The sequence below is a fragment of the Hyla sarda genome, chromosome 2, assembly GCF_029499605.1.
Source record: "Hyla sarda isolate aHylSar1 chromosome 2, aHylSar1.hap1, whole genome shotgun sequence".
In the NCBI taxonomy this organism is placed as follows: domain Eukaryota; kingdom Metazoa; phylum Chordata; class Amphibia; order Anura; family Hylidae; genus Hyla; species Hyla sarda.
The window spans coordinates 239797874-239869962 of record NC_079190.1 but is presented as its reverse complement, the minus strand read 5'-3'; positions in this window follow the sequence as shown (position 1 = coordinate 239869962).

Genomic DNA, 72089 nt, shown 5'->3' with positions numbered 1-72089 from the left:
AAGAGTGCCCTTCCAGATGTTGCAAAACTACAACTACCAGCATGCTGAGACTGTCCAGGCATGCTGGGAGTTGTAGTTCTGCAACATCTGAAGGGCCTGATGTTACAGAACTACAACTTCCAGCATGCCCGGACAGTCAGTGGCTGTCCGGAAATGCTGGGAGTTGTTGTTTTGCAACAGTTGGAGGCTCCTTTTTGGAAACACTGCCGTATGATACGTTTTTCATTTTTATTGGGGGGAGGGGCAATGTAAGGGGGTGTGTATGTAGTGTTTTACCCTTTATTATGTGTTAGTGTAGTGTTTTTAGTGTACATTCACACGGGCCGGGGTTTACAGTAAGTTTCCCGCTAGCAGTTTGTGCTGCGGCGGAAAATCTGCCGCAGCTCAAACTTGAAGCAGGAAACTCACTGTAAACCTGCCTGTGTGAATGTACCCTGTACATTCACATGGGGGGGGGCAAACCTCCAGCTGTTGCAAAACTACAGCTCCCAGCATGTACTGACAGACCGTACATGCTGGGAGTTGTACTTTTGCAACAGCTGGAGGCACACTGGTTGGAAAACCTTCAGTTAGGTTGTGCTACCAAATTCAGTATTTTCCAACCAGTGTGCCTCCAGCTGTTGCAAAACTACAATTCCCAGCATGTACTGATCGCCGAAGGGCATGCTGGGATATGTAGTTTTGCAATAGCTGGAGGTACGCAACTACACCTCCCAGCATGCCGAGACAGCTGTTTGCTTTTTGGGCATGCTGGGAGTTGTAGTTTTGCAAGATCTGAAGGGCCACAGTTTAGAGATCACTGCACAGTGATCTCCAAACTGTAGCCCTCCTGCTGTTGCAAAACTACAAATCCCCGCATGCCCAGACAGCAAACTGCTGTTTGGGCATGCTGGGAGTTGTAGTTTTGCAAGATCTAGTGTTCCACAGTTTAGAGATCACTGCACAGTGATCTCCAAACTGTAGCCCCCCAGCTTTTGCAAAACTACAAATCCCAGCATGCCCAAACAGCTGTCTTGGACACCCCTGATCCCCGTTATTTTCCTGGTCACCGGAGATCCGTATGATCTGGAATCGTCCCAAATCGCTGGTGTGAATTCATGGTCTCAGGGCCCCCCTGGGCATTGGCACGGGATGCCTGCTCATAGATATCAGCAGTCATCCTGGTCCGCTCCCTGCCCAGCGCGTGGCGGGGACCAAAATTCCCACAAGCATACAGGTATGCCCTTGGTCCTTAAGTACCAGGGCGCAAGGGCGTACCTATACGCCCGTGGTCCCCAACAGGTTAAAGGAGCATCACATGCTTGAAACAATCTTATTTTTCCATAATTTTGAAAGGGTGCCAATAATTTTGTCCAGCCCATTTTTGGAGTTTGGTGTGACATTAGGTCCAATTTGATATTTTTCCTCCCTTTTTTGGTTTAGTTCCAATACAAAACGTGTGTTACTGCAATCCTTTTCTGTGAGAAATACTTAATTTTCTTGAAAAATTTCAGGGGAGCCAACATTTACGGCCATGACTGTACTTACCTAGCTTTGGTCTCCCACATCTCCTGTACGGCTGTGTCTCGTGCCCTGGTCTTCTTTCTGCTTTTGAGATGAGTGCTTGGTGCAGGACCTGTAGGCTGAGCCAATCACTGGCAGCAGCAGTGTCTCATCTTGGCCAGTGATTCACTGAGTATACAGGTCCTGTAACAAGAGCATGTCTTGGAAGCAGAAAAAAGAGTGAAGATAGGAGATGTGGGGGAAAGAGGCTAGGTAAGTATACATTTTTTCTGTTTAAACCCAGTCCTACCAACAGGATTTTTTAAAAATATGCTTGAATACCCCTTTAATTCTGTCTTTTAAACAGCTGCATTAGTGTTATATGAATTTTAATCCAAAGAAAGCGGAGCTGAGAGCACCAGGTAATCCAAGTGCCAGCTTTTTAAAGGAGCAAGAAAACTTCAGCAACCACAGTGGCTGATGCTACTTATATAATCATAACAGTTGGAGTGCTCAGCTCAACATATAGCAGTATAAACATATGGACTTGTAGAAGAGAAATGAGCTTGAACTCACTGTTATGGTGAGTGCAAGCTCATTTCTCTTCTACAAGTCTATATGTCTAATGCATTCTTTCTAAATACAGTTAAGTTAAAACTGCTAATTTCAGATAATAAGTACAATTTATGTCTTCAATATTTTATAACCTTTATTATATTCAATATTTTTTCACTAGCTTATCCAGACATTTCACAAAAGTGGACGCTCAGCCCAATAAAGTGATTAGAACCACTGAGTTATATGACAAAAACACTACAATGTTTTCATCACACACAAAAAACATACAGCCTTAAATGGGCACTGTCAGATACAAAAACTTTTGATATGTTGTAAAGCATGTATAACCAATAGGTTTTGCATTTGCTTTCATTAGTAAATTTTCTGTATTTCATACTGAAAAAGCCAGTGAAACAACTGCCCCCCTGCCTGCTTTGACACATACTAGTCCTGCTATGTCCATGCGTCATCACCTATGTCATGGACACACTTCCTTGATTGACAGCTGTGAGTGCAGGGCTCATAGCTGGAGGAAAAATCCCACTGTCATCTTGTGTCCCGCTACTGTCAGTGAGGACAAGCTGGGAGTTGTAGTTTTGCTAATGCTAGGGGAGATGTGAGCAGACAGCATACAGAGAGAGGGGGCGGAGACCTGCACAGTGAGGCCACACCCCTCCTTTTGAGAGGAATTCAGACTAGTGAGCTAAATTAAAAGTGTAATAAAAATAAATAAAGGTGCTAGACACATAACAATTAGATGCACATGGTCAGGATTAGGTGCTGAGTGATATATTAAAAACATTTTTTTGGATGATCTGATAGGTACGCTTTTAGTTCTACCCCTTAGAATAATGTTGTTTAAACCAGCATGACCAGCAAACAATCTATTGTGAACATTGGCCTCCTGAGTGGTTTATTCCCCTTTACACCTCTTAGGATACATGCAACAGTTCTCTCCAGTGTATGGGCAGCTTTATTTCAATAAAATGTGTGTGCAAGCCTCTGTTCTACACAAAAAATCTGACTTTTTTTTTTACTCATACCTTGCGTGCCAAGTAGGCAGAGGCCTGTAACATTGGATTTATCACAATTTATGCTACAGAGGTAGTGTAGGAGGCATAACACACTGCGCGCTTCACTGCCTGATTTATTAAGAAATGTGCACCTTAGTACAGTAATCATGTTTTTCTCTAAATGGGCTTGATGACTATAATAAAATACCAGAACATCTACAAAGTATTAGGATTCCGACAGTGACATATTGGACTCCTCTAGAGCGTCTCTTGACTTTATATCTTAATATACAGTAACTATCTCTATATTTCCGTCTTTCCTTTCCAGGTTCCCATGACCCTATTAACCTCACTTTCCTTGCGTATATCATTAGTTGAATCCATTATAAAATTGTATTACCTTCCATTAACACACAGGATAATAGTTTATGGAAATGTTGCTTTAAAAGTAGCCAAAGTAAATATTACATGGATAGCAAGAAACATGACGTCACAGAGGAATAAGTGAAGAGACAGATTTCTGAAGAATGCGATAGGCAGTCAGAAAATTGCACGTCTGCTCTCAGAATATATCCTATTTCCTTTTGGCAATGAAGAGATTACTGGCCAGAGTTAAACAAGATTTCAGGAAAGGTTTTCTTATTTTTTCCCACTACTACCCACGTCTAATTTTTCCTTTAAAGGACTTAGCTGAGATTTTTATAATTTTGAACCAAGGTCATTATTATTACAATGACATTACATTCATTGCACAGGCTAACTAGATCAGTTTTTAAACACGATTAAAAAAATGGGGGTCATGCATATAAAAGTCGAGATGCCATTCTAAAAAATCTGTACTTTCCCACATTATTAACACGATGTATGGAATATAGTGGATTTATATGACCAGAATGTGTTAATGTCTTTTATGAACCAAGCTATAATTTTAATGGTAACTTTTTAAAAAGGGAGAGACAGAATAACGGCTAAAATAAAATCCCAAACATGCATTTCAAACAAGATATGAATTGATTTGCATTTTACTCAGTGAAATAAGTATTTGATCCCCTATCAATCAGAATTTCTGGCTCCCAGGTGTTTTTTATACAAATAGCAAGCTGAGATTAGGAGCACTGTCTTAACCTGTCCAGGACCAAGGGCATACAGGTACGCCCTAAGGTCCTGGTACTTAAGGACCAAGGGCGTACCTGTAAACTCTGGTCCTGTTTACAGGGTTTAAACCATTCTCACAAGCAGAGAATGGGTTAAACCCGGTTGATCCCGGTTGCTACGGGCAGCCAGGACCCCAAGCTAATGCTGGGCAAAGCTGATCAGGCCGAGGCCCGGCATTAACCCTTTAGATGCCACGATCAACTTTGAACTGATCGGGACATCCGCGTTGAAATCAAGGGGCCCCGATCAGCTGACTGGACAACGAGAGGGTCCTCACCTAGCTCTTTGTCATCTGTTCAGCGATCTGCTGCTCCAAGCCTGCTCAGCAGGCTAGAGCAGCAGAGTGCCAAGAATACTGATCAATGCTATGCTATGGCATAGTATTGATCAGTGTAAGCAATCTAAAGAGTGCATGTTGTAGCCCCCTGTGGGGGCTAAAAAAATGTAAAAAAAAGTTAATAAAAGTGAATTAATCCCTTCCCTAATTAAAGGTTTGAATCATCCCCCTTTTCCCATTTTTTTAATAAAATAATGTAATAAAAAATAAAAATAATCATATGTGGTACCGCTGCTTGCGTAAATGTCCGAACTATTAAAATATAAGGGTTAGCTACACCGCACAGTCGATGGCGTACACATCAAAAAATACCAAAGTCCAAAATTGTGCATTTTTGGTCACTTCATATACCATAAAAAACAAATAAAATGTGATCAAAAAGTCCCATCAAAACAAAAATGGTACCGATAAAAACTACAGATCACGGCACAAAGAAAATGAGCCTCCATATAGCCCCGTATGCGGAAAAATAAAAAAGTTATAGGGGTCAATAAAGTAGTAATATAAAACAAAACCTACATAAATTGGGTATTCTTGTGACCGTATGGACCTACAGAATATGGTGTCATTTCTAGCGAAAATGTCACCGTGTAGAAATGGAAGCCCCCAAAAGTTACAAAATGGTGTGTGTTAGGATTCGGCAGGCTGGAGGTGAATCCTCTGTGTCAGAGAGGGATTGGCGTGGACCGTACCGGTGGACCGATTCTAAGTTGCTACTGGTATTCACCAGAGCCCGCCACAAAGCGGGATGGTCTTGCTGCGGCGGTAGCAACCAGGTCATATCCACTGGTAACGGCTCAACCTCTCTGACTGCTGAGACTGGCGTGGTACAGAAGGACAAGGCAAGAGCAAGGTCGGACGTAGCAGAAGGTCAGGGCAGGCAGCAAGGGTCGTAGTCAGGGGCAACAGCAGAAGGTCTGGAACACAGGCTTGGTACATACACAAAACGCTTTCACTGGCACAAGGCAACAACAACCGGCAATGCAGGGAAGGGGAAGTGAGGTAATATAGGCCTGGAGCAGGTGAGCTAATTACACTGATTGGGCCAGGCACCAATTAGCGGTGCACTGGCCCTTTAAATCTTAGAGAGCTGGCGCACACGCACCCTAGAGAGTGGAGCCGCGCGCGCCAGGACGTGACAGCCGGGGACCGGGACAGGTAAGGAGATTGGGATGCGAACCGTGAGCGGGCGCATCCCGCTATGCGGATCGCATCCCCGCCGGCAGTGTCAGTGCAGCGCTCCCGGTCAGCGGGTCTGACCGGGGCGCTGCAGAGAGGAGAACGCCGCGAGCGCTCCGGGGAAGAGCAGAGACCCGGAGCTCTCGGCGTAACAGTGTTTTATTTTTTATTTCACCGCACAAATATATATTTTTTGGTTTTGAGGTAAATTTTGTTATTAAATGCTTGATGTCATTACAAAGTATAATTGATGGCGCAAAAAACAAGCCCTTATATGGGTCTGTATCTGCAAAATTGAAAGCGTTACGATTTTTAGAAGGGGAAGAGGAAAAAATTTAAATTGGCCTGGTCCTTAAGGGGTTAAAGTAAGTGCTCCTAATGTAAACTTGTAACCTGTATAAAATTGTTGGTAAAATTATATTTTGATATCTCTGTTCTCTGTATTCATATATATATATATATATATATATATATATATATATATATATATATATATATTGTCTAACTTTAGATGGTGTTGGCTGGTTTTATCTAGTTTCTATTAACCATTGTCTTAGTTCTAGCCAGCGCCCAGTGATGCTCAAAAACTATCCAAATGACCTTGGTAAATAATGAGGCTTTTGTTGGATAACAAGCTTTTTCTAAAAGAAACCCTGTGATTGGTACATCCACCTGTATACATGTGCATTAAATCTATCTGCTAATCAACACGGCTGAAGTTGACTGATCACAGGGAGAAACAGATCCTAACAAATGGTCCTTCAATTGCCGGAAACAAAGAGTCTTTGGGTCAAACGGTGCCGACCAATAGTGAGTATTGAGTCTTAAGTTGCTGAGGACAAAAAACCCCCAGCTCAACGTTAGCTGTGAAACAGGGGCTGGCTGGTATCGGGACCCAGGCCCACCTTCTGGTTCCGAACCTGATTGATCCAGTCCTCCAAGTCGTCTGAGAGGTAAGACAAACAATTTTTCTTTCTCTCTTTCTTCTGCAACCCGGGACTATTGTTGATCGTTTAACAACTGTGTGACATAGTGGCCAAAGACAGGCACTGTGTTGATACCAGATAGAGAGACTTGGATAACTCAGGGGCCGACGAGGCTATCTTGGGGTGTAGCCTAACATAAATAGACATTACCTGCTGTACGGGACAGATAACAAAAAGATTGGTACCAGATAGAGATATTGAGTTATTGATTCTGAACAGAAGTAGCTACAAGTAATCTAAAAAGATGACAGAAAAGTTACTGTCACTTTCTGCTGTGCAACTTGCAATTTCACAGAGGAAGTGAATGTATTCTACTAGTCTACCAGTTTCCTCTCCTTTTGTTTCTCCAGCTGTTGAAAACCCTGGGGTTAATTTGTCTTTCCTTGCTCCTGTTATTTTTGGAACACTTTTGTTATTATTCTTTGTGTACTTGTTTATTTACTACTTTGTTATAGAAGTTCTAGAGGGGTTATTCCTGTTTTCTACTTCGATCTTTGGACTCCTAGAATAGATCATGATGGGGAATAAGTTGTGTAAGGAACCTGATTGCACGTGTTTGTGTTGCTGCCACATTCTAGCTGCTCCTTTAGAGGGAAATAAGAAATCTACGCATAGCAAAGATCCAAATAATGTCAAATACTGTCACAAATGGAAAAGAGATTGTGGGTTAATGGAAAATTTACTGTTAAGGGGTGCCAAGATCTTGTAGATAAAATTTAATCCTTTGGTTACAAAGACCAAAGAAGATATGGTCTGTCGGTGGCTGAAGAATGTCTGCAGCAGCCACAGAATAGGGTAGAAAACCAGAACAAAAAGAAGGGTAGTTTATGTAAGCCCCAAAATCAATTGCCCTTGGTAGATGAAGAGGACGACACCGTGTGCAATGCACGATGGCCACTGCCCTACAATGCCCCACCCATAGCACAATCTGAAATTCCTCTCGTACCATTATTCGATCCTGCCCTGCCCCCAGCACAGACTACTCTTCCTATACAAACATCTCCTCCTGGTCCAGCCCAGCTCCTCTCTGCCCTGCCTCCTCCAACCCAGCTCCTCCCTGTCCCACCTCCTCCAGCCCAGGTCTTCTCTGTGAAAGTGAAAGTTTTCTTACAAGGTGGTGATGATGAGGACATGTGAGATGAGTACACTACTGTTGCCACAACCAACCATAGTGGTGGAGAAAGAGGTCGGGCGGCAACAGGGGGAGAGGAAGAAGAGGTAGATCACGGGGACAATGTAGAAATGAGAGAAACAGAGAAGGTTGGCCAGATAAAGGATGAGTGGAGAAAAGAGAATGTTGGTCATGCCACCAACAAGGACACCTGACTAGGGACTGTCCGGATGGACCAGAACCCTGGAAAACAGAATGACTAGACATGGAGAGTATAAGTCACCTGGGAAAAATGAGATATGTTGACAAACTACCAGAGGTGACTTTAACCCCTTGGGGACAGAGCCTATTATGACCCTAAGGTCGGGATCATTTTTTTTTTCAAATCTGACCTCTAACACTTTATGCATTAATAACTCTAGGATACTTTTACTTATAAATTTGATTCGGAGATTGTTTTTTGTGACATATTTTACTTTATGTTAGTGGTAAATTTTTGTCAATACTTGCATCATTTCTTGGTGAAAAATGCCAAAATTTGATGAAAAAATAGAAAACTTCCAAATAAATTGTATATTGATACACATATACAATATGTCTACTTTATGTTTGACATGTTTTTACTTTTGGAAGACATCAGAGGGCTTCAAAGTTCAACAGCAATTTTAAAACTTTTCAAAATCGGAATTTTCTAATTTTCTAAATCGGAATTTTTTCAGGGACCAGTCTAGTTTTAAAGTGGATTTGAAGGGCTCTCATATTAGAAATACCCCATAAATGACCCCATTATAAAAACTGCACCCCTCAAAGTATTCAAAATGACATTCAGAAAGTTTGTTAATCCTTTAGGTGTTTCACAGGAATAGCAGCAAAGTGAAGGAGAAAATTCAAAATAATTTTTTACACTCGCATTTTCTTGTAAACCCAGTTTTTGAATTTTTGCAAGGGGTAATAGAAGAAAAATCTCCCAAAATTTGTAACCCAATTTCTCTCGAGTAAGGAAATACCTCATATGTGTATGTAAAGTGCTCGGCGAGCGCCTTAGAGAGCTCCGTAGGGAAGGAGCGACCTGGGATTTTGGAGAGTGAGTTTTTCTGAAATGGTTTTTGAGGGGCATGTCACATTTAGGAAGCACCTATGGTGCCAGACTTGCAAAAATCCACAATGCACACTATTTTGGAAACTACACCCCTTAAGGCACGTAACAAGGGGTACAGTGAGCCTTAACACCCCACAGGTGTTTGACGACTTTTCGTTAAATCTGATGTGTAAATAAATAAATACATTTACCATTTACCATTTTTACAAAGGGTAATGGGAGGAAATGCCCCCCAAAAATGTTTAACCCAATCTCTTCTGAGTATGAAAATACCCCATGATAGGACGTAAAATGCTCTGCGGGCGGGCATGTCGCATTTAGGAAGCCCCTATGGTGCCAGAACAGCAAAAAAAAAAAAAAAAACACAACACATGGCCTACTATTTTGGAAACTACACCCCTCAATGAATGTAAGAAGGGGTACAGTGAGCCTTAACACCCCACATGTGTTTGATGACTTTTTGTTAAAGTCAGATGTGTAAATGAAAAAAAAAAAATTTTCACTAAAATGCAGTTTTCCCCCCAAATTTTAAATTTTTACAAGGGGTAATAAGAGAAAATGCCCACCAAAATTTGTAATACCATTTCTTCTGTGTATGGAAATACCCCATGTGGGGATGTCAAGTGCTCTGCTGGGGAACTACAATGCCCAGAAGAGGAGGAGCGCCATTGAGCTTTTATAGAGAGAATTTGCTTGGATTGGAAGTCAGGGGCCTTTTGTGTTTACAAAGCCCCCCCGAGGTGCCAGAACAGTGGACCCCCCCCCCCCACATGTGACCCCATTTTGGAAACTACACCCCTCACAGAATTTAATAAGGGGTGCAGTGAGCATTTACACCCCACTGGCATTTGACAGATCTTTGGAACAGTGGGCTGTGCAAATGAAAAATTAAATTTGTGCTCACTGCACCCCTTATTACATTCTGTGAGGGGTGTAGTTTCCAAAATGGGGTCACATGGTGGGGGGGTCCATTGTTCTGGCACTATGGGGGCTTTGTAACACACGTGGCCTTCAATTCCGGACAAATTTTCTCTCCAAAATCCCAATGGCGCTCCTTCTCTTCTGAACATCGTAGTGCACCCGCAGAGCACTTTACATCCATATATGGGGTATGTTCTTACTCAGAAGAAATGGGCTTACAAATTTTGTGGGGGCTTTTTTCCTATTTTCCCTTGTGAAAATGAAAAATTTTGATTAACACCAGCATTTTAGTGAAAAAAAATGTTTTCTTCATTTTCCCATCCAACTTTACCGAAAATTTGTCAAACACCTGTGCAAATCACCAATTTAATGCTCAACTGTACATAGTGCGCTCTCACTCCTGAGCCTTGTTGTGCGTCCGCAGAGCATTTTATGCCCACATATGGGGTATTTCCGTACTCAGGAGAAATTGCGTTACAAGTTTTGGGGGTCTTTTTTTTCCTTTTACCTCTTGTGAAAATAAAAAGTATGGGGCAACACCAGCATGTTAGTGTAAACATTTTTATTTTTTTACACTAACAGGCTGGTGTAGCCCCCAACTTTTCCTTTTCATAAGGGGTAAAAGGAGAAAAATCCCCCCAAAATTTGTAGTGCAATTGCTCCCGAGTACGGAAATACCACATATGTGGCCCTATACTGTTTCCTTGAAATACGACAGGGCTCTGAAGTGAGAGAGTGTCATGCACATTTGAGGACTGAATTAGGGATTGCATAGGGGTGGAAAAAGGTGTATTCTACACAAGTAATTCCCAAATAGGGTTACTCCAGCTGTTGCTAAACTCCCAGCATGCCTGGATAGTCAGTGGCTGTCCAGAAATGCTGGGAGTTGTTGTTTTGCAACAGCTGGAGGCTCCATTTTGGAAACACTGCTGTAGTATACGTTTTCATTTTTATTGGGGGAGGGACAGTGTAAGGGGGTGTATATGTAGTGTTTTACCCTTTATTTTGTGGTAGTGTTTTTAGGTTACATTCGCACTGGCGGGAGTTTACGGTGAGTTTCCCGCTAGGAGTTTGCGCTGCGGCGAAAAATTTGCCGCAGCACAAACTTGAAGCAGGAAACTCACTGTAAACCCGCCCGTGTGAATGTACCCTGTACATTCACATAGGGGGCAAACCTCCAGATGTTGCAAAACTACAACTCCCAGCATGCACTGACAGACAGTACATGCTGGGAGTTGTACTTTTGCAACAGCTGGAGGCACACTGGCTGGAAAACCTTCAGTTAGGTTCAGTTGCAGACCACTGTATAGTGGTTTCAAACTGTAGCCCTTCAGATGTTGCTAGGCAACTCACTGGCTTCTGTAGTCTGCACGTCATCGCCGCACCAGGGAGCTGCCTGTCATCGCCGCCCGCTTCTGCCGATGGGAAGTGACCTCTGGCGCTGGTCACCATCGGTTCCCCCATTCTGCCCGGACTACAGTGGGTGGGCAGAGCAGGGGAACCAAACATTAACCCCCTCCTCCCCCAATCTGCTACTGGTCGATTGCTTCTGATCGACCAATAGCAGGAATAGGAGGAGTGGCACCCCTGCCACCTAACTCCTATCCCTTCCCCCTTATTTTCCGGATCACCCGGTCACCGGAGGCCCATATAACCCGGATTCACCGCAAATCACCAATGTGAATTCACTGGCAATTTGCGGCGATTGTCTACATGAGGGGGTCTCAGGACCCCCCTGAGCATTGGCACGGGATGCCTGCTGAATGATTTCAGCAGGCATCCCGTTCCGATCACCGCCCTGTGAGCTGCGGTGATCGGAAATACGGAGGGCGTACATGCTTAGGTATGGGGCACTGGCTGGTGCAGGGGAAGAACCGCATCCAAGTCAGGTCTAACAAGAAAAAAATAAAAATAAAATAAAAAATGTCCCTAGTGGATAATTGAGATGGAAATTTAGTTTTTTGCTGAACATCCACTCCAAGAGGCAGCACCACCCTATGTGGAAATGTGGTCTCCCCAAACCCAGGAGGCTATAGTGACTCCCACTGTTTCCTAAGTCCATCCTGCCAGAGTAGACCCTCCCACTGAACAAAACCCAGTAACTTCTACTTTTGTGGCACCAGTCACCACCATGCCTCAAGGGAGGCAGAAACCTCCTACCTGAGAGAGAGTGTCCCACCACTCCCAATCTGTATTGACTCTGAGTCCGAATTATCTGATGATGAGAGCAGGAACTTGGACTTAAGTGCCTGTAGCCCTTGTATGAACCACACCGTGATAGAAACAGTGGCCAAGGGCCAACGGATTATCCCCAGACTTTTAGACAAAAAAGACTTAAAGTATAACAACTAAATAAATAATAAATTAGGCCCCAATGTATCTGTAAAAGCAAAAAGGGGATAACAATACAGTTATAAGCTAAAAGGCAAAGAAAAATGTAAAGGTGACTGTTTAAAAGGATGAGAAACTGTATGTTACAGAAGGCGCAGAAGAAGGTAGGATTAGAAAAGGTGAGAGTGTTTATGTAAGTGATACTGTGTCACAAGAATGTTTAAGAGTCCAAAATGTTTGTTGGAACTGTAAAAAGTGTTAATACTTTGTTCAAGAATGTACTGAAGGAATCAGGGGGGGGGGGGGGGGGGGGGCACAGTGGTCCCCTGGATCAATGAATAGAGTAATAATAATAGTAAATGCTTTCCTTTTTAAAATTGTTTGTAAAAATAAAAAGTGTTATAATGAATCATTTCAAACTAACAAAAAGATGAGGAAAATCCATGGGGTATTAATTAAATGTTATGTGAATATATTTGCATAATTTTATCCTGTTATACTTTTGTGAATGTATGAAGAGCCCTTTGTGTGTGGCCTATCTGTTATTATGTTATCTCTTGTATATGATTTTTTGTGTTTGCAGTCTTCGTATTATCGGTTGTTACAAAAGAAGAGAATGCTTTTAGATGATGTTGTGAAATCTGTAATGATATCTATTGTATAGACAGCACTTGCTATATCTAACATGCTACATTTTTAAGTTAGCATTGTATTTCCATAGAGATTTAAGACATAAAGTCAAACTTCTTTCTCCTATCTTTTATGTGAGATATGATATACGTTTAAACTTTCTTGCATAAAAAGATAGAACGCCGGCTCCTGTTATACAATGTGTGTTGTGGCCCCTACTATATTCTATGTCCCAAAATGGCATCCAGGGACTAGCCAATGCCCTAGCATTCCGAAAAGTGGGCTTGTCCTAAAGGTAGCTGTAATATAATTATTGTTTTGTCCTTCACAAGCATTGTCCAAAAGGGGAGGGGCTTATATTTTATATGGACAAAGAACTGTGTAACATAGCAGGAGAATTTGTGAATAGTTTAGTAAATTATGTGCAACGAATAGTGGTTTAATAGGTAATAAGAGAGATAATTTCATGGGATAATAAGGTAATCAATATTTGCAGTAATACATTTAGTTAATGTAAAATATATGGAAATTCTGGAGTATATAAACCTGCTTATGCTATTTTCAAGGATATGTAACAGGGGGGAGAATAGCAACCCATATAGCCAGCTTCAGCACTGAACTCCTGTTCATACGGGAATAATCAAAAGAGATATGCTCTTAGAGTTAGGGGGTATTTTAAATCCAGATCTCTTTCATCTCAGGGCTGGTAACCCTTGTCCCTTTCCTCTCTCTCTCTCTCTCTCTCTCTCTCTCTCTCTCTCTCTCTCTCTCTCTCTCTCTCTCTCTCTCTCTCTCTCTCTCTGTCTCTCTCTCTCTCTCTGCCTCTCTCTCTTTCTCTGTTTCTCTTTCTGTCTCTCTTTCTCTCTCTCTGTCTTTCTCTCTCTCTTTTTCTCTCTCTGTTTTTCTCATAGTTCTCTGTTAGAGCGCCATTCCTAGTTTTTTGTTTTTCTTTAATTGTTCTTGTGTTTGTTTTGTGTTTGTTTTATTTCAGTATAGCTTATCTCTTTGGATCAAAGATACTGTTAAGCCACCTTTTTGTTTTGCATAATTTTGCCTTCACTACTTGTAAGGCTCCGTAGAACATACTGTACTGTTTTTGTCAATTTAAAAGTGCTGCTTTTAAAAAATTGTTGTCCCACTGGGTTAACCCCTTAACCCCTTAAGGACCAAGGACGTACCGGTACGTCCTTGGTCCTGCTCTCCTGATATAATGCGGGGTTACACGGTAACCCCGCGTCATATCACGGCGGGCCCGGCGTCATAGTGAAGCCGGGACCTGCCTCTAATAGCGCACAGCGCCGATCGCGGTGCCGCGCGCTATTAACCCTTTAGCCGCGCGCTCAGAGCTGAGCCGCGCGGCTAAAAGTGAAAGCGAAAGTTGCCGGATAACTCAGTGGGCTGTTCGGGATAGCCACAGTGAAATCGCGGCACCCCGAACAGCTTACAGGACAGCGGGAGGGCCCCTACCTGCCTCCTTGCTGTCCGATCGTCGAATGACTGCTCAGTGCCTGAGATCCAGGCATGAGCAGTCATGCGGCAGAATCGTCGATCACTGGTTTCCTATGAGAAACCAGTGATCAATGATGAAGATCAGTGTGTGCAGTGTTATAGGTCCCTATGGGACCTATAACACTGCAAAAAAAGTGAAAAAAAAAGTGAATAAAGATCATTTAACTCCTCCCCTATTAAAAGTTTGAATCACCCCCCTTTTCCCATAAAAAAAAAAAAACACAGTGTAAATAAAAATAAAAATAAACATATATGGTATCACCGCATGCGGAAATGTCCGAATTATAAAAATATACCATTAATTAAACCGCTCGGTCAATGACGTGCGCGCAAAAAAATTCCAAAGTCCAAAATAGTGCATTTTTGGTCACTTGGTCACGATCAATAAGTCCTATCAATGCAAAAATGGTACCGTTAAAAACTTCAGATCATGGCGCAAAAATGAGCCCTCATACTGCCCCATACACGGAAAATAAAAAAGTTATAGGGGTCAGAAGATGACAATTTTAAACGTATTAATTTTCCTGCATGTAGTTATGATTTTTTCCAGAAGTCCGACAAAATCAAACCTATATAAGTAGGGTATCATTTTAATTGTATGGACCTACAGAATAAAGATAAGGTGTCATTTTTACCGAAAAATGTACTACGTAGAAACGGAAACCCCCAAAATTTACAAAACGGCGTTTTTTTTTCAATTTTGTCGTACAATGATTTTTTTTTTTCGTTTCACTGTAGATTTTTGGGCAAAATGACTGACGTCATTACAAAGTAGAATTGGTGGCGCAAAAAATAAGCCATAATATGGATTTTTAGGTGCAAAATTGAAAGAGTTATGATTTTTTAAAGGCAAGGAGCAAAAAACGAAAATGCTAAAATGGAAAAACCCCCGGTCCTTAAGGGGTTAAGGACCAAGGACGTACTGGTACGTCCTGAGTCCTTTCCCTTTCTATAACGCAGGGCCACGACGTGGCCCCGCGTCATAGCGGGTCGGGCCCAGCCTCTAACAACGGCTGGGACCCGTGGCTAATAGCGCGCGGCAGTTATCGCAGTGCCGCGTGCTATTAGCCCTTTAGACGCGGCGTTCAAAGTTGAATGCTGCGTCTAAAGTCAAAGTGAAACCATGCCGGTTAGCTCAGGGAGCTGTTCGAGATTTTGCCGCGGCGTCCCGAACAGCTGTTAGACACGAGGAGGGTTTCCTACCTTGCCTCCTGGTGTCCGATCGCCGAATGACTGCTCAGAGCCTGAGATCCAGGCATGAGCAGTCAAGTGGCAGAATCATCGATCACTGGTTTCCTATGAGAAACCAGTGATCAATGTAAAAGATCAGTGTGTGCAGTGTTATAGGTCCCTATGGGAGCTATAACACTGCAAAAAAAAAAAGTGAAAAAAAAAAGTGAATTAAGATCATTTAACACCTCCCCTATTAAAAGTTTGAATCACCCCCCTTTTCCCATTTAAAAAAAAGTGTAAATGAAAATAAAAATAAACATATGTGGTATTGTCGCGTGTGGAAATGTCCGAATTATAAAAATATATCGTTAATTAAACCGCACGGTCAATGGCGTACGCGCAAAAAAATTCCAAAGTCCAAAATAGTGTATTTTTGGTCACTTTTTATATAATGAAAAAATGAATAAAAAGTGATCAACAAGTCTGATCAATACAAAAAGGGTAAAGGTAAAAACTTCAGATCACGGCGCGAAAAATTTGCCCTCGTACCGCCCCATACGCAGAAAAATAAAAAAGTTATAGGGGTCAGAAGATGAAAATTTTAAACGTATAAATTTTCAAGCATGTAGTTATGATTTTTTTCAGAAGTATGACAAAATCAAACCTAAATAAGTAGGGTATCACTTTAATCGTATGGTCCTACAGAATAAAGAGACTGTGTCATTTTTACCGAAAAATTTACTGCGTAGAAACAGAAGCCCCCAAAAGTTACAAAATGGCGTTTTTTTTTTCCAATTTTGTCTCACAATGATTTTTTTTTTCATTTCGCCGTAGATTTTTGGGTAAAATGACTGATGTCTCTGCAAAGTAGGATTGGTGGCGCAAAAAATAAGCCATAATATGGATTTTTAGGTGCAAAATTGAAAGGGTTATGATTTTTTAAAGGTAAAGAGGAAGAAACGAAAGTGCAAAAACGGAAAACCCCCGGTCCTTCACTGACATGTAGCAGCATTGGTGCTTTCAGGAATTCCAAACTCAGCATACTACAGTTCCCCTCCCTGCCTACACCCCTTATCTTATTCTTAGAGAACACATCCTTGAATGAATTGAATCTCCCTAGCTTCTTGAGGAGGGAAGGGGTGAGGGATTTTGGACAAAGAAAGAAAGGATGCAGTATAAATAATGGCATCTGCCGATCACCTGACACCAAACCTATCTTGCCCAAGTCCCCGTTTCAATTATGCAGCAGTATTGATACATGGGGGGACCCATGTCTCAAGAGGAGGGAGGTATGGGGCAGAAACAAATTAACCAAGTCTGTTCCATTCCAGAAGGGCCCATAGAAGAAGAAAAAGTTTAAATTGTAGACTGGGTCCTCATAAAAAGGATCAAACACTGAATTTCACCTAAGTAGAAGGGACCCTACCAAGTCCTACTAACCACCCTACAGCAGTAAGGATAGCTGAGAGGAATACCTGGATCCATCAGTCTCACTGTAAAAAGGTTCTGCAGGGTGAGAAGGCTGAGGGGACTCCAAAAAGTTCGGCTACAAAGGGAGATTCTGCATAAGGCTGCATTCACTCTTCGTTTTTACACTACGGGTGCAGGATCCAGCTGGGGGTGGGGCAAACCGGGCTCTCACGTACCCCAGCCAGACCAGCACTGATCTCCATTTACTTTAATGAGCCGACCGGAGTCAAATGGTGACTCTGGTCGGCTCATTTTTGACCCGTATGCGGTTTCCTGACCGGACCTAAAACCGTAGTATACTACGGTTTTAGGTCCGATCACAAAACCGCATACGGGTCAAAAATGAGCCGACCGGAGTCACCATTTGACTCTGGTCAGCTCATTAAAGTAAATGAAATTCAGCGCTGGTCCGGCTGAGGTACGGGAGGGCCCAGTTTGCCCCTCCCCCAGCCAGATCCAGCACCTGTAATGTAAAAACAAAGTGTGAATGCAGCCTAAGGCAGAAACTGTCTCAAACCGGTGAAGCCTCCCATACCCTACCCCTTGGAGCTCCTCAGCTAAATAGGATGATAGGGATAATTCTTGTGGTGGGTCTGGTAGGAATTCCAAGAATCCTCGGAAGGATAATCTCCAACCTTTACCATAAAAAATACCATGATCAGACACAGCTAGCAGACTTGGTGGCTTTAAGTAGACCTCTCAATTTGACATTCCCAGAGGGAACCAGTAGTACAATGCCTGTAGACCTGTGTCAGTTAATTGAGTGTGGGGATTTAAGACAGACAAAAGCGATGAGAAACAGTAATATGTGTATGTATGTATGTATGTGTGTGTGTATCTATGTCTACATGTATGTTATGTTATGCTCTATTTGGGAAAGAATGTAACCTATTGCAACAAGGCTTGTGTCGACAAGATGGAGTTCATAAGTGTCAATAGACAGTATTACCTACTGACTATACAATGTTTATAGAAATAGGCCCTTTGAAGGTATGTATAGTGACCAATGATATAAAAACTAAAAATTTACTGAAAATCTCTAATCCATTTTCAGGATGTCTTGTAAATATCACTCATCTGGAATGGCATAATGATACATTTGCTTTTATTTCAGATACAGAACTTATGTTGTCATCTACCTGGCATGTACAGGCATTAGAAATAAGTAGGGTGTAAAAAAAATTGTTAACTAAGCAATACACCCAATGATAATGTTTTTTTTATGTTGTTTATACTCTTGGCTATATGCAGTTGTTATGTATTCAGCAAAATCAAGAATTTAGGGGTTATACCTCTGTCTCAGATGGAATTAATGAGAAAATGGTGATTATACAGTACAGACCAAAAGTTTGGACACACCTTCTCATTCAGAGTTTTCTTTATTTTCATGACTATGAAAATTGTAGATTCACATTGAAGGCATCAAAACTATGAATTAACACGTGGAGTTATAGACATAACAAAAAAGTGTGAAACAACTGAAAATATGTAATATTCTAGGTTCTACAAAGTAGCCACCTTTTGCTTTGATTACTGCTTTGCAAACTCTTGGCATTCTCTTGTTGAGCTTCAAGAGGTAGTCACCTGAAATGGTTTTCACTTGACAGGTGTGCTGGTGTGGAGGAGGAGGTGTGATGGTGTGGGGGTGCTTTGCTGGTGACACTGTTGGGGATTTATTCAAAATTGAAGGCATACTGAACCAGCATGGCTACCACATCATCTTGCAGTGGCATGCTATTCCATCCGGTTTGCGTTTAGTTGGACCATCATTTATTTTTCAACAAGACAATGACCCCAAACACACCTCCAGGCTGTGTAAGGGCTATTTGACCAAGAAGGAGAGTGATAGGGTGCTGCGCCAGATGACCTAGCCTCCACAGTCACCGGACCTGAACCCAATTGAGATGGTTTGGGGTGAGCTGGACCGCAGAGTGAAGGCAAAAAGGGCCAACGAGTGCTAAGCATCTCTGTGAACTACTTCAAGACTGTTGGAAGACCATTTCAGGTGACTACCTCTTTAAGCTCATGAAGAGAATGCCAAGAGTGTGCAAAGCAGTAATCAAAGCAAAAGGTAGCTAGAACCTAGAATATGACATATTTTCACACTTTTTTGTTATGTATATAATTCCACATGTGTTAATTCATAGTTTTGATGCATAGTTACATAGTTAGTATGGTTGAAAAAAGACATACGTCCATCAAGTCCAACCAGGGAATTGAAGGGAAGGGTGTAAGGGGATAAGGGAAAGGGATGTAGTTTTATAATTCTGCATAAGCATTAATGTTATTTTGTTTCAGGAATGTATCTAACCCTGTTTTAAAGCTGTTAATTGTTCCTGCTGTGACCAGTTCCTCAGGTAGACCGTTCCATAAATTCACAGTCCTCACGGTAAAGAAGACGTGTCGCCCCTTTAGACTAAACCTTTTCTTCTCCAGACGAAGGGAGTGCCCCCTCGTCCTTTGGGGGGGTTTAACCTGGAACAGTTTTTCTCCATATTTTTTGTATGGGCCATTTATATACTTATATACGTTTATCATATCCCCCCTTAAACACGTGAGTATTACCTCCTATGCAGTGGTCTTCAATCTGCGGACCTCCAGATGTTGCAAAACTACAACTCCCAGCATGCCCGGACAGCCAACGGCTGTCCGGGCATGCTGGGAGTTATAGTTTTCCAACATCTGGAGGTCCGCAGGTTGAAGACCACTATTGAGTTCAAAATCTTTAATTTTTTTGATTTTGCACCTCTTCTCAAGACTAAACAATTGTAACTCCTTTAATCGCTCCTCATAGCTAAGATGTTCCATGCCCCATATTAGTTTAGTCGCGCGTCTCTGCACCCTTTCCAGCTCCACAGTGTCCCTTTTATGAACAGGCGACCAAAACTAAACAGCATATTCCAGGTGAGGCCGTACCAATGCTTTATAAAGGGGGAGTATTATGTCCCTGTCCCTTGAGTCCATGCCTCTTTTGATACATGACAATATCCTGCCGGCCTTGGAAGCAGCAGCCTGACATTGCATGCTATTCTGTAGTCTGTGATCTACAAGTACACCCAGATCCTTCTCTACCAGTGACTCTGACAGTTTTATCCCCCCTAAGACATACGATGCATGCAGGTTATTAGTACCCAGATGCATAACTTTACATTTATCCACATTGAACCTCATTTGCCAAGTGGATGCCCAGACACTTAGTCTATCCAAGTCAACTTGCCTTCAGTGTGAATCTAAAATTTTCATAGTCATGAAAATAAAGAAAACTCTGAATGAGAAGGTGTGTCCAAACTTTTGGTCTGTACTGTATGTGTGAGCTCTATCTTCTTCCTAGTGATGAAAAGTGGGGCTCTTGCCAACAGCATGTTGACTTCTAGCATTCAATCTGCTGGTGGAATATAGTCATTGGGATATTGAGAAGATATGTCAAACAATATACCGTATTTTTCGCCGTATAAGACGGCCAAAACTAGGGGGAAAAAGTCGGTGCATCTTATACGGAAAGTGACACTAACCCAGCTGTTCAGTCGGGCTGTTCGGGACCGCCGCGATTTCACCGCGGCGGTCCCGAACAGCCCGACTGAATAGCCAGGTTAGTGCTTACAGAACACCGGGAGGGACCTTACCTGCCTCCTCGGTGTCTTCTCCGTTCAGGGATCCCCTGTATGGCCGGCGCTCTCCTATCGTCGGCGTGCGTAACGACGTGATGACGGCGACGGAGAGCGAGGATACCCATACGGGAGCAGAGACATTACGGAGCGACGGGGACACGGCGACAGCGATGGAGCGGCATCCAGGGCAGCGGTGACGGGTCCGGAGCGGCGGGGACACGTGAGTATTACCTCCTATGCAGTGGTCTTCAATCTGCGGACCTCCAGATGTTGCAAAACTACAACTCCCAGCATGCCCGGACAGCCAACGGCTGTCCGGGCATGCTGGGAGTTATAGTTTTCCAACATCTGGAGGTCCGCAGGTTGAAGACCACTATTGGGTTCAAAATCTTTAATTTTTTAGATTTTGCACCTAAAAATTGGGTGCGTCTTATACGCCGGTGCGTCCTATAGGACGAAAAATATGGTAATCAAAGGAGGGGTTGATGTTATGAAAACTAAACAGTTAATATCCTTAAAGTACAGGATTTGTTAGAAAATAAGCTGAATTTGAGTAAGGCTGAAAAGTACTACCTTCCCCTCAGAAGAAAAAACTCCCCAATTGTGAACTCAACAATTGCAACATGGCAAAAGATACAGGCCTACGTCTATCATGCGTCCGCCAACCCTTCCTATAACCCCTTAAAGGGGTATTCCGGGCAAAAACATCTTATCCCCTATCGAAAGGTTAGGGGATAAGATGATCGCGGGGGGTCCCAGCAGGGGGACCCAGCGGGGCAGATCTCCCTGCAGCAGCCCGCATTCTATGTGTAGCTGTGTCTGTAGTTTCGGAAACCGCCAGGCTTCCGAGATGGGGACGTGACGTCATGCCACACCCCCTCCATTCATATCTATGGGAGGGGGCGATGTGGCCGTTACGCCCCCTAAGTGGGTCCTGGCACCCGCACAGACTAGGCAATTTTCTCTTTTAAATGTTTTGGCTTTATAGATTAGCCATTCTAGTCTCTAGGGCTATGGCATCCTCTATTGTGAGGTTGGTGAACCTTAATTATTTTATTTAATATTTCAACTGTGGTATAAGGCACTTCCCTTTTCTTGGTCTTACTTCTAAGAAAACCCCTCCTTTACGATCTGTTCCTGATACTTCTACTCTTCTACAGGGTAATATCTCTGATCTGTGTTTTAGGCATAACTTCCCACTTCTTATACGCTGGGTATATTCTAAGTGTATGTCACAGGTTATACAATTATACATAGCAATTAACCAGAGGACACCTGCCTGCTATCTCAGCCCTTGGCCAATCTCCCAGAAACTCCTCAGCTACTGTTATCAGCTTGGTCATTCCTTCCTGAGAACTCATACACTGATACAAAGTAGAACCAACTTCTTAGATTGGCTTTTTCATTAGCCTTTTTTTGGGGCAGTGCATTTGGGGGAATTGGTTAGTCGCTCCTGTCGCAGGGCGGGGGGTTTACAGTATGATGATGTCCAGTTGTTTTCTGATAGGTTAGAATTTTGTTTGCAGAGCTGTAAGACAGACCAGTTTGGAAAAGGAAGGCGGGTGGTTCTGTTTGAGGTGCCAGGGAGTGAGGTGTGACCGGTTACGTTATCTGCCGGGGGATGGCCCGCTGTTGAGACATCTGGATGGGTAATTTTTGTCAAAATTTAAGTTTGTAGCGGTGTTCGAGAGATGCTTAGAGGCCAGGGGTGTGGATAGTGGGCGTTTTAGTGGACATTCTTTTCAAATTGGGGTCTGGATTATGGGGCATTTTTATGTTCTTGGGGGGGGCATTGTAGGCTTCAGTTCGCCCAAATGGGAAACAGCTGGGGTTCTCTGGGGAGGTGGCTGTGCTTAGATGGTTGGGGCAGAGAGGAATAGGGTGCTGCCGGAGTTCACAAAATTTGTAAGGCTAAACAGGAGATTCTAGTTTTACATGTGGTGGTGGGGGGGATGGTTTTGGGGCTCATACAATCTGGGAGTTGATCCGGGATATTAAGTTCAATATTTTGAGAGTGTGGGCCATATTCCCAAGTGGTGGTACGGTCGGACATTGTTCCACGGTCAGACATTGTTTCCCGACTTAGCCTGTTCAGTTGAAAGTGTCAATAAGGCTAGAATCAGAGTTAATAGGGCATTGGGGAAGTTTGTAGCCCAGAATGGGTCCATTGCAGTGAGGCACACTTATCTGGAGGATGGTGAAGGGGCATTTTGGTGGAAGGATGGTGTACATTTAAATGCCATTGGCATAGATTTGTGGTGCTTCTGCGGAGCTGTTTCTCTGCATGTGAGAGAACATCCACCTGTATACATGTGCATTAAATCTGTCTGCTAATCAACACGGCTGGAGATTACTGATCACAGGGAGACACAGATCAATGATTCAGATGTTCATAAGAAAAGTTTACTGTATATATGGTGTAATTGAATATCATTCACCAATCACAATTGCCACCTTTACGATCATTGGCCCAGATTTATCAAACTGTGTGAGAGTAAAAGTGGAGAGATTTCCCCACATCAGCCAATCACATCTAAGCTTTCACTTTATCAGAGCTCGATAGCTGAGCTGTGATTGGTTGCTGCAGAAAAATCTCTCCACTTTTTCTCTCACACAGTTTGATAAATCTGGGTCATAGTGTACGAAGTGTTTGCCATCATTAGAATGTCCTACATGTAGAGCCCTGAGGTAGACATCTGGCCTTTGGTCTTGTACATTCATACAATAATTTAGGGAGGAAATCTCATCTTTCCGGGAGGGGGCATGATAGGTATCACGCCCCCTCCCGTCGGCTTGCATTGAGGGGCGGAGCGTGACGTCACACGGGGGTGGAGGTGTGACGTCACACGCCACCGGCCCTGTGGTCGCCGGTAATCAGTCGCGGAACGAACACGCTCCGGGCACTGATTACAAACGGGGTGCCGTGTGCATGATCCCGGGGGTCCCCAACAGCGGGACTCCCGCGATCAGGCATCTTATCCCCTATCCTTTGGATAGGGGATAAGATGTTTAATCACCGGAGTACCCCTTTAAATATGGAGATAAGAAATGTATACACCTTCTCATCTACAAGTGGGTTAAATAAATATTGAGCACGTCACTATTTTTCCCACTAAATATATTTCCAAACATGCTATTGAAATGAAATTTACCAGATGTTGGTAACAACCGAAGTAATCTATACATACAAGACAAAGCAAATTAGTAAAAACCAAAATAAATAAGCTCAGAAAGTAAGTGTTATAATTATTTATTTGTTTATTTAAAATTTTTGATCTAATAAGGTGTTCTATTAAAGGCTATAGAAAAGTGTCTGTCAGTCCACACATTGGGGGAGATTTATCAAAATTTGTCCAGAGGTATAGTTGCTGAGTTACCCATAGCAACCAATCAGCTCGCTTCATTCCTTTTTAACAAGGCCTCTGCAAAATGAAAGAAGCAATCTGATTGGTTGCTATGGGCAACTCAGCAACTTTTCTTCAGCACAGGTTTTGATAAATCTCCCCCATTGTTTTTAAAAACTGCGTAATAGATGGAGGCTTCGCCATAAACTTTAATGGAACACGTTATTAGATTAAAAAAAAAAAATATATATATATATATATATATATATATATATATATATATATATATAGCTTTTTTTGTTATGGTTAACATTTTTCATGCTTGTTAAATATTATTTTGGCTATTGGTTGGATATTTAGGCAGTGGTGTTGCTAGGGGGGGGGGGGGCTGTCCGCACCAGATGACAACCCAAGCGGGATGACACCACCATGTGGGAAGTCATCCTACAATGGTGTCACCTCATCCATTGGCATAGCTATAGAGGATCTGCAACTTGGCACCTGACACTCATTCCTTTCCCCACACATACTGTAACAGTGTGAAGCAGCATTATCTACCTCTTCCCCATCTGAGGTCCTGGAGTGAAGCCATCAGGCAGGGGAGGAGGGGAGGAAGAATGATAAAGGAGACGTCCGATGCTGTGTGGGATATGCTGCCTTTACATTCTCAAGAAGCCTTTCTTCCTCAGGAAAATGAAAGAGAAGCTTAGGAAAGTGAGGCACTGGACAGCACACTATGCTATAGGGTGTGCTCCCTACATGCACTGGAAATCAGTTTATACCTGCAGGTGTGGGATCGCTGGGCAGTGCTCATAGACGTTAGCAGGAACACTGAACCAATGCAGGCTAAACACATGACATGTCTGCTGACATCTCTAGATCCCAATCAGTGGTCCCCTCCCTGAAGTTTAACAGAACTCAGATTGCCTGGTAATCTGCTGTCCCCCCTACTACAGCTCCCATCATGCAACAGACATCTTTTTAACATCTGCAGAATTCTGCACTGAACCAATGCGGAATTCATGGATTTTTCGGTGTGTGAACTAAGGCTATGTTCACACTCCAGAATTTCTTAATGGAATACTGCATGAAAATTCTGCATGAATTTATAGTCAATACACTTCAATGGGATTCCACTGTCCCATTCACTCAGCAGAATTTCTGCTGCAGAATTGCTGCCTCAGGAATTTCATTGAAGTGAATTGGCTATAAATTTATGCCGAATTCTATACAGAATTCCGTGCAGAAATTCTGGCGTGTGAACATAGCCTAAGAGAAGTAAGACTATGGTACTATCTGCCACATGATGTTGTGATGTCTGACTCTATAAACAAGATGTTTTTCTGGATAAATATAATATTACAGGTTATGGATACTAGATTTACGGGGAGAGGATGTTGGTCCAGGGATTTATTCCGATCGCCATATTGGTGTCAGGAAGGCCTTTTTTCTCTGTTAAAGGGGCCATTGGCATCAGCTTCATGGGGTTTATTTGTCTTTCTTTGGATCAGCACCGGTTTTAGGTTGAACTTGATGGACTCTTGTCTTTTTTCATCCTTACAAACTATATACAGTAATTAAATAATTACAATGCCCTCAAACAGGTCAGATTTAGCTTAAATGAGATTAAATTACAATAAAAAAATTACATAATCTTCTTATCTGCTTACTAAAAGCATGTAGTATGTATACACAATAATATAATAAAATGCATGCTGGGTCATATGTTGTACCTTCACTTGTATGCTTAATGTTTTATAGATCTTTGTGGTCTAAGCATATAAATCATAAGGTTTTATGTAACTTTACAGTCTCAGTGTTATACATAATTTTTTATATGACCCTTAAGATGATCACATCCTTGTAAAAAGTGATTCATCAGTTTCCTGTAGCTCCTGCTGTTATGCAACGCATTTCAGACATTTTGTTATGGCGAGGCCTTGTGCTAAAATAAAAAAATTTAAAATGATGTTTCCACTCATCATTCTCCTCTCAATACCCCATGATGACAAGTGAAAACAGAATTTAAAGAAAGTTAGCAAATTTCTAAAAAACTAGCTTTTGCCCGCGGCTTCGCTCGCGTTAAATTTGGGGTAACATAGATCTACTTTTTACGATGCTACAGTAATGAGGCTGCTCTGGGTAAAGTCTACGGGCATCCAAACAACCCGAATTCTTTCAACTTTGATCACCGCAGCTAAAGAGTTAATGCCGGACATCTGCCGGAACGGCGATGTCAGGCATTAGCCACGGGTCCTGGCTGCTGATAGCAGCCGATACCGTGCGGGTATGATGCAAGCTCAGCTCCTGAGCTCGCTTCATAACCCTCCTGTGCCACAGCTCCGGGTATATCCAGCGTTCTGCGGCAAGGGGTTAATTCATACAAACTTTTAACCCCCGTTTCACCCCTTCAGGGGTGGAATTTTAGAAAACGTTAATACTAATTGTTAGCCTACAAACAAAGTTTCATGCTTCTAGTTTCAAAAATGACGAACTTCCATACAGCCTTTCAACCCCCTTAAGGGTTGAATTTCGAAAAATCCTTTCTTGTTCCTCGTCTACGTCTACCGGAGTACCCCTTTAAAAACAATTTACAAACAAAAATTCAGTTTTCTAGGTCCAAGTGTTTAGGCTGGGCATTGATGAGTCAGTGAGTCAGGCCTTCTCTTTTTCTATATATAGATTTTAATTACCGTATTTATCGGCGTATAACACGCACTTTTTAGGCTAAAATTTTTAGCCTAAAGTCTATGTGCGTGTTATACGCTGATACACCCCCAGGAAAGGCAGGGGGAGAGAGGCCGTCGCTGCCCGCTTCTCTCCCCCTGCCTTTCCTGGGGTCTAGAGCCCTGCTGCCGGCCCTTCTCTCCCCCTGGCTATCGGCGCCGCTGCCCGTTCTGTCCCCCTGACTATCGCCGCTGCCCCGTTGCCTCCCCCCATCCCCAGTGGCATAATTACCTGTTGCCGGGGTCGGGTCCGCGCTGCTGCAGGCCTCTGGCGTGCATCCCCTGCGTCGTTGCTATGCGCTGCACGGCGCGGCGCATGACGTCAGTGCGCCGCGCCGTGCATAGCAACGACGCAGGGGACGCGCGCCGGAGGCCTGCAGCAGCGCGGACCCGACCCAGGTAATTATGCCACCGGGGATGGGGGGAGGCAACGGGGCAGCGGCGCCGGCAATGGGTGCCGCTGCCCCTTCTCTCCCCCTGGCTGTCAGCACCGCTTCTCTCCCTCTGGCTATCGGCGCCGGCAATGGGGCGCCGGCACCGATAGTCAGGGGGACAGAACGGGCAGTGGCACCGATAGCCAGGGGGAGAGAAGGGCCGGCAGCAGGGCTCTAGACCCCAGGAAAGGCAGGGGGAGAGAAGCGGGCAGCGACGGCCTCTCTCCCCCTGCCTTTCCTGGGGGTGTATCGGGGTATACACGCGCACGCACCCTCATTTTACCATGGATATTTGGGTAAAAAACTTTTTTTACCCAAATATCCTTGGGAAAATGAGGGTGCGTGTTATAGGCCGGTGCGTGGTATACCCCAATAAATACGGTATGCACCAACACTTGTATTTAGACCCTTTGCTATGACACTTGAAATTTAGCTCTTGCTCCTCCCATTTCTCTTGATCATTTCTGAGATGTTTCTACACCTTGAATGGAGTCGCCTGTGGTAAATTCAGGTGACTGGACAGGATTTGGAATGACACAGCCCTGTCTAAATGAAGTTTCATAGCTGACAACGTGTATCAGAAAGAAACCAAGCCATGAGACACACCGGGTTAGAGTGTGGGTGAACAGGAGACCGATGTGGGCTCTCTGACTAATATAAATAGTCCCTCTGAAGATCGGCTTCTATATGTGCTGAATTGCGCGCGGGAGGCGATTTGACTATTCATGGTCGTTGGTCACATGAGCGCTCAGTAGGCACAAGTGCTCTCGTGACCAGCGACCATGAATATTCAAATCCAGCCAGCGGGCCTGCCCCCAGCACGCAATTCAGCGCAGATAGAAGCTGATCTTCAGAGGCACCGGGCACCAGGCTGAAGGCATGTATATTAGTCAGAGAGCCCGCATCAATCTCCTGTTCGAGCTCACTATAACCCGGTGTATTGGGTTTAGTGAGGGTGAACAGGATGACTGTTTTCCTTTAAACGGAAGGTCCAGGACTTTTGCTAGAGCTGGTTGCTCCACCAAACTAAGTAATCAGAGAAGGGCCTTGGTAAGTGAGGTGACAAGGAACCCAATAGTTACTTTGGCCGAGAACCAAAGTGACAAAGTTTAAGTGTGGTGTCCATGGGGTGTTAATAAGAATACCTGATCACTTGGTGATGCCAGGGCACCGTTGTCTTTACTGTGCTGGGTGCAGATGGTAATATATCCATAGCTAGCTTTTGGTGAGAGAGTGCAACGTAACCCATTGAGAGCCCCATAGCCTTGCTGGGACTTGTGGTACTTAAATGTGAGGGGTAGTCCAGTGGAAATTTTTTTTTTTTTTAATCAATGGATGCCAAAAAGTTAAACAGATTTGTAAATTACTTCTATTTAAAAATGTTAAACCTTCCAGTACTTATCAGCTTCTGTATGCTCCATGGGAAGTTCTTTTTTTAATTTTATTTATTGTTTGTCTGACTACAGTGCTCTCTGCTGACACCTCTTTCCATGTCAGGAACTGTCCAGAGCAGGATTGATTTGCTATGGAAAATGCTCCTACTCTGGAGAGTTCCTAAAATGGACAGAGGTGTTAGCATAGAGCACTGTGGTCAGGCAGAAAATAAATTACAAAATTTAAAAAAAGAACTTCCTGTGGAACATACCGCAGCTGATAAGTACTGGAAGGATTAAGATTTTTAAATAGAAATAATTTATAAATCTGCTTAACTTTCTGGCACCAGTTGATTTAAAAAAATGTTTTTCACTGGAGTACCCCTTTAACCCTTTAACCCCTTGGGGACAGAGCCCATTATAACCGTAAGGACGGGAGCATTTTTTGCAAATCTGACCACTATCACTTTAAGCATTAATAACTCTGGGATGCTTTCACTTATAAATTTGATTCTGAGACAGTTTTTTCGTGACATATTCTACTTTGTTAGTGGTAAAATTTACGTCGATACTTGCATCATTTCTTGATGAAAAATTCTAAAATTTCAGGAAAAATTTGAAAATGTTGCATGTTTCTAACTTTGAAGCTCTCTGCTTGTAAGGAAAAGGGACATATCAAATAAATTACATATTGATTCACATATACAATATGTCTACTTTATGTTTGCATGATAAAGTTGACATGTTTTTACTTTTTCAAGACATCAGAGGGCTTCAAAGTAGAGCAGCAATTTTCCAGTTTTTCCCAAAAATTTCAAAATCAGAATTTTTCAGGGACCAGTTAAGTTTAGAAGTGAATTTGAGGGTCTTTATGGTGGAAATCCCCTGTAATGGACCCCATTATGAAAACTGCACCCCTCAAAGTATTCAAAATGACATTCAAAAAGTTTGTTAACCCTTTAGATGTTTCACAGGAATAGAAGCAATATGGAGGAGAAAAATAAAAATCTCCATTTTTGGCACTAAAATGTTATTGTAGCCCCATTTTTTTTTCCATTTTTACAAGGGGTAAAAGGTAAAAAGGCCCCCCAAAACTTGTAATTCATTTTCTCTTGAGTAAGGAAATACCTCATATGTGGTTGTAAAGTGCTCTGTGGGTGCACTAGAGGGCTTAGAATGGAAGGAGCGACAATGGCATTTTGGAGAGCAAATTTTGCTGAAATGGTTTTTGGGGGGCATGTCCAATTTTGGAAGCCCCTATGATATCAGAACAGTAAAAAAGAAACACATGGCACACTATTTTGGAAACTACACCACTCAAAGAACGTAACAAGGGGCACAGTGAGCCTTAACATCCCACAGGTGATTGACAAACTTTTGTTAAAGTGGGACCTGAAAATAATAATTTTGATTTTTAACACTAAAATGCTGGTGTTACCCCAAACTTTTCATTTTCACAAGGAGTAATAGGAGAAAATACCCCATAAAACTTGTAACCCCATTTCTCTCGAGTAAGGAAATAACTCATATGTGGATGTGAAGTGCTCTGCGGGTGCACTAGAGGGCTCAAAAGGGAAGGAGCGACATTGGGCTTTTGGAGAGCAAATTTTGCTGAAATGGTTTTTGGGGGCATGTCGCATTTAGGAAGCTGCCATGATGCCCGAACAGTAAAAAAAACAACAACATGGCATACTATTATGGAAATTACACCCCTTAAGGACCATAACAAGGGGTACAGTGAGCCTTAACACCCCACAGGTGATTGACGAACATTTGTAAAATTGGGACGTAAAAAAAAAAAAAATTTCATTATCACAAGGGTTAATAGGAGAAAAAGCCCCCAAAATACTCCATATGTGGATGTAAAGTGCTCTGCGGGCAAACTACAATGCTCAGAAGAGAAGCAGCACCATTGGGTTATGGAGAGAGAATTTGGTTGGAATGGAAGTCAGGGGCCATGTGCGTTTACAAAGCCCCCATGGTGCCAGAACAGTAGACCCCCCCCCCCCCCCAAATGTGACCCCATTTTGGAAACTACATCCCTCACAGAATTTAATAAGAGGTGCATTGAGCATTTACACCCCACTGGAATTTGACAGATCTTTGGAACAGTGGGCTATGCAAATAAAAAATTAAATTTTTCATTTTTACGGACGACTGTTCAAAAAATCTGTCAGACACCTGTTGGGTGTAAATGCTTACTGCACCCCTTGTTACATTCTGTGAGGGGTGTAGTTTCCAAAATGGGGTCACATGTTGTTGTGGGAGTCCACTGTTTTGGCACCATGGGGGCTTTGTAAACACACCTTCTCTTCTGAGCATTGTAGTTCACCCGCAGACCACTTTACATCCACATATGGGGTATTTATATACTCAGAATAAATGGGGTTAAAAATTTTGGGGGGCTTTTTTCCTATTACCCCTTTACCCCTATTACCCCTTTTTCCTATTAACACCAGCATTTCAGGGGGGGGAAAAACAAATTTTTTATTTTCACGTCCAACTTTAACAAAAATGTGTCAAAGACCTGTGGGGTGTTAAGGCTCACTATACCCCTTGTTACGTTCCAAGAGAGGTGTAGTTTCCAAAATGGGTTCACATGTGGGTGGTTTTTTTTTAGGCCTCAAATGTACATGGCGCTCTCTCACTCCTGAGCCCTGTTGTGCGCCCGCAGAGCATTTTACGTCCACATATGGGGTATTTCCGTACTCAGGAAAAATTGCGTTAGAAATTTTGGGGGTCTTTTTCTCCTTTTACCTCTTGTGAAAATGAAAAGTATGGGGCAACACCAGCAAGTTAGTGTAAATTTTTTATTTTTTTTTACACTAACATGCTGGTGTAGCCCCCAACTTTATCTTTTCATAAAAGGAGTAAAAGGAGGAAAATCCCCCCAAAAATTGTAACGCAATTTCTCCTGAGTACGGAAGTACCCCATATGTGGCCCTAAACTGGCCTTGAAATACAACAGGGCTCTGAAGTGAAAGAGCGCCATGCGCATTTGAGGCCTAAATAAGGAATTTGCAATAGGGTTGGACCCGGATACAAGGATGGGGCTTGTCTCCACCAAAACCCTACAGCAGTGTTTCCCAAACAGGGTGCCTCCAGCTGTTGCAGGACTCCCAGCCTGCCAGGACAGTCTATGGCTTTCCAGCAATACTGGGAGTTGTGGTTTTGCAACAGCTGGAGGCTCCGTTTAGGAAACACTGCCGTATGAGACGTTTTTCATTTTTATTGGGGGGGGGGGGGGGGGGGGGACATGTAAGGGAGTGTATATGTAGTGTTTTACTTTTTGTTATTTGTTAGTGTAGTGTAGTGTTTTTAGGGTACATCTGGGGGTTCAAAGTAAGTTTTCCGCTGGGAGTTTGAGCTGCGGCGGAAAATTTGCCGCAGCTCAAACTTGTAGAAGGAAACCCACTGTAAACCTCCCTGTGTGAATGTACCCTGTACATTCACATGGGAGGGGGGGTGGGGGCGCCCCAAACCTTCACCTGTGGAAAAACTACAACTCCCAGAATGCACAAAGACTTCGATCGGTGGGTAGAGCGGGAGAAATGAACTCTAACCCCCCGCCCCCCTCCTGCCATTGGTCGTCAGCCTGATCGACCAATGGCAGGGGATAGGAGGGGGTGGCACCTCGCTCTTATCCTTTAGGATGGTCGGAACTGTCTCTGACAGCTCCAATCATTCTTATTTTCCGGGCGATCGGGTCATCAGTGAATTTGCGGCGATCTCAGGACCCCCCTAGGCATTGCCAAGGGATGCCTGCTGATGGATATCAGCAGTCATCTCGGTCAGATTACCGCCCGGCGAGCGGCGGTGATCGGAAATGCGGAGGGCGTACATGTACGCCCTCCGTCCTTAAGTACCGAGACACGAGTGCGTATGCCCTCCGTCCCCAACAGGTTAAGGACCCAGCCAATTTTCAGTGTAGGACCCGGCCATTTTTTGCACATCCGACCACTGTCACTTTAAGCATTAATAACTCTGGGATGCTTTTATGTTTCATTCTGATTCCGAGATAGTTTTTTCGTGACATATTCTACTTTATGTTAGTGATAAAATGTTGTTGTACTTGCATAATTTCTTGGTGAAAAATTCCATAATTTGATGAAAAAATGGAAAATTTTGCATTTTTGAAGCTCTCTTCTTATAAGGAAAATGGATATTCCAAATAAGTATATATTGATTCACATATACAATATGTCTACTTTATGTTTGCATCATAAAGTTGATATGTTTTTACTTTTGGAAGACATCAGAGGGCTTCAAAGTATAGCAGCAATTTTCAATTTTAACCGTATGGACCTACAGAAAAATGATAAGGTGTCATTTTTACCAAAATATGCACTGTGTAGAAACGGAAGCCCCCAAAAGTTACAAAATTGCGTTTTTTCTTCGATTTTGTCGCACAATTATTTTTTTTTCCGTTTCTCCGTAAATTTTTGGGTAAAATTACTAATGTCACTGCAAAGTAGAATTGGTGACGCAAAAAATAAGCCTTAATATGGATTTTTAGGTGGAAAATTGAAAGGGTTATAATTTTTAAAAGGTAAGGAGGAAAAAATGAAAGTGCAAAAGCTGAAAAACCCTGAGTCCTTAAAGGAGAACTACAGGATTGAAAATGTTATCCCCTATTCTAAGCATAGGGGATAAGTTTCAGATCGCAGGGGGGCCGACCACTGGGGCCCCCCACGATCTCCCGTACGGGGCCGCAGCTCTCTGCATAGAGAGCGTTTGTCGACCACCGCACGAAGCGGCGGCTGACACGTGCCCTCCATTTACTGCTATGGAAGAGCCCATAGCAGTGTATGGAGGGGGCGTGTCGGCCGCTGCTTCGTGCGGTGGTGAACACGACCTCTCTAACCAGAGAGCCGGGGTCCCGTATGGGAGATCGTGGGGGGGCCCAGCGGTCGGACCCCCCGCGATCTGAAACGTATCCCCTATCCTTAGGATAGGGGATAAATTTTTCAATCCCGTAGTTCTCCTTTAAGGGGTTAATAAAGCGCAGGTGGAAAGAGAGTACTGTACATTTGAGGCAACATAAAAAAGTCCCCGATGATAGTAACTCAGTGACCCATGACCCATTTTTGGAAAAAATACCCCCAGAGGTCTTAACAGTTTTTTTTTTTTAGTTTTTTTTTTGTTTATGAAAAACTTTTGGGGGCAATTTAGTGGTTTGTACTCTGGACTACTTATGTACATTGGGGTCAAATTATGGAAAGTTAAAATGAAAAGGGAAAATTTAGTACTGCATGGAAGTGTGATACTCCCTGAAGCAGTTTTTAATGCAGAGGCCCGGATGATCGGGGCAAGTGTCACATTGATAGGTGGTGTCCTTCCGAATCCCCCTCCTGTTACACACTCTGCATTTTTTCTGGGAGTTGTACATGGCAAACTGTACCAAACCCGTGTTTTCCGCATGGCGATGTATAGCTTGAGGACTTGATCAGAGAGATCAACTTCCCCCACATACCGATCGTAGTCCAGAATAGTGTTGGGCACAAATATTCGAATTTTTATTGCGAATATCGCAAATTCTCGAATTTGCGAATATATTTGCTATATATTCGAAATTACAAATATAATTTTTTTCCGCATATTCGCATATTCCTTCTTTTCACTTGTGGGCCAATTAGAATGATGCAAATACACTTGTCAGAGGTTATCAACAGCATCCCTAGCAACCAATAGTAAAGTTGCCCACCCCCTCAAAGTTTTCTTCCTCGAATTCGTGAATATAAGATGAATATTCGTCTTTATATTCGCAAAATATCGCAAATTCGAATATGGGCAATGCCGCTCATCAATAGTCCAGAATACAATCGGGCTTGAGGACCGGTGTTGTGGTACCTCGCACAGGGACAGGTGAGCTGCCATTACCATGAATTGTGGTCAGCATAAGGACATCCCTCTTATCCTTATACCTGACCAGCAACAGGTTTTCATGGGTAAGGGTACTGAACTCACCCTTGGGCATAGGTGTCTGGATCAAATTTAGAGGGAGGCCTCTCTGGTTCTTCCGCATGGTCCCACAAGCGGACGTCGATCTGGCGGCAAGGGATGTGTGGTAGCCTGGTGGGGGTGTAGGGTAGTTGGGGTGTTGCTGTAGTATATGAGGGGTTAACTTAACCCTTTTCACTCGTGACGCCAGGGTGAGGGTTAAAACTCTGTAGTGATGCTGGGCCTATCGCCACCCTTCCCAAGAGCGATAGGCGAGTGTAAAATAAATGGATTGTCCACAGCAGTGCTGAACTTAAAACTTGCAGGAACTTTACTGAAGATTTTCTGTACATAGAGTATCGGTAACAGTCCAGATAACAGAGTCTATATAGACAGCGCAGCAGTGACTGACAGTTGCTTAGGACCGGAAAGTTCTCCTTAGATTAGGAGGATTGAATTTGCATAGATCCGCTGGATATAGGGGTTGGATTAGGTCCAGAGATCTTGCGGAGATAGCGGGGGATTGTAAGAACTATCCGTCTCTAGCGCAGGCCTAGGCCACAAGGCTTTGGCCTAGTAATTGTCTTGAAAGCTGCGGAGGTCCCACCTCGTCCAGAGTCAGTAACCCAAGAGAGCGACAAAATGGTGCAGGTACCTTATATGGGCAGTGGCTGGCCGTTTTGGATTGGTCCATATCAGCTGTCACTCACCGTTACAATGGATTGTGGGTGATCACCTGACTAGAACCACCAAAGGTCCTTTAGCAAACCATAGAGTTCCGTGAACCGGGTCACATGACCCGCAGGTCCTGCGACACTAAAACAAGTGAGTAACACCATATACATATATTTATATAGATAATATTTATAAATATCAAGTTACTAACGGGTGACTAGGGGTTAATTCGGGAAGCGAACCCCGACAGTCCTAGGGACTCTAACTTTGGGGACTAATAACTAATCACATGTGCAGCATGTTCAGCTGCACAGGGGCCCGCCACTACACATGGGCCCTCAGGCACTGGCCAAGGGCCCCCTTGAGAGAGAGGTGCAGCTGGTGAGGATCCAGGATAGTTGTCCCGATCACCACTCAGACAAGCGCAATTTTTTTTTTTACAATCCTTGCGCTGCTCCTGCTCCAGTATCATTAGGGAGACAGGCAGTAGCGCAGGGATGAAGGTATCTGATTCATGGCTCCGCCCCCAGCACAGGAAGAGGACGGAGACGAGAGCTGACAGGCCTCCCAGGAGCATAGCGGCTGTGAGGGGAAGTTATGTCCCCTGTCCTGCCTCTCTTCTCACCAGCAGTATACCTGGGGCTGGGGGGTAGCAGCCCAGTGGGGTCACTTTCCCTGCTCCAGTGTCTACAGGTCACATTACAAGAACAATTTTTGGGGAAAATCGCGGCAAAAATGGCGCGGTTTTACGTCGATTTTTGCGAAATCGCGGTGAATCTGTGGCGTTTTTGCCGCGATTTTTCCCAAAAATTGTTCTTGTAATGTGACCTGTAGGTGACCTGTGGACCCCGGAGGAGGGAAAGTGACCCCACTGGGGCCACAACATGTGGACACACTGCTTGTTTATTTATCATTAATCCATTAAGGCAGTGTTTCCCAACCAGGGAGCCTCCAGCTGTTGCAAAACTACAACTTCCGGACAGCTAAAGACTGTCCGGGCATGCTGGGAGTTGTAGTTTTACAACAGCTGGAGGCACACTGGTTGGTAAACACTGAGATAGATAGATTGACTGGGCATAGATCAGTGTTTCCCTACCATGGGGCCTCCAGCTGTTGCAAAACTACAGTCCAGGCATGCTGGGAGTTGTAGTTTTGCAACAGCTGGAGACACCCTGGTTGGAAAACACTATCTATCTACCTATCGATCTATTCATCCTGCAGGGTGCCTCCAGCAGTTGCAAAACTACAACTCCCAGCATACCTCAACAGCCAAAGGCCCAGGAGTTGTAGTTTTTTAGTTTTGCAACATCTGGAGCCACCCTGGTTGGTAAAAAGATATCCATGTCCTATCTATTATCTATCTATCTACTGTATCTACTGTATCTATCTATCATCTATTTATCCATCTAATATCTTTCTATCTATCTATCTCATATCTATCTATCTCAGATCTATCTATCTATCTATCTATCTATCTATCTATCCATCCATCCATCTCATATCTATGTATCTATCTCATATCCATCTCATATCTATCTATCTATCTATCTATCTATCTCATATCTATCTATCTATCTATCTATCTCATATCTATCTATCTATCTCATATCCATCTCATATCTATCTATCTCATATTTATCTATCTTTCTATCTATATCCATCTCATATTTATCTATCTATCTCATATCCATCTCATATCTATCTATCTATCTATCTATCTATCTATCTATCTATCTCATATCTATCTATCCATCTCATATCCATCTCATATCTATCTATCTATCTATCTATCTATCTCATATTTATCTATCTTTCTATCTATATCCATCTCATATTTATCTATCTATCTCATATCCATCTCATATCTATCTATCTATCTATCTCTCATATCTATCTCATATCCATCTAATATCTATCTATCTATCTATCTCATATCTATCTATCTATCTATCAATCTATCTCATATCCATCTCATATCTATCTATCTATTTATCTATCTATTTATCTAATATCTATATCTATCTCATATCTATCTAATATCTATCTATCTCATATCTATCTCATATCTATTTCATATCTATCTCATATCTATCTATCTTATATCTATCTATCTCATATCTATCTCATATCTATCTATCTATCTCATATCTATCTATCTCATATCTATCTATCTATCGCATATCTATCTATCGCATATCTATCTATCGCATATCTATCTATCTCATATCTATCTATCGCATATCTATCCATCGCATATCTATCTATCATCTATCTATCTCATATCTATTTATCTCATATCTATCTATCTCATATCTATCTATCTCATATCTATCTATCTATCGCATATCTATCTATTGCATATCTATCTATCATCTATCTATCTCATATCTCTCTATCTATCTATCTCATATCTATCTATCTCATATCTATCTATCTATCGCATATCTATATCGCATCTCTATCTCATATCTATCTCATATCTATCTATCTCATATCTATCCATCTCATATCTATCTATCTCATATCTATCTATCGCATATCTATATCATCTATCTATCTATCTCATATCTATCTATCTACTTATCGCATATCTATCTATCTCATATCTATCTATCTCATATCTATCTATCTATCTCATATCTATCTATCTCCTATCTATCTATCTCATATCTATCTATCTATCTATCTATCGCATATCTATCTATCGCATATCTATCTATCTCATATCTATCTCATATCTATCTATCTCATATCTATCGCATATCTATGTATCTATCTATCTATCTATCTCTTATCTATCTATCTATCTATCTCATATCTATCTATCTATCTATCTATCTATCAATCCATCTATCTCATATCTCATATTTATCTCCTAACTGAACAATTGATGTATGGGGCCCTATGCTGTCTGTGTCCGCCCCTGGGGGGGGGGGGGGGGGGGGGGGGTAGTATGTAGTGTGTGTGGTTGGTGTAACTTTATCTATAACAGTGTGTGATTAGAAATCACACACCGTTATATAGGGGGGGGGGGGGGGGGTGGGGAACGCTGCAGCCCAAAAGAAAAAGGGGGGGGGAGGCAAATCGCAGCACCCTGAACCCCTAATAGGGCCTGGATCACGCTGAAAAAACTGCAGTGGACCCTTGGGGACCTATTAGGGGGTCAGGGGGGGAATTTTTTTTTCTTTACTTTTTTTTACTTTTATTCACTCCTACCTTTCCCTTTTCTGTCCCTGCTCTAAGGTGGCTTCTTCTTCTCTGAGGGGCGCCGATCACGCAGAGGGGGGATCCCTGGCTCTTTCTTGCAGCTCTGCCTGCTGACTGAACTCAGTAAGCTGGCAAAGCAGCAAGAAGCGCTCATTAACCCATCCCCCGCCGTCTGCTATTGGCCAGACATTGGCCAATAGCAGCAATCCTGAGGGGGTGTTGAAATCGCCACCTCCCCATAGATACTGGAGGTGATTGGCGGTGTATCCTACACCCCCGATCCCCATGTATCTTTGGGTCAGCAGGTCACACATGACCCGCATCACCGTTATCGCCACAAATTGCCGGTGTGAATTCACGCATTTGCGCGGGGTGCCTGCTGATCGATATCAGCAGTCACCCCGCTCCGGTCCATGCCCGGCGCGCGGCGGGGACCAAAATTCCCACAGGAGTACAGGTACGCCCTAGGTGCTTAAGTACCAGGGTGTCAAGGCGTACCTCTACACCCTGGGTCCTTAACAGGTTAAAGAGTCTGAAGACTTTCCAAATGCACAATATATAAGGTCTTTATCAGTATTAAGTTTCTGGTTATAATTTTTCATTCCTCCTTTATTGAGTTATGGTTTCTACACAATTTACAATAGTTGTCCAGAAACAAATTAATATAGTATTATGAGGGACCCCTGTAAATCAATATATTGCCATGTGCATCTTTGTGCTGGGTTATTAGCACTGGTGTTAGTATAATATAATGTGTTTAGATAAGGATGTATACACATATATATATATATATATATATATATATATATATATATATATAATGTACAGACCGGAAGTGCTACAAAAAGCCATCAGCCCTTGATTATTATGATCAGAAGTGGTTTAAATGATGTGACCAGAAAGGTTACAACTGTTCCTAAATTTTTGCCTTGCAGGTCAACCTCATATATGTTAAACTGTACAATCCTTGTGATGTTTAAAATTCAAACTGAACTTAAATGGTCCCATCAGAACATGACCAATTATAGGCAAGTAACATAGCTTTAACCTAGGGATTGAAACTCAAACAGTATATTATGAAAGAACTTAGAAGCATTACCATGTTTAACCCCTTAAGGACTGCGTTTTTTGAACATCTAACCACTCTCACTTTAAACATTAATAACTCTGGGATGCTTTTAGTTATCATTCTGATTCCGAGAATGTTTTTTCGTGACATATTCTACTTTAACATAGTGGTAAAATTTTATGGTAACTTGCATCCTTTCATGGTGAAAAATCCCCAAATTTAATGAAAAAAATTAAAATTTTGCATTTTTCTAACTTTGAAGGTCTAACTACACCCCCCAAAGTATTCAAAATGACATTCAGTAAGTGTTTTAACCCTTTAGGTGCTTCACAGGAATAGCAGCAAAGTGAAGGAGAAAATTCAAAATCTTCATTTTTTTACACATTGCATGTTCTCGTAGACCCAATTTTTGAATTTTTGCAAGGGGTAAAAGGAGAAGATTTTTACTGGTATTTGTAGCCCAATTTCTCTCGAGTAAGCACATATCTCATATGGCGGGCGCAGTAGAGGGCTCAGAAGGGAAGGAGCGACAAGGGGATTTTGGAGAGAACATTTTTCTGAAATGGTTTTTGGGGGGCATGTCACCTTCAGGAAGCCCCTAGGGTGCCAAAACAGCACAAAAAAAACACATGGCATACCATTTTGGAAACTAGACCCCTCGGGGAACGTAACAAGGAATTAAGTGAGCCTTCATGACTTTTGCAAATGTAAAAAAAAAAAAATGCTTGTTTTCCCAAAAATTTGAAATTTTAAAAGGGTAATAGCAGAAAATACCCCCCAAAATTTGAAGCCCAATTTCTCCCGATTCAGAAAACACCCCATATGATGGTGAAAGGTGCTCTACTGGTGCACTACAGGTCTCAGAAGAGGAGTAGTCACATTTGGCTTTTTGGAAGCAAATTTTGCTCTGGGGGCATGCCGCATTTAGGAAGCCCCTATAGTGCCAGGACACAAAAAAAACCACATGGCATTATATTTTGGAAACTAGACCCCTTGGGGATGTAACAATGGGTAAAGTGAACCTTAATACCCCACAGGGGTTTCACGACTTTTGCATATGTAAAAAAAAATAATAATTTACCGAAAATGCTTGGTTTCCCCAAAAATTTTCATTTTTACAAAGGGTTAAAGCAGAAAATACCCCCCAAAATTTGAAGCTCAATTTCTCCCGATTCAGAAAACACCCCATGTGGGGGTGAAAAGTGCTCTGCTGGCGCACTACAGGTCTCAGAAGAGGGGTAGTCACATTTGGCTTTTTGGAAGCAAATTTTGCTCTGGGGGCATGCCGCATTTAGGAAGCCCCTATGGTGCCAGGACAGCAAAAAAAAAAAAAACACATGGCATTACATTTTGGAAACTAGACCCCTTGGGGAACGTAACAAGGGGTAAAGTGAACCTTAATACCCCACAGGGATTTCACGACTTTTGCATATGTAAAAAAAAATATTTTTTTTTTCACTAAAATTACCCCACAAATTTCACATTTTTGCAAGGGTTAATAGTAGAAAAGACCCCCCAAAATTTGTAACCCCATCTCTTCTGATTATGGTGGTACCCCATAAGTGGACGTCAAGTGCACTGCAGGAGCGCCACAATGCTCAGAAGAGAAGGAGTCACATTTGCAAACTTTGCTGAAAAGGGGGGGGGGGGGGGGGGGGACGGGACATTTCACATTTAGGAAGCCCCTATGGTGCCAGGACAGCAAAATACCCCCCACATGGCATACCATTTTGGAAACTAGACCCCTTGAGGAATGTAACAAGGGGTAAAGTAAGCCTTAATACCCCACGGGGGTTTCACAACTTTTGCATATGTAAAACAAAAAAAAAATTTTCACTAAAATGTGTGTTTCCCCCCAAATTTTACATTTTTACAAGGGTTAATAGCAGAAAAGACCCCCCACAATTTGTAAATCAATTCTTTGGAGTAAGGACATACCTTAGTGGAGAGAGAGCACTGCGCATTTGAGGCAACATAAAAAAGTCCCCGATGATAGTGACTCAGTGACCTATGACCCATTTTTGAAAAAACACCCCCAGAGGTCTTATGAGGGTTTTTTTTTTCAGGTTTTTTAGGGGCAATTTAGTGATATATGGGGGTTATATTTTGGAATGTACTCTGGACTTGGTACATTGGTCAAATTATGGAAAATTCTAATGAAAAGGAAAATTAAGTGCACCATGGAAGTGTGATAGTCCCTGAAGCAGCCTATGTTGAGGCCCGGATTATCTGGGCAAGTGTCACGTTGATACCTGGTGTCCCTCCGCATCCCCTTCCTGTAACACACTCTGCATTTTTTCTGGGATCGCCCCTTCCTTCCGGTGGGGGGGGGGGGTGTCACCTGGAAAGTGTTGGTCTGGGACGATCCTGGCGCCTATAACTCCAGACCCTTGGGAAGTCTGCCCTGATCTTTCCCGGTCAGCAAAGATCAGGAACCTTAGGACTTCTTCTTGGTACTGGAGGAATGTCCCTGTGTTGCCAGCATACTGGGATAGTGCAAAAGCGTTGTACATGGCAACCTATACCAAGTAGACCGCAACTTTTTTGTACCATGCCCGTGTTTTCCGCATGGCTTGAGGACTTGATCTGAGAGATCAACTCCCCCCATATACCGATTGTAGTCCAGAACACAATCGGGCTTGAGGACCGGTCCCACGGTACCTCACACAGGGACAGGGGTGCTGCCGTTTCCATGAATAGTGGTGAGTATAAGCACATCCCTCTTATCCTTATACTTCACCAACAACAGGTTATCATGGGTCAGGGCACGGGACTCACCCTTGGGGATAGGTGACTGGACCAAATTTAGAGGGAGGCTTCTCTGGTTCTTCCGCACAGTCCCACAAGCGGACGTGGATCTGGCGGAAAGGGGTTTGAACAGAGGGATGCTGGTATAAAAATTATCCATGTACACGTGGAAACCCTTATCCAGCAATGGGTGCATAAGGTCCCAAACGAGTTTCCCGCTAACACCCAGAGTGGGGGACATTCTGGGGGTTCAATGCGGGAATCTCGTCCCTCATATACTCTAAACTTGAGAGTGTACCTGAGAGCTTCGAGGGAATATACCGGCGGAAGCTGAGTCTCCCCTTAAAACTGATGAGAGACTCATCTACCGAGAGGTCCCTGAGGGGTACGTAGGCCTCCAAAAATTTGGACCCAAAGTGATCGATGACCGGCCTCACTTTGTAAAGACGGTCATGGGCGGGATCCCCTCGGGGTGGACATGCCGCATTATCTGCATAATGCAGGCATTTCCGAATGGCCTCGAACCGCCTCCGTGTCATCGCCATACTGTAAAGCAGGGTCTTATAGAGGATGTCCCCGCTCCAGTACTGACGAGCACTTGGTTTTTTGACCAGGCCCATGTGCAGCGTGAGGCCCCAAAATGTCCTAATTTCCGCTGCATCAATGGTGCACCATTCATTGGGCCTGGCCAAAACAGAATCAGGGTGGTGGGCAATGAACTGCTGGGCATACAAGTTCGTTTGCTCCACCATGTAATTGACCAGGCTGTCACTGAAAAAAAACTTTAAAAAGTCCAGATCAGTGAAGCCAGCATGGTCAATCCGGATTCCTGAGTCGCCAACAAACTCAGGAATCTGTGGCTGATAACCCTCTGGGGGGCTCCACACAGGGTCATCGGAAGGGGGCTCCGGTGCACTTGTCTGGGGGGCCGGACTCCTATTACAAGCGGCATTGCCACTCGTACTAGTGTCGGCCACTGGGTCACTCTCATGGGGTGGTGCATGGCCTCGCTTGGCGGCATCTCCGCCGCCTTACAGGGGACTCATCATCACTACTAGATGATGAGGAGGGCGAGGAAGAACACAAATAAGTCGGATCTTCCTCGTCCTCACTGGCAGATTCGGAGTCGGAGGCTAAAAAAGCCTAAGCCTCCGCTGCTGAAAATGCCCGGCGGGCCATCGCCTTTTTTCTACGGTGGCGGGGGGGAGGGGGACAGTGGCGGGGGGAGGGGGTGTGTGCGGGGGGGCAGGGAAGTATGTACTGTGGGGTGCTTGGTGTAAAAAAAAGTGTAATACAATAAAAAAAAGCTGCGGCCAAAGAAAAAAAAGGGGTGGCAAACGCAGCTCCCTGAACCGCTAATAGGACCTGGGGTAAGGGATCAGACCCTAATAGGACCCTGGGGGACCTATTAGGGGGTCAGGGGGGGGTTTATAATTTAAAAAAAAAAGGGGGATGGCGCACGCAGCTCCCTGAACCCCTAATAGGTCCCGGGGTCAGGGATCAGACCCTAATAGGACCCTGGGGACCTATTAGGGGGTCGGGGGGGTACTTTTTTTTTTTTTTACTTTTACTTAACTTTTTTTTAACTAATAAACTCCTACCTGACCCTGCAATTAGCTTTCCCTATTCTAAGGCTCCTGAGGGGGCTCAGGAGCTCTGAGGGGGGATCCACGGCTTCTTCTCACTGCTGCACCCACTGACTGAACGAAAAGGGCGGGTGAGGCAGTGGGAAGGGACCGTTAACCCCTCCTCTGCTGCTCTGCTATTGGCTGGAGATCGCCGGCCAATAGCAGCGTTGCTGGGGAGGTGACAGTATTGTCACCGCTCCCCAGCAACGGCAGGTGATTGGCGGTGTATAGTACACTGCCGATCACCATTTATTTCCAGGTCATCGGGTCACAAGTGACCCGAATCGCCGAAGATCGCTTGCGTGATTTTGTAAGCAATCTCCGGCGATCGCCGACATGCGTGGGTCCCGGGACCCTCCTCGGCATTTGCACGGCATGCCTGCTAAAGGATTTCAGCAGGAATGCCGTTCCGATCTCTTCCCGGCGCATGGCAGAGACCGGTGAAACACCAAGACGTCAGGGGACGTCCTTGGTCCTTAAGGCACAGGGTGCCAGGACATCCCCGGACTACTCTTAAAATTTTCAGAGTGTGTAGTAGCCACAGTTGCCCTGTCCTTACTTTCTCTGCACCATTCTGCTGAAGTTAATAGTTGTACGACTGACACAATAAAGAATTGAAGCTTTTATCCCATCCACACTGGTGAGTGCCACTTTCCATTTCATACTGTATGAATTTACAGTTGTTGTATCATACACCATCTCATTTTCAAGCAGAGCACCTCCATATGAGTATTAGCGCCGTCTATCTTGTTTATGTGCTAGTGTTGAGCGGCATAGGCCATATTCGAATTCGCGAATATTCGCGAATATATGGACGAATATTCGTAATATTCGTGAATATTCGCATATCCGTAATATTCTCGTTTTATTTTCGCATATGCGAATATTCGCGTGTGCGAAAATTTACATATGCGAAAATTTGCATGTACAAAAATTAGCATAAGCGAAAAGTCGCATATGCGAAAATTAGCATAAGCAAATTTCGCATATGCGAAAAGTAGCATAAGCAAATTTTCGCATATGCGAAAATACGCACACCGGTCTCACACAGTAGTATTAGAGCCTTCTTACACCACATAAGCTGGAAGCAGAGAGGGGTGATCACTGTGATGTGTACTGTGAAAAAAAAATAAAAAATACGAATATTCGTAATTACGAATATATAGCGCTATATTCGCGAATATTCGCGAACTCGCGAATATGCGATATTCGCGAATAAAATTCGAATTGCAAATATTCGCGAGCAACACTATTATGTGCACTAGTCACTTTTGGATACGAAGGGGTCAGGTAGTTGCCGGCTCACCAATACTTTTCTGTGCTGCTTAAAATAATGAATGCCTCCAGAAAGGAAAGTCAATTCCAATGCACAAGATACAATGGTTACTTAATAATCTTGTTGCACACAAGAGTATACATAGCAAATAATGGCAATGAATACCATGTAGTCTGCTTTATGCCATTTAGTCTGAGTTGTATCTATAAATGTCATCAATAAGGAAGAAGTTTTCTAATGATCCTATGTGATAATGAGCAAATCATGAAGAGGATCATAGACATGTCTTCTATATTGATTTGTTAACATCAGAAAAATCTTTATTGTCTTTTTATTGTTTACCAGTTATCTCTTGTACTTGTAAACTTCCCTTTTCAATTCTAAAGATGTTTTATGGATAGCAATATTTGGTATGGGTGCGCCCACCTTGTGATAAAACAAGATAACTTTCACTCCTCTTTGCTCTTCCACAGATTTTTTATTCAGTCAGTAAACTAATGACTGCTATTTAAAGGTGCTTTCCCATTATGATAAACAGGTCCAAACTGATGTATACTCTATAAAAATTTACATCTTTTTAATGTACAAGCATTTTTTTTTATGTCCTGTTTGAAAGTAATATACTTGCTAATCCCTGTTTTGCATTGATGACCTGTTGGCATTGGTTGTGACCTTATGGAATTTACTAAGGTGGTCACGTGTGCTCTGTTTAACTGCCGTCTTCTGGTTTCAGTCCCACAAGTATTGGCAGTTAGTCCTCATTGTACATGCAAGCATGGGGATGAGGGAAGCATACCACGGTTTTATTTCCGGTCAGAAAACCGGATATGGGGCAAAAATGTGCTGACCAGAGTCACCGTTTTACTCCGGTCAGCTCATTGAAATGAATTAGATAGGGGCCGGTCTGGCTGGGATATGGGAGCGCCCAGTTTTCGCTACCCCCAACCAGACCCGGCAGCCATATAGTGAAATTGTGGTGTGAACCCACCCTAACTATGATTCCCAGCATTACATCCCACGCCATTGTAATAAGGGAACCTGTCAGTGATTCATGCTGAGCATGGGTAGGGCGCCATTAAACTGATTACAGGTTCTCTTTGAGGAAACCCCAGTGATGGAGACAAAACTTCTCCTGCTCTAGTTTTCCTGTCTTACTAAAAGGCTGAGTTTAGTCATAACGTATTTCACTGTTCAATTGCAAAACTTATTACATTTAGTAAAACGATCTGCAGTGGGAGGATTTTCTAAAGGCAGCATTTCCAGGCAGATTATGGGGGCGATTTATCATTGCTTTTAGAGCATTTTCTTTGTCTATGTTTACGTGCAGTTCAGACGCAAGAAGCATATTTTGAGACTTTTATGTGTCTTTTGATATAGACAGTTTTACTCTTTTTGCCTACCCGTAGAACTTTTTCTTTTTGACCATGCAGTGGTCATGTATTTATCATTTGCGCATTCCGCCGTCTATAGACGGCATTCAGTTAACCCGTCGATGCGCGGCATCGCACGGGTTAACTGGCAGAAGTACTGTTGTTACCAGCCCGATAGCGGATAACTTATACCGATATTCCAGTATAAGTTATCTGCTATTTCTCCCCCCTCCCCCCCACAGAAGCCGCTGCAGATCAATGATTTAAAGCGGGCACTTTAAATCAATGAACTGCAGGGGCTTTAGCGGGGCCAAAGACCGCCGCCACTGCCGCCTGCTTCTCTCCCCCTTCCTGTCCTGGGGTCCTCTCCAGTCCAACCACCAACGCCTCCGCTGCCCCATTGCCTCCATCCCTGGTTTTATAATTACCTGTTCCCGGGACCGCGCTACTTCTGGCTCCGGCGGCGTCCTGAGCTGTCACTGTGCGCACTGATGTCACTTGTCATTGTGCAGTGCACAGCGTAACGCAGGACGCTGCAGGAGCCAGAAGTAGCGAGGACCCCGGGTCCCGGGAACAGGTAATTATAAAACCGGGGATGGGGGAGGCAATGGGACAGCTGCGGCGTCGGCATCAGAGGCAGCAGTGAAGATCGTCACTAATCTTCTCTGCTGCTTCTAGGAGTTTCAAAACTACAACTCCCAGCATGTCCAGACAGCCTTTGGCTGTCTCGACATGTTGGGAGTTATAGTTTTGCAACATCCTGAGGGCCACAGTTCTCAGCGTGCCCAGACAGTCCAGGCATCCTGGGAGTTATAGTTCTGTAACATCTGGCCCTGCAGATTTTGCCAAACTACAACTCCCAGCATGCCTAGGCAGTCTGGGTATGCTTGGAGTTGAAGTTTTGCAACATCTGGAGGGCCACAGTTTGGAGACCACTACACAGTGGTCCCCAATCTGTTCTCCTCCAGTTGTTGCTAAACTACAACTCCCAGCATGCCCTTCAGCTGTCTGGGCATGCTGGGAGTTGTAGTTTTGCAACAACTGGAGGCACACTGTCTAGGAAACATTATCTGTTTTCTAACTCAGTGTTTCCCAACCCGTGTGCCTCCAGCTGTTGCCAAACTATAACTCCCAGGATGCACTGACTGACCATGCTTGCTGGGAGTTTTAGTTTTGCAACAGCTGGAGGCACACGGTTGGGAAACACTGAGTTATGTAACAAACTCTGTGTTTTGAAAGCAGTGTGCCTCCAGCTGTTGCATAACTACAACCCCAGCATGCACGGACAGCCAAAGGGTATGCTGAAAGTAATAGTAGTGTGCCTCCAGCTGTTGCATAACTGCAAGTCCCAACATGCTCTTCTGTCACTGAATGATGAGAATTGTAGTTTTGCAACAGCTGGAGGTTTGCCCGGCTATGCGCTGACAAGTACTTGCCAGTGCATGGCCAGTATATGTCGGCGCTTTCGCTTACCAACGTTCAACCCGTGGCGTACCCCTATGGGTACGTGTACCACGGGTTGAGAACCCAGGCCTCTGGTTGTTGGTCTGACTCTTCTTTAGAAAAGGTTGGACATCTTTTCACACTAAAGGAGAGCTGCACCTTATTCATCATAATGCTGTGCTAGTCAGAGTATAGACAAAAAAAAATGGTGGAAATTTGATCTAACATAGACATTTCTTGATAAATCTCCCCCTATGTCTCTCAAGCTCTCTCCATCTCTTATACCATCTACAACGTCCAGCCTGGCGGAAACTCCTGTTACTTGGCAGAAGAATGAATTTGCATGTTCACCTCCCTGCACGGACAACACATGCTAAAATTATTTATTAAGGAGTTTACTCCCTTATGAATAATTACAATAGGATTTCCTTCTACCATGAGATAAAACCATTATCAAGCATCAGTTTAACCATTTCATAACACATAGTTAGAGCATTGGGGAATGAAGCATTGGAAATATTGGTAACAAACTGATATATTTAGAATGTAAGGTCGGCTTTATCTTGACCATTCTAGTAAGTATATGTCCCTTATAAATTCATACAATATAAGTGATTGCAGTCACTATAGCCACTTAACTCAGGCCACAGGATGGTATGTCAAGGTCCTGGAAAGATTATATGCTATTACAGTTAATGTTTGACTTGCTGTAATGGGTGAGGGGGTTTTACTGGATGTTGCTTCAATAATGTAAAAACTTTGTAGGTTTGTAGGTCGAAAGGATAGGGGATAAGATGTCTGATCATGGGGTCCCGCCGCTGGGAACCCGTGCGATCTCCTGCAGCAGCCCGCATTCTATGCGTATTTGCGTATGAAGTTTCGGGAACCTCCGAGGCTTCCGAGACGGGGACATGACTTCACACCACGCCCCCTCCATTAATTTCTATGGGAGGGGGTGTAACGGCCGCAACGCCCTCTCCCATAGACATGAATGGAGGGGGAAGTGGCGTGACGTCACAGAAACTATATGGTGCAAGCACAGAAGACAAACCTGCATTTTGTGTCAAAGTGCATGCTTTTTATAACCCTAAAGCAGCCATGTGGAACCTATATGGGGCAAATACATAAGAAATATGTTCATACAATGACCAAAGATTAATCATTTTGCATATAAATTATAGTTTAGCACCTTGTATTGCTTGTCACTTTGCATGGCAATGCTCTTCTTAAAGACTGCAAGCTATCTGGATCTTGTCTGTGCTCTGAGGCAGAGAATGGAGATAACCACCCCTCCCCTCCCCCCCCCCCCCCCCCCTCAGAGATTTTGGTCTTCTTTTCTGATGGACCAAAAAGGCTTGATTTTCAGGATTCGAATACAAAAGACAGAGACCCCAAGTGGTCATTTTTTAAACCCTTTTTTCACATCTTTAGCAATCATTTTTTTTATGAAGTATATGAGAAAAATGCTTACTTTTTAAGTTAGTTTTAAATGGAAAAAAGTTGTGTTTAACTATAGTAATGCTTTAAAAAATGTTATTTTGAATTTTATTTCTTTGTTTCTAACTGTTCTCCGTGATGACAGACAATGAATGGCTGCAATTTCCCCAGCTAGTCTGGTTGTTATTTACAACAGCTATTATATTAATAACACAGTATTAGGTTAGGTTCACACCATGTTTTTGCATCCTGTTAAAAGATACAATTCTTTTGGACATATTTGTCAATAAATTGGGATGCAACAGGACACCAAAATAATGCAGGTCCCTCTTTTCTGCATAAACAGGATCCAGATGGGCTTGATAAAAAAAAAAGCGCCTTTTGGAGCTGGATGCAAAACATGGAGTAAACAGGGCGTTACTGTCATTCTGTATGACATTCTGTATTCTCCATCCCATTTCCTGGTGACAGTCTGCAGCACATGGCAGTCTGTCTAGAAGTCTTTCATTGGGAACTGAAATGTTTCTAGTAGCCCAGCATGCCAATGCTTGGATGAAAGATTTGGAATAAAACAGTATAATGGAATATATTGTGAAGTTAAAGTGAAACACTACTAACAAATTATTCTTTTTTTTTTTTTACAGAACAATGGGCAAAATATCCATACAAACAATATCATCCTGTTATGAAACACAACATTGCAACATTGTTGCAAATTTGTCCAGCTAACATTTGACTGTAAGTTCTCCATAAATGCTTGGATATCTATCTTGTATTTTGTTGACAGTATGGGCCATCCCAGACTCACATCCCATGCCAAATTGATCTCACAGAGGAAATCCTTTCAGCCTTGCTCACAGTAAGTAACTGATAAACCATGGCCTGTTTAACAATAGGAAGCTGAGAGTTTAAAAGTACACTGTGTCCTCAGCGACCTGGCAGGGAAAGATATCATAATGGCCATCTTATTCTTCTTTATTGAAAAATCTGGACATTACACATGGTGGGGACACAGTTATTTATTTAACTTAAGTAGTTTAGTATTTTTGGGAGACCATCAAAGCCAAGAGAAAAAAACATGGCCTTCTCCATCTCATGTCCATTGTACAGTTATTCTCCTCTGGAAGCAACATTTATAGGGGGAAAATGCTTCATACAAACATCAACTTATGAAAAACATTGTATGATGGCTTATGGAGTCCCTGTGATTATGTATTATGGAGCTGCACATAACTCAGTATTTTGCCATATTGTTATGTGCAAAATGCCTTACACATGCCATTTTAGATTTCTTGGTAACATACTGTGGTTGGCCAGTAAGGGTGATGTTACCCCTTACCCGTCATGCCCTGTCAGGCAGCCTCCTTCAGTGTCCCCAGGGCCCCTTGCACCTGTTCCCCGCTGTACATATGTTCTGCAGTGGATTGTATTATAAAATGTGTTGTATCTTTAAGAGTTATGTCATGTTATTGTAACCCAGGAGGTATCAGTGACCAGGTGATCCAAAGAGTGACCTAGGGGTTCCCTGCTAGTCTCCCCCACACAAGCCCTGGGTGAAACTTCTTTCTCTTGGAGCTTAGAGCTCTTGCTTCCTGCTGAGGTCCAGTGCAGTCGTGCCTAGTGTGTGTGTCCAGAGTGTTTGAGGCCTCAAAGTCAAGTCCTGCAGCCACCATCAGGTCAAGTAAGCTAAAGTCACAGCTTTCTGAGTCAATTCAAGTCAGTCCCTGTCATCTGTCGAGTCAGCATGGTCTGCATTCAATTGTCCAGTCCTACTACAAGTCCCAGCAATCCCTTAAGGTCTCTGCATCACTGGTCACCTCCTTGGGCCCTGGTTGAACTGTATAGACTTTACCAACTGTCTACCCTCAGTAAAGCCACCATTGTCCGTAACCTGGTGTCAGGGTCTTTATTGCCCCCATGCCTAGCCCAGGATCCAGCGGTATACCTTTGCGTGGTATTAGGCTAAACTACACCTTGGCATCACTAATAAAAAGGGGTTAATGCCATCTGCCTCTAGGGCAACAACATCTGCCCTCATCACACACCCCTACCACAATACCCTCCCAGCAACCACTCCCAAATTATTATTTATATTTGATACCTTTTTAAATGATCCACATAAATTATTCATATAAACTCTTACTTGGACTACTTGGACTATGTCATGAATTCACAGGTCCTTAATGTTACGTTATGCGCTCCGGCCGAACACGCTGGCCTTGAGTGCATGGTCCCGTTACCTGCTGCTGCCGGCGGGGCTGGGACTCGCATTGTGCCTGCATGCAAGCCCCAGTCTGTCACTCACATGGTGCTTCTCCTGCCCTGCCTCTGCCTCTCTGCTCTGGCGCTCGTGTCCCCGACCGCGTGCACAGGAGCTTTAAGATTTAAAGGGCCAGTGCGCTCATTAATGTGATTCATCTGTGGCTCATTGATAAATTCCTCCACCCTCCTCACTTCCCTGCCGGATCTTTGTTGCCTTGTGCCTGAGAGAACGCATTCCTGAGAGTTGCCTTGCCGTGTATCTGATCCATTGCTCTGTGACTTGACCTGGCTCCTCTGCCGCCTGCCTATTGACCTCCTGTTACGTCCTGACTATGCTACTGTGCCGCCTGCCTTGACCGTCTGCTATCCTGACTATGAGCTGCCTTATCCCTCCTGTGCCTTGCATTTCCTCAGCCGCCCGTGTGGTGGAGCCATGCTGGGGCGGGCTCTGGTGAAAACCAGCGGCACCTTAGACTCCACTCCCTGATACGGTCTGAGTCATCTGCCACATAGGTCCAGCGGATCTACATCCACCGGAGTTCTTGCCTTCTGAAACGTGAGTGTTACAGTAAGATCCGGCCATGGATCCCGCTGAGGTACCCCTGCCTGATGTCGCGGATCTTCCCCCCGTTGTGGTATGTCAGTCTCTGCAATTGGCACGACAGGCGCGGCAACTTACCCAACTGTCTGCTATGATACAACAGCTTTTGGCTTTGCAAAAGCAGCAGCACCCGCATCCAGTCCCACTCCCTCCTCCAGCTCCTGCAGCTAGGTCTACCATTACCCTCTAAATGTGACGGTAATACAGAGGCTTCATTACACAGTGCTCGATGCATTTGGAGCTCATGTCTGAGCTGTTTCTGACGGAACATGCTAAAGTGGCATTGTTATTAGCCTACTGTCCGGAAAAGCCCTGACCTGGGCTACACCCCTTTGGGACCATAGGGATCCAGTTGCTTCCAACTTGACGGCTTTTCTGTAAGAATTTTGCTGTGTCTTTGAGGAACCCGCACGTGCCTCTGAGACGGCTTTGCTGAACCTTTGTCAAGGGAATTCTTCCGTTGGTGACTACGCGGTTCAATTCCGCACTCTAGCCTCAGAACTTGCATGGAATGATGAGGCCTTGTGTGCCACATTCAAAAAAGGATGTGATCCTCCTTCTCTGACTGAACTTATCCACCTGGCCAAACGTATTGATGTGTGTGTTGCTGAGAGGCAGGAAGAACTGCAATTAGAGAGGGAACGTCCACCTCTACAGTTTCCTGCACCTCTTGCCGAAGAGGCTATGCATGTGGATCATTCCCGTTTTACGCAACAGGAGAGATTACGACGACGCAATGAGAATTTGTGCTTATATTGTGCTATCCCGAACACTTCCTCAAAGACTGTTCAGTTCGTCCTCAGTATCCGGTAAAACGCTTGCACCTAGGGCACGTAGGAGAGGTAGGTGTGAATACCACCTCTCCTCGCTTGACCATTTCTGTACAAGTCTTCCTTTAGCGCTATAGCATTTTTGGGGTCTGGATCTGCAGGTGACTTTATTGATGCTTTCATCCACAAATATCATCTTCCTGTTACTCGGCTTGCTAAGCCTTTGTTCATCTCCTCTCTTAATGGACAAAATTTGGACTGTAAGGTGTTATTCCGTACTGAACCTCTCGTCATGCAAGTGGGTGTCTTGCATAAAGAAAAGATTAAATTCTATGTACTGCCTCACCGTACTTCTGAGCATCTTCTTGGCCTTCCGTGGCTCCGAAGTCACTCTCCTCAACTAGATTGGACAACTGGAGAAATTATTCGCTGGGGACAGTTCTGTCAAAATCTTTGTCTCAGTCCAGTCCAGCCTAAAGTTGTTTCTTGTCCTCCTCCTTTGCCTGGTCTGCCTCCACCTTACCAATATTTCTCTGACGTATTCTGCAAGAAACAGGCTGAGTCTCTGCCTCCACATTGTCCTTACAACTGCCCTATAGATCTTCTGCCTGGTACCACTCCTCCTCGTGGAAGGATATACCCTCTATCGGTTCCTGAGACCAAAGCCATGGCTGAGTATATTCAGGAGAATCTCCAAAATGGATTTATCCACTAGTCTTCTCCTCTTCTCCTGCTGGAGCTGGTTTCTTCTTTGTAGGGAAGAGGGATGGCTCACTCTGTCCATGCATTGATTACAGGGGACTAAACAAAATCACGGTCAAGAACCGTTACCCACTACCTCTTATCTCAGAACTTTTTGACCATCTAGGTGGTGCCAAGGTCTTCTCCAAGTTCGTATCCACAAGGGAGATGAATGGAAAACGGTCTTCAATATTCATGACGGACATTTTGAGTATCTCGTAATGACTTTTGCTCTCTGCAATGCTCCAGATGTTTTTCAAGAGTTTGTCAATTATATTTTCTGTGATCTTCTCTACACCTGTGCTGTCGTATACCTAGATGACATCCTGTTCTTTTCTTCCAACTTAAAGGAGCATCGTACTCATGTTTGTCTGGTTCTTCAGCGACTACAGAAGAATCATCTCTACGCCAAACTGGAGAAATGTCTGTTCAAGAAGTCTAGTCCTCTGTTTCTTGGCTACATTGTCTCTCATCAAGGCCTGCAGATGGATCCAGATAAATTGTCTGCAGTGTTGGATTGGCCTCGTCCTTCGGGCCTACAAGCTATTCAATGCTTTCTGGGATTCGATAACTATTATCTTAAATTTATCCCACATTTTTCATACTTGGTTGCTCCAATTGTGGCTCTCATGAAGAAGGCTTCTAATCCTAAGTCTTGGCCTCAAGAGGCTGAAGATGGCCTTCTCCCGTTTAAAGTCTGCGTTTGCTTCTGCTCCCGTGCTTACAAGACCTGATCCGGAGAGGCCCTTTGCTTTGGAGGTTGATGCCTCATCTATTGGAGCTGGTGCCGTTCTTACTCAGAAAAAGGCCAAGGGCAAGACTGTTACTTGTGGGTTTTTCTCCAAGACATTCTCTCCTGCTGAGAGGAATTACTCCATTGGAGATCGTGAACTCCTCGATATCAAGCTAGCTTTGGAGGAATGGCGACATTTATTGGAAGGTTCTTCTAATTCGGTCAGCATCTACTCTGACCATAAGAATCTTCTATACCTTCAGTCTGCTCAGCGTTTGAACCCCTGCCAGGCAAGGTGTTCACTGTTCTTTTCTCGGTTCAACTTATTCATCCACTTCTGTCCAGCAGGCATAATATTCCTCCTGACCGTTTGATTCCTGCTGCTCCTGCGGAAATTCAGCAAGTTCCTCCGGGAAAATCCTTTGTGCCTGCCAGATTGAGACGCAAGGTACTAAAATGGGGTCATTTTTCCATGACAGCAGGACATCCTGGAATACCCTAGACTCTACTTCTAATCTCCCGGCATTACTGGTGGCCCCATCTTGAACTTGATGTTTCTGATTTTTTTCGTTCCTGTGAAACTTGTGCACGTGACAAAACCCCTCGACAGAGACCTGCAGGACTCTTATAGCCTTTACCCATTCCAGAAACTCCCTGGTCCCAAATTGCCATAGATTTCATTACCGATTTTCCACCATCTCATAATAACACTGTCATTTGTGTCGTTGTAGATCGGTTTTCCAAGATGGCTCATTTCATTCCTCTACCAGGTCTTCCTTCTTCTCCACAAGTACTTCTTGCTCCATGTCTTTCGTTTACATGGTCTTCCTCAGCATTTTGTTTCGGATCATGGTGTGCAGTTTGTCTCTTAGTTCTGGCGAGCCCCTTGTAACCATCAGTGCTCTGTGGACATCAAGCTGGACTTCTCCTCAGCCTACCACCCTTAGTCCAACGGTCAGGTGGAGAGGGTTAATCAAATCATTGACACTTATCTTAGGCATTTTGTTTCAGCTCGCCAAGACGATTGGGTCGCCCTTCTCTCCTGGGCTGAATTCTCTTATAATCATAAGGATTCCGAGTCCACGAGGCCGTCTCCTTTTTTTTTTACTCCATCTTGTTTCAGCTCACCAAGACTCCATCTCCGTTCTCCTCTTTCTCACCCAGTTTCCTCCAGTTTGCCTGCTGTTGATGAGCTTGTCCGTGACTTCTCCACAATCTGGCAACAGACCCAACAGTCATTATCCCGGGCTTCTTCATGTATGAACGCGCAAGCTAATACAAGTAGAAGACCTCCTCTGTCCTTCTCTCCTGGTGACATGTGTGGCTTTCATCCAAATACATTCGCTCCAAGATTCCCCGTTACAAGCTCGGTCCTCGCTACTTTGGTCCCTTCCAGATTCTACAAAAAATCAACTCTGTCTCCTACAAACTCCGTCTACCTGCTACGTTACGCATTCCCAATTCCTTCCACGTCTCTCCTCAAGCCTCTTGTCATAAACTGGTTTTCTCAGAAGAATCTTGTACCCACACCTGTCTCTGGCTCTTCTGACATCTTCAAGGTTAAAGAGATTCTTGCTACAAAAACCGTGAGAGGTAAAAAAAAAAATGTTTTGGTCGACTGGGAGGGTTACGGTCCCGAGGAGAGATGTTGGGAGCCTGAGGATAATTTCTTGGACAGTGACCTTCTCAGGAGTTTTCTGACTCATAAAAGGAGGGGGAGACCAAAGGGAGGGGGTACTGTTACGTTATGTGCTCCAGCCGCACACGCTGGCCGTGAGCACATGGTCCCATTACCTGCTGCTGCCGGCGGGGCTGGGACTCACATCACGGGATGCGCCGCCTGCGAGCCCCAGTTTGTCACTCACCTGGTGCTTCTCCTGCCCCGCCTCTGCCTCTCTGCTCCGGCTGTGTCCCCGTCCCCTAGGGCACGCACAATTAAGATTTAAAGGGTAGGTGCGCTCATTAATGTAATTCACCTGTGGCTCATTGATAAATTCCTCCACCCTCCTCACTTCCCTGACGGATCTTTGTTGCCTTGTGCCTGAGAGAAAGCATTTCTGAGAGTTGCCTTGCAGTGTATCTAATACTTTGGTCTGTGACTTGACCTTGATCCTCTGCCACCTGCCTATTGACCCCCTGCTACGTCCTGACTACGCTCCTGTGCCGCCTGCCTTGACCTTCTGCTATCCTGATTGCGAGCTACCTTATTCCTCCTATGCCTCGCATCTCCTCAGCCACCCGTGTGGTTGAGCCGTGCTAGGGGTAGCGACTAGTATTGCTCACGAATATTCGCATTTCGAATATTCGCAGCTAATATCGTATATTCGCAAATTCGTGAATATTACGAATTTCGCGCTAAAAATTCACTATTACGAATATTCGTATTTTTTTCAAACTGTTTTAAAAACTGAGCACATTGTAGGGATATCCTTCGACTGATAAATGCAATGCTTGCATCATTAAAGACCCAGGGATGAGACTGTGAGGCGAAAGGTTTATGCATGCGAATATTTGCATTGCGAATATTCGCAATACGAATATTCGCAATGCGAATATTCTTTGAAATTCCACCCTACTTATGCCTGTGAGCCAATGAGAGTTCTGCAAGCACAGTTGTCAGAGCTTAGCAACATCCCTAGCAACCAATAGAAACTTGCTGGCACGACCAGTATATAACATCACTACCCACCAGCATTCCTTTGCAGATTCACATGGTGGTTTAGAGAGGAGAGTGTTTCTGTGCTTTTGCTTGCATCCTTTGTGCCTTGTATCCTGTGACAACCAATTGCTTTTTTAAAAGCAGAAGAGAACCCAATTGTTTTTTTTTTAAACAGAACAAGCACAACTGATAACACAGTGATAACTCTCTGAATACAGATAATGTAGTAGATGTGACCTGCAGTCCTTTGTAATTCCACAGATAACACAGTGCTCCATAGAGAGAGTGCCATGCGCATTTGAGGACTAAATTAGGGAATTGCATAGGGGTGGACATAGGGGTATTGTACGCTAGTGATTCCCAAACAGGGTGCCTCCAGCTGTTGCTAAACTCCCAGCATGCCTGGACAGTCAATGGCTGTCCGGTAATACTGGGGAGTTGTTTTCCAACAGCTGGAGGCTCTGTTTAGGAAACAGTGCCGTACCAGACTTTTTCATTTTTATTGGGGAGGGGAGGGGGGCTGTGTAGGGGTATGTGTATATGTAGTGTTTTTTACTTTTTATTTTGTGTTAGTGTAGTGTAATGTAGTGTTTTTAGGGTACAGTCACACGGGCGGGGGTTCACAGTAGTTTCCCGCTGAGAGTTTGAGCTGCAGCGCAAAATTTGCTTCAGCTACAAACACACTGTAAGCCCCTGCCCATGTGAATGTACCCTGTACATTCACATTGGGGGAGAGGGGGATATTGGATATTGATCTTGATCTTCTCAAAGTGCAGCGAGATAATAAAGGCATCATCCCCTGCAGGGCCAGATCCATTAATGTTGTTATTAGACATCTATCTAAAAAAAAAAATGTTGGTTACTTCTCTATAGGACAACAGGGATATTGAAAATATTTACAAGGAAACACTGGACCTTAAAATTTAGAAAATAGGGCCACGGTTATGATTTAAATATCTTCTGATACGCTACAGACAAAGCATATACAAAATAGAGCGACGGTATACGTTGGAGGTATGAGGAGATTACTATATTTGCCCGCAATTTATGAAACTCATCGCACAAGATTGATAAATTTAGAGCATCTGCGCATATTTTAGAAGTTGCCAAAAGGGGTAAACTGCTTCTACCATACAAAAATAATGATACATGTCCCCCATTGAGTTTCATATATATATATATATATATATATATACACAGCAACAGAAGAATGCAGTAGCACACTGCCAGCACAAAGATATAGGTGCAACATGAATATGCAGTTAAAACATGGAGAGCTATACAGCTATGCTGTAATAGATGCAAAAGTGAAACTATGAAATAGTGAGGCACTTAGCTCGCAAATTTGTCTCCGCCGGCGGTCAAATAGCTTGGACCGTCCCACCGCGATAAGGTGGCCTCCTATTTGACCGCCGGCGGAGACAAATTTGCGAGCTAAGTGCCTCACTATTTCATAGTTTCACTTTTGCATCTATTACACCATAGCTGTATAGCTCTCCATGTTTTATCTGCATGTTCATGTTTCACCTATATCCTTGTGCTGGCAGTGTGCTGCTGCATTCTTCTGTTGCTGTATATCTAGCCTAGTAGCGTGCACCTGTAGGCCAGGTCCATATAATAGTTTGGTATCAACTAAAGTGCTGGCTGACTTATTTTTTGTCTATATATATATATATATATATATATATATATATATAGATAACCTGCATTAGAATTTGTTTCATTGACGTTGATGGTATAACAAAAAGTATTAGTATCATTATTTATCTATGACAATACAAATAACAGTCCACAGACATTTTGTTTCATGACTCAGCTACCTAATATACACTCATAGACAAAAAAAATAAAAATAATAACGCAACCATTTAGAAATGGAGATTGCAGCAAACTCAGCATGCAGTTATGTAAATGATTATAGGTGTGGTCTGATAAGACAAGTCATTGGACTGAGAGAAGCAGGATGGTCATTTCAACATATTTTCCACCATCTAGGCAGTTGTGACTAAGCTGATAGAAGGTGTTACATGAACACATGCACACATGTTGAACAGGCCCTGGTCGGACAAGTCTAGTGTTGCTTGCGAATATTCGCAATTTGAATTTTAATCGCGAATATCGCATATTCGCGAATTCGTGAATATTGCGAATATAGCACTATATATTTGCAATTATGAATATTCGCTTTTTTTGTTTTGTTTACAGTACACATCACAGTGATCACTGATCATCCCTTTCTGCTTTTTGCATATGTGCATATTTGCGAATATTGAGCCCTCCCTTCTTTAACCCCTTAAGGACCAAGGACGTACCGGTACGTCCTTGGTCCTGCTCTCCTGATATAACACGGGATTACACAGTAACCCCGCGTCATATCACGGCGGGCCCGGCGTCATAGTGAAGCCGGGACCCGCCTCTAATAGCGCGCAGCGCCGATCGCGGCGCCGCGTGTTATTAACTCTTTAGCCGCCCGCTCAGAGCTGAGCCGTGCGGCTAAAAGCGAAAGTGAAAGTTGCCGGCTAGCTCAGTCGGGCTGTTCGGGATAGCCGCGGCTAATCGCGGCATCCCGAACAGCTTACAGGACAGCGGGAGGGCCCCTACCTGCCTCCTCGCTGTCCGATCGCCGAATGACTGCTCAGTACCTGAGATCCAGGCATGAGCAGTCATGCGGCAGAATCGTCGATCACTGGTTTCCTATGAGAAACCAGTGATCAATGATGAAGATCAGTGTGTTCAGTGTTATAGGTCCCTATGGGACCTATAACACTGCAAAAAAAAAGTGGGAAAAAAAGTGAATAAAGATCATTTAACTCCTCCCCTATTAAAAGTTTGAATCACCCCCCTTTTCCAATAAAAAAAAAAACACAGTGTAAATAAAAATAAAAATAAACATATATGGTAAACCGCTCGGTCAATGGCGTGCGCGCAAAAAAATTCCAAAGTCCAAAATAGTGCATTTTTGGTCACTTTTTATCAATGCAAAAATGGTACCGATCATACCGATAAAAACTTCAGATCACAGCGCAAAAAATGAGCCCTCATACTGCCCCATACACGGAAAAATAAAAAGTTATAGGGGTCAGAAGATGACAATTTTAAACGTATAAATTTTCCTGCATGTAGTTATGATTTTTTCCAGAAGTCCGACAAAATCAATCCTATATAAGTAGGGTATCATTTTAATCGTATGGACCTAGAGAATAAAGATAAGGTGTCATTTTTACCGAAAAATGTACTATGTAGAAACGGAAGCCCCAAAAAGTTTCAAAACAGCGTTTTTTTTTCAATTTTGTCACACAATGATTTTCTTTCCGTTTCACCCTAGATTTTTGGGCAAAATGACTGATGTCATTACAAAGTAGAATTGGTGGCGCAAAAAATAAGCCATCATATGGATTTTTAGGTGTAAATTTGAAAGAGTTATGATTTTTTAAAGGCAAGGAGCAAAAAACGAAAATGCAAAAACGGGAAAACCCCCGGTCCTTAAGGGGTTATTGGTATAAGGAACTAATGGGCTAGTGCAGTGGTCTCCAACCTGCGGACCTCCAGATGTTGCAAAACTACAACTCCCAGCATGCCCGGACAGCCAACGGGAGTTGTAATTTGCAACATCTGGAGGTCCGCAGGTTGGAGACCACTGCACTAGTGCATCAACTCTGTGATATTTTGCCTGTTGAAACCAATAGGCCCATTGTGGTCTATGGGGATCTCACAGTATGTAAAACTGTAAGATAAGCAGGAGGGTCTCAGCAGTACAGTGGATGGGAGACCGTGCAGTGGCTTGAGTCCTGGGGTGGGACAGAGTGTTACAATGTTGTGGTTTAACTTTTTTACTCGTGATTGACAAATGTAGGTCAATTGGTAATTAAGAAACACTTTGAAGAAAGGAACAGGCGGCAACTCTCCGGTGGATGCAAGCAGAATCTTTTATTCTTGTAGTGTAATAAATTACTTCTTAAAATCGGGGGAGACACAGCTTCAAACTTCATGCAGTGTGTACAGGTAACAACGTCGTTTCACACACCTTGTGTGCTTCTACAGACCTACTCACTTCCTTCTGGGCGGCACGGAAATAGCTCATTCCAACGACGTCAGCAGGACAGGTGAGTTAAATATGCTTCTAACTATGCAAGAGATACTAAAAACAACATATGAAAAAGTATTAAAAAAAATTCTCATAGAAAAACACTAAAATCAATTTTATCATGAAGTCCTAGCATATCTTGAGCTCTTGTTTTGAGTATAATGTAAGCTTCTCTTTGTAGCAACTTTTTGTGCCTATCCTCGCCGTTGCTACTAGCAACACTCTCTAGACCGCAAAATTGCAAATTTGAAGTATCACTGTTATGCTGTGATCTGATGTGGTTGATAAATCTTGGTGAACCCTTTCCCGACCTGACGGACCAAACATGCTCTCTAAATCTTGTAAACAATGGTCTAATTGTGCTTCCTATATAAAAGAAACCACAACTACATTACAAACTATAAACAACAAATTTTGATCTACAACATATGAAATCAGAGACTATGAAATTTTCCCCTCCTAGTGAGATATTTTTACACAGACGAAAATGTGAACACCAGTTGCAGGAACCGCACTTATGGTTACCGTCAGGTCTTGATCGGGTCAACCAATTATCACACTTAGCACTGGAAAATGTACTTCTGACTAATTCATTTTTTAAACTTCTACTTCTACGAAATGTAATAATAGGTTTGTGCAAACGAATTATGCCTAGACTTGGATCTTTTTCGATTAGGGGCCAGTTCTTCAAGATAACTTTTTTGATGGTATCTGCCATCGGGGTGAATTTAAATGAAAAACAGAGTCGTTCCTTATCCTCTCTAAAAACTGGAGATGAGGAGGTCTGAATAGGACCAGAGTTTTGTAGTTTTTTTCTTTTCTTTTTTTCTCCGAGAAGGAGATCGAAACGGCTCTGATTTTTGGCATGGGAAAGGGCTTCGAAGAGAAGGTCTTCTGGATAGCCTCTGCATTTTAAACGTTCCAATAACTCTGAGGCTTGCACCATGAAGGCACAATCACTGCTATTTATTCGGCGAAGCCTAAGAAATTGGCTATAGGGTAAAGCCTTTTTAGTGTGAGCAGGATGATAACTTTCATGGTGCAGCAGAGTATTGGATGCAGTGGATTTCCTAAAGCCTTTTGTAGTTATTTGTCCCTCCTCTACACAGACCTGTACATCTAAAAATTCTAGTGAACAGCTGTCTATTTTATGTGTAAACCGCATATTGAAGTCATTTGGAGTGTTCAGATACGTGACGAAATCCTCAAACTGCTGGACCGTTCCGGTCCAGAGAATGAAGATGTCGTCCACGTATCTGAAAAAACACTGTAAATATTTAAGATACTGATTGGACGGGGAAAAAACAAATTTTTGTTCAAAGGCTGCCAGGTAAAGGTTGGCGAATGTACACGCAACAGGCGTGCCCATCGCCGTCCCATTTATCTGGGCATACCAGGTGTCATCAAAGAGAAAAGCATTATGGCTAAGAATGAAATGTAAAGCCTCACCAATAAAACTTCTTTTCCTTCCCCGTCTAGTTCTTTTCTTCCCCCTAAAGGGATGCTGGTACTTTCCTTTGGTTTAACCACGTTATCCGGGAGATTCTGGTTTCCCATCACAGTTTTACTTTCTTGACTAGTGGAAGTTGGGCCATCCGATAAACTGGAATCAGAGTCTGCTGTCCAGTAGTCTGAAACTTTTTTATTGCTGCGGTTTCGTGTTTTATTTTTGTTATAGTTGGCGTTTTTTCTCCGTGGTTTGATTGACTTCTTCTTAAGAAAAATGTTACCGGTCTCATAATCATTTTTATCGCGTATAAATTTGTCTCGTTTTATATCCTTTAAGGAAGCTTGTAAAGCTAGAATCTTTTTTTCCATTTTTTTTAGTAAAGTCCTCAAATTGTTTATCTGAAAGTTGGGTACGGAGCTCAGTCTTCCCTTTACAGAGCCAACGGGAGTTGTAATTTTGCAACATCTGGAGGTCCACAGGTTGGAGACCACTGCACTAGTGCATCAACCACTGCACTAGTGATGTGATATTTTGCCTGTTGAAACCAATAGGCCCATTGTGGTCTATGGGGATCTCACAGTATGTAAAACTGTAAGATAAGCAGGAGGGTCTCAGCAGTACAGTGGATGGGAGACCGTGCAGTGGCTTGAGTCCCGGGGTGGGACAGAGTGTTACAGTGTTGTGGTTTAACTTTTTTACTCGTGATTGACAAATGTAGGTCAATTGGTAATTAAGAAAGCTTTTGAACCGTGGGAACTAGGTCAATTGGCAATTAACTGAGTGTTTGAACCATGGGAACTAGGTTAATGGGGTACCAAATATGGGTATTGGGGTTAATTGAAACTGGATGTAATGTGTAAGGCTGGGTATGAATGAATGGGAGGTTAAGGGACATAGGGGGGAATTTATCAAAACCTGTCCAGAGGAAAAGTTGCCCAGTTGTCCATAGCAACCAATCAGCTCGCTTCTTTCATTTTTAACAAGGTCTCTGCAAAATGAAAGAAGCGATCTGATTGGTTGCTATGGGCAACTGGGCAACTTTTCCTCTGCACAGGTTTTGATAAATCTCCCCCAGAATGGGGTATTTATCAATACCTGTGCAGAGTAATGGTTGCCCAGTTGCCCATAGCAACCAATCAGATTACTTCTTTCATTTTTCAAAGGCCTTGTTAAAAATAAAAAAAGCAATCTGATTGGTTGCTATGGGCAACTGCAGCACTCTTCCTCTACACTGGTTCTGATGAATCTCCCCCATAGAGGGAAATTTATCAAAACCTGTCCAGAGGAAAAGTTTCTGAGTTTAGAGGCCTTTTCAAAAATGAAAGAAGCAATCTGATTGGTTGCTATGGGCAACTCAGAAACTTTTCCTCTGGACAGGTTTTGATAAATCTCCCCCATAGGGGGAGATTTATCAAAATCTGTGCAAAGGAAAAGTTGTCCAGTTGCCCATAGCAACCAATCAGATCGCTTCTTTCATTTTGCAGAGGCCTTGTGAAAAATGAAAGAAGCGATCTGGAAAAGCTGCTGATTTGCCCATAGCAACCAATCAGATTGCTTCTTTCATTTTGCAGAGGCCTTGTGAAAAAAGTGATCTGATTGGTTGCTATGGGCAACTCAGCAGCTTTTCCGGGAAAGTAAAGTTTAACCACAACACTGTGACACCCCGGGACACGAACCACCGCACGGTCTCCCATCCACTGTACTACCAAGCCCCTCCTGCTTATCTCACAGTTTTACATACCATGAGATCCCCAATGGGCCTATTGGTTTCAATGGGAAAAAAAATCACAGAGTTAATGCACTAGCCCATTAGTTCCCTATACTATTAAAGGGAGGGCTCAGTATTCACATATGCGCATTGATTTTCGCATTTGCGCATAAATTTCCGCAAGTGCGCATAGAAAAAATGAATATAATGAATATGCAAATTTCGCGAATATATGATGAATATTTGTCCATATATTCACGAAATATAGCGAATTCGAATATGGTCTATGCCACTCATCACTACGGACTACCAGTAGAATTACATGAACACATGCACAAATTGTACAGGCCCTGGACAGACCACCAGTAGAGAAGACCGTTTCATCTGCTGACAAGCACAAGCAGCTTTCTTCCCATTTTTTTTGTCCACCGTCCAGATACAGATGGCACCTTCATTACACTCCCCTGTCTCTGCACAGACCATTTCCAGGTGCTAAGAAGTAATTATGGTGTCATAGGGCCCATTAGGTGTCCTGCCATTGACAGACAGCCACCATTGCCTTCGATTGCAGTGGTGTCGTAATTAAGAAACCTGGACTGCTACAGACCACATTGGGGGACATGTATCATTGCCTTTAGACTACTTTTCATGTCCACAGATTTTGCGCAATTGCGCTTTTTTTTTGCATTTAAGCTGTGTTTTCTTTGGTGGATGATTTTCTAAAGTTGGTGCACCATAGACAACTTAATACAGTGGACTGGAATGTATCATTTGCACAAAAAAAGTAGATGTTTTTTTGCACAATTGCGCAGGTAGCAAGGACACATAGAAAAGTGTCTGACGCTGGACGATGCAGGAGACAGTACTCAGCACTGCAATACTACAACTACTCCCATCATGGGACAGAATCTGTCCCATGATGGTAGTAGTTGTAGTACGGCAGTGCTGAGGGATGGCTCTTGCACATCCCCCAGCTGCGGGACTCTATTGGGACTGTTAGGACTACTACTCCCATCATGAACAGATTCGTCCATGATGGGAGTTGTAGTCCTGGGGCTGAGGTGCAGATCGCACTGAGTCATTCTGCAGAGACCTGCTGCGATCCGCATTTATTAACTTAATAAGCTGGCGGCACATGCGGCTTCACTGTGCTGCCACCGACTCCTGTACACAATGTCATAATTCATAATCCCCGCCACCGGGAGACACGGGAGCTCTGATTGGTGAATAGCTATCCACCAATCAGAGCTCCTGTGTTCCGGCGGGATTATAAATTATGACATCTGTATACAGGAGCCCGCGGCAGCGCAGGGGAGGGACAGTAGAGATCCCTGAGTGGGGAGGCCTGGCCCTTAAAAAAACTGGGCAGGCAGGGACAGATAGACCAGGGGCTGTTGGGAACAGACGAGCGCCGCACAGGCATGCACATCTGCTTCAAGCCCCTGTCCCTGCCTGCGTGCAGGCTATATTCAGTTTAGTGGCACCTGGAGTGCACTGAAGAAGTTTCCTCCGACGGCATCTAGGATCGTGAGGTTCACTGCCTCTGACCCCGCTATATCCTGCACCCTTCTGCTGATCTTCTGGAGGGTAGACGGCGAGGGGAAGGGGATGTGGGGGGGGCTTGGTGTTGGTTGGGGGGAGGGGGGGTTGGGTGATGGCTGATGGCGAGGGGGGGAGGGGTGTGGTGTTTACCTAGCCGCCGCCAAGAGCTGCAGCTTCCGTACAGTACAAGTTGCGGACGCTACCGTATAAAGATGGAGAAGCGCTGGTCTCCGCTGGGGATGAAATGCGTACCATACTTTATTATGGCAGAGGGGTGGGGAGGCACTGTAGGAGTGTTGAGGATGGGGGGCTGTAGGAGTGTGGAGGATGGGGGGCTGTAGCAGTGTGGAGGATGGGGGGCTGTAGCAGTGTGGAGAATGGGGATCTGTAGCAGTGTGGAGGATGGGGGGCTGTAGCAGTGTGGAGGATGGGGGGCTGTAGCAGTGTGGAGGATGGGGGGCTGCGGGAGTGTGGAGGATGGGGGGGGTGCGGCATCCTCCACACTGCTACAGCCCCCCATCCTCAACACTCCCGCAGCCCCCCATGTTGTTCAAGGTACATAAAGTAAATAAATAAGCCCCACCCTGAATATACGCCCTAGTGTGTTTTTTGTGACTAAAATTAATATAAGACCCGGTCTTATTTTCAGAGAAACACGGTATGTGTATGTATCTATGTATGATGTGTATGTATGATGTGTACATTCTGCAGTAGGGAGTAGTAGTCCTAACAGTCCCAATAGAGTCCCGAAGCCGGGGGATGTGCAAGAGCCGTCCCTCAGCACTGCGGTACTACAACTACTCCCATGATGGGAGTAGTAGTCCAAGGGACAGATCGCACTGGGTCTCATTCCTGAGACTCCCTGCAACCTTTACTACTTCGCCCCTAATGATGACATCATTAGGGGGCAGAGCTACACAGTCCAGGCCTGAAGCCAGGGTGGTAAGTATATAGAAAAGAGGAAAAAGAGATGCGCTCCTAGTGTGGTATGTTAAGATAGGTAAGCCCCTTAAGGAAACAATTTTTAGGCTTACCAGAGGGCGTTGTGCTGAGGGCACAACACCTACGTTGGCATGTAGTATCACTTAGTCGGCGTGAGGTCAGCTGCTCCAGGATCCCCTCTGAGTGTGCTAGACGCTCAGTGCTTGTAATGAGATTCCAAATGTGTGAACCAAAATATGGGACACATAAAATGAGGACTTGGTTCCAGAGCGCTTCTCCTCAAATTGGTAAATGGTATGTAAAGGCAGAAGAATTTCTTAGTATAAAAGGAATATATTGCAACAATTAATTTCGAGCCTTATGCAAGGCTCTTCCTCAGGCATATAAAGTGCAATGCAAACACTCGTGGTTAAAAAGCCCGGACGCACTCTACATCCGGGTATGTGTCCCCCATATTTTGGTTCACACATTTGGAATCTCATTACAAGCACTGAGCGTCTAGCACACTCAGAGGGGATCCTGGAGCAGCTGACCTCATGCCGACTAAGCGATACTACACGCCAACGTAGGTGTTGTGCCCTCAGCACAACGCCCTCTGGTAAGCCTAAAAATTTTTCCTTAAGGGGCTTACCTATCTTAACATACCACACTAGGAGCGCATCTCTTTTTTCTCTTTTCTATATACTTACCACCCTGGCTTCAGGCCTGGACTGTGTAGCTCTGCCCCCTAATGATGTCATCATTAGGGGCGAAGTAGTAAAGGTCGCAGGGGGTCTCAGGAATGAGACCCAGTGCGATCTGTCCCTTGGACTACTACTCCCATCATGGGAGTAGTTGTAGTACCGCAGTGCTGAGGGACGGCTCTTGCACATCCCCCGGCTTCGGGACTCTATTGGGACTGTTAGGACTACTACTCCCTACTGCAGAATGTACACATCATACATACACATCATACATAGATACATACATACATACATTATACATATTAAAACGTCATAAAAGCAAGAAAACACAAAAAAACACAGGGGGAACCAGTAAATCATATACACTCTCAATAAGACATATACACTCTCATGAGCATAAGCATTATAGAATCTATAATGAGCTGTTTTAGCAGCGCTGGAGGCTCCTAGATAGGTTACTTGTCACGGAGCTGTAAGTTGTTACTGCGCCTGCGCTGTTATGTAACGTTTGTAAACAAAGGAGAGGCGTCAAAACAGCGCTGACACATGGCTTAAATCCATTAGAGCGCATGCGCTACTATGTAACAGGTTGTTGTAATACATAAAAATTCGCCACAATGTCTTTACTACAAGGAGGGTTGGATCCTGTGTGTTTTAGTATGTAGCCACAATGCGCAAGAGCTCAGCGCGGAGCAAGCAGCATACTAAAGCATATATGATAGAACAACATGATGAGATATACTAAAAAAAAATTATGCAGGGTAAATGAAACTGGTAATATTAAAACATAGATAAGGTAAGTTATTTAGAATTGGGTGATTATAGAGCCAGTATTTCTTTCTTATTTCTTCATTAGTGTGAACAATAGATGATAGAAAACAATCAGATATCCATATTAAAAATATGTGTGTATATATATATATATATATATATATATATATATATATATATATATATATATTGAAAATAGGTAGGGTATTATTACCATATTATAATAATAGTATCACTACCCTGCAATGGATAAGTGATTTTGATATATATATATTTATGGCTGAGAGGTTATTATAAAATGGAAAAGCACAACTAGTGTAATAAATAATATAATAAATATAATAATAATTAAATACCCAACCTAATGGGGAAGAGGAATTCTAAAGGGGCCAGTGGTAGGTGGTAGATGTTTAGCAGCAATGCACATAAGGCTCATAAGACTGTTTCCCCCATTTCATTGAGCCCCTTCGGTGCCACTGTTGACAACTTATACATCCAGTAAATCTCTTTTTTTCTTTAACGTATGAAAACAATTTGCAGTGTCAACTGGGATGTGATCAACTGGATCGACCGTATATATATGTCCTGTTCTCCTGGGTGGACTGTGGCGCAATGTCTGGAGACCCCATGAAGTAGGAACTTGTTCTTGACATTTTGTCTGTGTTTATTCAACCGATTACAAAGGGGTTGTATAGTCCGACCTATGTAGCTTATGAGCCTCCAGCGCTGCTAAAACAGCTTATTATAGATTCTATAATGCTTATGCTCATGAAAGTGTATATGTCTTATTGAGAGTGTATATGTATGTACTGGTTCCCCCTGTGTTTTTTTGTGTTTTCTTGCTTTTATGACGTTTTAATATGTATAATGTGATGACCTTTTACCCGGATGCAGAGTGAGCCCGGGCTTTTTAACCACGAGTGTTTGCATTGCACTCTATATGCCTGAGGAAGAGCCTTGCATAAGGCTCGAAACTAATTGTTGCAATAAATTCCTTTTATACTAAGAAATTCTTCTGCCTTTACATACCATTTACCAATTTGAGGAGAAGCGCTCTGGAACCAAGTCCTCATTTTATGTGTCCCATATTTTGGTTCACACATTTGGAATCTCAGGGTGGTAAGTATGGCTCTGTTCTCATTATGCGTTTTACATAATGGGAACAGAGGGGGAGATTTATCAAAACCTGTGTAGAGAAAGAGTGGTGCAGTTGCCCATAGCAACCAATCAGATTGCTTCTTTCATTTTTAAAATGGCCTCTGAAAAATGAAAGAAGCGACCTAATTGGTCACTATGGGTAACTGCACCACTCTTCCTCTACACAGGTTTTGATAAATCTCCCCCAGAGCCTTTCTGGCAGTGTGTTCCCAAACAGGGAGACTCCAGCTATTGTTTACCTACAGCCCCCATGATGGGAGTTGTAGTTTAGCAACAATTGGAGGCTCCCTGTTTAGGGAAACAAAGGGGAAAAAAAATACTAACCCATTTTTCGTGTTTTTTTTAATCTCATTTCAGATACGTGAATGCGGAGGACTATGTCAGATTCATTGTTTTTTTTAATGTCATTAAAATGGTTAACGAAGGCTGTGGGGGGAATGTTTTTTTAAGTAAAATTTTCTTTTTCAATGTTTCGTGTTTTTTATAATTGAATTTTCAGGCTTATTAGTGAAAGCCATCTTGTAGACGGAATCCATTACTAAGCCTGGCTTAGCGTTAGCACCAAAAACAGCTAGTGCTAACCCCCAATTATTACCCTGGTACCCACCGCCACAGAGGTGCCGGGAAGAGCCGGTACCAACAGGCCTGGAGTGTCAAAAATGGCGCTCCTGGGCCTAGGCAGTAACAGGCTGATGTTATTTAGGCTGGGGAGTGCCAGTAACAATGGTCCTTAGCCGACCCTGGTAACATCAGGCTTATGCTGCTTGGTTGGTATCTGGCTGAGAATGAAAATACTGGGAACCCTATGCATTTATTTTAAATAAAAAACGCATAGGGTTCCCCATATTTTCATTCTCAGCCAGATACCAACCAAGCAGCAACAGCCTGACATTACCAGGGTGGGCGAGGACCATTGTTACTGGCCCTCCCCAGCCTAAAAAACACCAGACTGTTACTGCCTAGGCCCAGGAGTGCCATTTTTGATGTTTCAGCCTGTTGGCTTTGGCTCTTCCCGGCATCCCTGTGGCGGTGGGTAATAATTGGGGGTTAGCACTAGCTGGTTTGTGGCTAACACTAAGCCCCGGCTTAGTAATGGATTCTGTCTACAAGACGCCTTCCACTACTAACCCTGAAAATGTAATTATAAAAAACACGAGACATTAAAAAAAAAATGTATTTAAAAAAACACTCCCCTATGGCCCTCATTAACCCTTTTATTGAGATTAAAAAAACATTGGCCATTGTCGCAATCCACCGAATCTGACGTAGTCCTCTGCATTCACGTATCTGAAAAAAAAAAAAAAAAAGTTAGTACATTTTTGTCGCACTCCCCTGGGGAGTGTGCCCATACTACAGTGTAACAGGGAGCCCCCAATTGTTGATGTCTACCTACTGTATCCTGTATATACAGTCATCTATAGATGGGTGTATATACAGGATAGCGCACAATGACTTAACCCAGAACTGCTCAGCAGCAGCGTGGGTTAACGCTTTCCTTGCTGGGCTCCTGTATAGTATACATGGGTACACAATGCACCCCTGTATACTATACAGCAGGCGGAGATAAGTAGTGATGCTCTGCACCGTGTATATGTATATGCTATACAGCTGGCGGAGGTAAGTAGTGATGCTCTACACCCTGTATATGTATATACTATACAGCTGGCGGAGGTAAGTAGTGATGCTCTGCACCCTGTGTGTGTGTATATATATATATATATATATATATATATATATACTATACATCACTCCTCACCTTACACTCTGTGGGCCGGGCACTCTGCATCTGACCCACAGAGTGGTACCTGAAGGCAGTGCAAAAATCACCACAGGGTAAAAAAAAAAATGATTGTTTCCGCACACCAGCAAAAATGCAAGAAAAAATGAAAGAAAAAGATGTGACAGTTTTTCTGGCGTTTTTGCTGGTGGACAAAAAACATCAATGGAATCCGACCTCAAAGCAATAGAGCAAAATTCCTGTGTCCACTTTTCCTGTGAGGTGTAGATCAGGTGTACAAATAGAACTGTGTGTAAATTTAGAACTTTGCACAAAATTTATCATGTGCCTTGCACAAGTATGGTGAATTTGGTGCAATTGCACCACATTTAGACCAACCAAAGTGATCTAAAAAAGACGTCTACCTACACCAACATTGATACACGTCCCCCATTGTCTTTAGGGATGAATTCAGGTTCTGTTTGGGATCTGACAATGGTCAGGTTTGAGTATGAAGGCCTTGTCGTGAGCACGTCATTCCTGCCTTTGCCTCTGTGATAATTTAGGAAGCGATCACTTACAACCCCTATCACCCCCTACTAGTGATATGATGGACACTACACTTCAGCGATATGATACACTACATCCTGCCACATTTGTTGCCTCCCATGAAACAGAGAAGAAAGAGGAGAAAAAAAGGAGGACAACGCCTCGTGTCATTCCGCAAGTAAGGTTGGAAGAGATTCTAATGTGCAGATGGACTCTCACCTTTTTAGAAACTTGGTTTCATGCTTACAGTATCACCCCCTGCAATCTGAAGAAGGGAATTAAGTCCCAAAACATGTCATTGCTACTGTATGTAACGTTTTTATTTTCTATTTGTATCAATAAATACATTGATACTTTTTTTTAAACAAAATTATCAATGACTCCTAAGGTTTTATCCTTATGTAGCGCTGATTCTTGTGGAAATCTTTCTTTCTTCTTCATAATTGCTTCCTATGGAAGGGCTTCCATCTGGCATCATATAGCAGAA